The 70141-nt window shown below is 47.5% G+C and overlaps 2 protein-coding genes and 1 pseudogene across 6 annotated transcripts; 1 reads left to right on the plus strand and 2 right to left on the minus strand.

Annotated features, from left to right (window-relative positions):
- Window positions 1-4672: 4672 nt before the first annotated feature.
- On the minus strand, window positions 4673-34523 carry RBM28 (RNA binding motif protein 28). Its single transcript, XM_081244921.1, has 19 exons — window positions 34289-34523; window positions 30591-30749; window positions 30195-30289; window positions 29687-29762; window positions 29164-29256; window positions 28027-28098; window positions 27211-27397; window positions 26890-27041; window positions 22799-22865; window positions 20393-20502; window positions 17702-17775; window positions 16765-16900; window positions 15718-15782; window positions 13793-13951; window positions 11761-11910; window positions 11374-11448; window positions 8233-8492; window positions 7560-7659; window positions 4673-5109 (listed from the first exon to the last, which is right to left on the minus strand). The coding sequence occupies exons 1-19, from the start codon at window positions 34404-34406 to the stop codon at window positions 4975-4977; spliced, it is 2283 nt and encodes a 760-aa protein (XP_081101047.1). The 5' UTR covers window positions 34407-34523; the 3' UTR covers window positions 4673-4974.
- Window positions 34524-35001: 478 nt separating this feature from the next.
- On the plus strand, window positions 35002-36405 carry LOC308622652 (chromobox protein homolog 1-like; annotated as a pseudogene). Its single transcript has one exon. The product of its transcript is annotated as a chromobox protein homolog 1-like (transcript).
- A 5551-nt stretch (window positions 36406-41956) lies between these two features.
- On the minus strand, window positions 41957-52050 carry PRRT4 (proline rich transmembrane protein 4). 4 transcript variants are annotated; one of them, XM_081243620.1, is made up of 6 exons: window positions 51706-52050; window positions 50400-50479; window positions 49756-49961; window positions 49566-49670; window positions 49127-49240; window positions 41957-44318 (listed from the first exon to the last, which is right to left on the minus strand). In XM_081243620.1, the coding sequence occupies exons 2-6, from the start codon at window positions 50405-50407 to the stop codon at window positions 42493-42495; spliced, it is 2259 nt and encodes a 752-aa protein (XP_081099746.1). In that variant the 5' UTR covers window positions 50408-50479; window positions 51706-52050; the 3' UTR covers window positions 41957-42492. The 4 variants fall into 4 exon arrangements, with proteins under 4 accessions (XP_081099746.1, XP_081099747.1, XP_081099744.1 ...); XM_081243621.1 differs by having other exon boundaries at window positions 41957-43569; window positions 44092-44318; window positions 49756-50479; XM_081243618.1 differs by having other exon boundaries at window positions 49756-50479.
- Window positions 52051-70141: the final 18091 nt, after the last annotated feature.

A 70141-nucleotide genomic window follows, 5' to 3' on the forward strand; every position in this document is an offset into this window, starting at 1 on the left:
TAAGTATTGCAGGGTACATAGAAAAGTGTAAAACACAGTCCCTGCCCTCAAGGACAGAAAGGATTTTCCTTCCATCAAACGGCCAGGAAAGGAGATTCCAGGATGACTCTGCAGCAGTGAAGTATTCATCTGACAAAAGGTAGCAGGCTCTGGGCAGCATGGACGAGCCTAAGGAAAACTGGATTTGCCATCTATCAAGATGCTCCATTTGGGGGTTGTCCAAAAGGTATTCTGGTGACTCTGCAGTTTCCTTCTCAGAATTGGTTACCAGGCTCAATCAGTCTGTGTCCTCACATTCTTCCCACTGTATTACTTCATAAGCACAGAAGCCTGTCTACAGCCAAACACCAGTTCAGTATCAAAAGCTAAAGTAACTGCAGTTGTACCTATAACTCATCCATGTCTAGACCACTGAATAACACCCCAATCAATGAGCAGTCTCAGGCTCTGCAATTAATCCTGGAAAGGACGAGACATCAGGACAAGAAAGAACCAAAGTAAGACAATGCATGCATGTAACTTCTCAATCAGTCAACCTTGGGCAAAGGGAGGCCTGGAAATTTTCACTCTGAGAGAAACAAAGCAATGTTTCATCCTGGCCCTTTAAGCGCCAGTTAGGACTGAGTGAGAGAAAGCACAGTTGAGCAACATCTGAGACAAACTGAAATACAAACTTATCTTGGGCATCCTCAGTCTGATGATGTGGCTACTACCATGACGGAGCAGTCCATGGAGAAGTTTCAGGAACTTTCCAAGTTGAGTGGGCAGAGTTGCCACTTATATGACAGAATTGGCAGATGCCTATCAGTCACTTCTCAAAAAGTGAGTGGGGGGCTTCCCTGGTGGCGCAGTGGTTGAGAATATGCCTGCTAATGCGGGGGACACGGGTTCGAGCCCTGGTCTGGGAGGATCCCGCATGCCACGGAGCAACTGGGCCCATGGGCCACAACTGCTGAGCCTGCGCGTCTGGAGCCTGTGCTCCACAACAAGAGAGGTCGCGATGGTGAGAGGCCCACGCACTGCGATGAGGAGTGGCCCCCGCTTGCCACAACTAGAGAAAGCCCTTGCACAGAAACGAAGACCCAACACAGCCAAAAAATAAAATAAAAAAAAAAAAAGTGAGTGGGAGGAATATTAAGCAAAGAACTAGCTACGTGGATCAGCCAGAGGGCCTGTGACTGATGATTCTGGGTGGCCAGCACTCACAGAGGCATATTTGACCTCCTGGTTCCTCAGATGACTGAAGATTAAATACATGGTGAGAATGGGATCTCTGGAACCTTGAGGTTCTACACTCTGAATTTTTAGCTGGAAAACTTCTTTTCAAGGCAAAAACATAGCAAAGGACATTTGGAAGTATTTCGAAGAACGAATTCACATGCACTAACTTTGTAACAGAGGAAGCTGCACATCTCACTTCAAGAGCTAAAGCAGAATCCTCGCTGCAGGTGAAGTCTAGAGCAAGGGATTATACACCCTGGATCAAAGCAGAGTCTTCAAAACTACCAAGTCTCCCATCTACCCCTCTCCACACACACCCCCACCCACCAAAAAAGCAAAGAAACAGCTAGAACACAATCTTAAGGCTCTTTATTTAAAATAAGTATCTCTGAGTCAGGCTGCTGTATAACCAAGCAGAAAAATCTACTGAAACTTGACAGTTTTGATCAATGGCCTTCAGTCTTGGACGTTAATGAAATGTTTGTTATTGTTGTTGTTTTTTAACCAAGCAGTCTGTAACTCCACTTTCACGTCTAATTCAGAAAACTCCATTTCATGAAACATCAGGCTCTGAAGTGAAGAAATGAGCATGATTCTCCTTGCATTAATACTCCCGAGGCAAGTGTTAAGAAGCTGCCCAGATAACCCATGGTGAGGTGTCCCAGAGGGCACCAGACAAGCAATCTGGTTGTTGAGAAAGTGGATGATTCATCTTATTACTTTTTTAAAGAACTGTGCAGTGTGTGTACTTTTAAACTGTATTGTAAATCACACATTAATTTGTTCCACATAGGAACGCCTACACTGAGAATCATTACACTTTTTCAGGTCAACATTCTTTAAACATTATTTTAGCTTGTTTTATGTTATTAACTAGTTAATTATTATTATTGCAAATGACCTTATATTCTCTTTCTTAAAGGTATGAAGTGAGTGGATACTGGCCAAATAATTTATACACATAGGTATTTGGCTATGTTTGTATCAATTAATATAAAAACAGGGGCTTCCCTGGTGGCGCAGTGCTTGAGAGTCTGCCTGCTGATGCAGGGGACACGGGTTCGTGCCCCGGTCCGGGAAGATCCCATATGCCGCAGAGTGGCTGGGCCCGTGAGCCATGGCCGCTGAGCCTGCGCATCCAGAGCCTGTGCTCCGCAACGGGAGAGGCCACAACAGTGAGAGGCCTGCGTACAGCAAAAAAAAAAAAAATTAATATAAAACCCATAAAATATACCCATTTTAAAATCGTATCTTGTAAAACTTTAGAAATAAATGTTACATAAAAAATAATTTACTCCTGTGCCTACCTACTTTATAGGTAAGAAGACAGACCAAATTTACATTTTCTTTGTCCTTTTTCTTTGAAAGTATATATTTATTTATTACATTGCCTGCAGAATTACATTTTCTCTTGTCTCTTTTCACTGACAAACCTGATAGGGGTTCTGGTACACTATCCAGCTCAGAAATATTCTTGAGTAATAAAGTGAAGACAATATTGAATATGAATTCACCAAAACTGCCTCTGTGATTTAGTTCAATGCAAATCCTTTATGTATGCAGATAATATAATCCGATTTGCTATTTTTCTTTTGCATCTTTAAGCTTTCTAAATAGTTTCAAAAGTAAACTGTCAGACATAAGATAAAGATAATTTTTTGCAAAATTATATTCACAAATAACCATATGCTGAAAGTTATATATTAAAGAGTGACTTTTTAAATGAAAATGATACTAGTATGTGGCTTTTTAAATATGCATAAAAAACGGAGTTTTAATGGGCAAAAATTAGCAGCTTAAATAGTAATGGGATGAACAATAATTTTGAGGTTTAAGTTTTGTTTTCCTTGGGATTCTTATTATATAGTTGTATCTTAAATATAGATTTAAGAAATTTAGAAAACATATGACATCATTTTATGATAAAGTATATGGAGAAATGCAAAATTATCATTGTAAACGTTCAGCAATATATATTTTTTTAATTTAGTGATTCAAACATCATTTAATAAAATAAAATAAAGGCAAAAAGTAAAGAACTGTGCAGTAACTTTTCGAGCAGTTGAATGATGTTTTAAACATACTGGGCTGCTATACCTGTCAGAAGAAAAATCTGGATCTAAGAAAATCTGGCAAAGCTATCTGAAATGAACCCCAATTCTTACCTATCCTAAATGTTCAGATTATTATTATTTTTTTTTTTTTCAGTCACAATAAGCAAATATTTGCTGAGTGCCTCATTATACAGACATTCTACCAGGTGCTGGAGATACAGAATGAATAAGATGTAGCCCTTTTTTTTTTTTTTTTTTTTTTTTTTTTTGCGTTATGCGGGCCTCTCACTGTTGTGGCCTCTCCCCTTGCGGAGCGCAGGCTCCGGACGCACAGGCTCAGCGGCCATGGCTCACGGGCCTAGCCGCTCTGCGGCATGTGGGATCTTCCCAGACCGGGGCACGAACCCGTGTCCCCTGCATCGGCAGGCGGACTCTCAACCACTGCGCCACCAGGGAATCCCTCAGATTATTTTTAAATGTTAATTTATAGATATTTGTACACTATGGGAAAAAGTGTCCGGTGAGCAGACAGCTAGCCCAGGGAAAACAGATCAGAGGCCAGGCAGGCTGTGGATCTTCTATTTAAACCTTTAATAAAGTGTCTGACTCCCTCACAGAGTACTGGCCATCCTAGGGTTGATGGGTTGCCAAGCTGCTGCCAGAACATTTCGAACGCCCCAAGTCGCACTGTCTCAAGGTAACTCTGGAGATACAGCCTCTGTCCTTTAGTTCTCTCCAAAAGGTTTCAGTATTTTCATGGTCTCTCTTTTATCCATCTTTAAACCAATTAAGGGCATTTCTGAGCATTCATTAGTTTCCGAAGATACTGCAATGAAATAGCCATATCCCTAGGTTAGCAATGGTTCTGAAGAAAGCATCACTTATTATGTCACCAGACTGGACTGGGGAATTAAGAGCTTTGTGCTGTATTTCCAACTCTTTCTCTGGCCATGCTCACTGCTCTCTCCACCACCCACCACCTCTCTTGAGTCCTCAGGAGGAGGTGCTGGAAGAGAGGAAATGCAGGTTAGAACCACCCAGGCTAGTGTCTGTGGGCCACTGCCAACTGATTTCTAGTTAACTACCAACAATTACCCACTGATTTGGCAAACAATTATCAGGTGTTGCTCCTGGCCAGGCCCCACGACCTCAATTACTTTCCAAGTTTCTCCCACCCTCAAAGATTAGGTTGGAAATCATGTTTCTCTGCTCTTTCTTAATCGATTCCTGCAGTATGTAGGACTACATGCCTGAATTAGAGTTAGGAATATCAGAAACGTTTATAAATAATAAGGGATTCCCATATATTAGAAAGGAGAGTCTGCTATTCAAAAAGCCACAAAATATCTCATTTAGAGAAGCCACTTAACAAAATATACATCTTAAAAATTCAGCAGTCAAGAATGCTTTTTATAATTGTTTCCATTTGAGCAACAGAGAATTAAAATGGATAAGAATTATAAACACAACTTCACACAAAATACGCAAGAAGCATCACCATGTTTTTCTGAGGTTCCTCTTTGTGGTTATCTAACCACACACCAGGGAGGGACCAAAGTTCAGATGTGCCCTAGTCGCAGTGCCCCAAAGTGGCAGTGCACTCAAGGAGTTTCCTTCCCTCAGTAAATGACATGGGGGAGGCGGGGAGGCTTTACCAAGAAGCACACAATCCAGCTTCTAACCCAGTCTGCTACCATCATCAACTGTCAAACCATTTGCTCCTCTTTGCAAGAGGAACTCCTTTAGAAGGTCCCAATAACTTCTGCTTATACTGTTCGACCAGCTGGTTGAAGCGAATTTCTGTCTTGTTTCCCTTAGCTTTCTTCCTAGGTACCTACAAATGAAAGGTAGGGAAACATAAGGTAATCAGTTTCAAGCACTAAGTATTACCTTACCCTTAGGCCAGCCAAGGAAGAAAGTAGGTTCAGAGATCTTGTCCACCACAAGAGGGACTTCCAGACAGTGACCCCGCAAGAATCATCCATTGGTAAGAAATCAGACTGGGAGTGCCTAGGAGAAGGGCCCCACTAAAGTACCGAGTTTCAAAGGCCTCTCCCCCTTCAATTCCCAAATGTTCACACGGATCTCCTCCAAGATGAGTCAGCCCCAAGTCTGGATGGTCTTGCTTGTTGCCCTTTCCCTCACCAAGAATTACAGGGTTTCAAAGAGAGCTCTATAAGATAGTCTGATGGGTCAGAGGCTTCCCAGAGACACAGATTTCTTGAGTAGGATGAGAAGCTAATGCTCTTGTGCCCTTTAAAGAAAGGAACTAGGCAAGGAAAAAAAGAAAATTTGACTTCAAATGATCAAGAATGCAGGACCACCACTTTCTATTAAGAACTAGGGCCCCTTGGAAGCTAATGCCAGGGTTGACAAAGAAATAGATAAGTTGGGACATCCAGTTGTACTAGAAAGTAAGGACACTATCAAAGACAGGGTCATGTCAGAAGGACTCAGGCAGGAGTCAACCTGAGGGGGCTTCTGCTGGGCTCAGATGGGACAAGAATAATGACTGCATCTGACTGAAACACATCAAGTACATAAAAACTCAGGAATTCACAATACTAAAAAAAATCTTACTGGTCATCAGAGGAGGTTGGTAGGGCAACTCATTACTCTGGAAACTGATAAAAGGAAAAAAACAAAATCAAGCATTTACCCTGCCTTTCCTACACAAATGATATTTCATGGGAACCAAACAGTTGACGAGGGAAGATTCTCTTTTCCTAGAAATATTCTTAAAAAACACAAAAGCGGGGCTTCCCTGGTGGTGCAGTGGTTGAGAGTCTGCCTGCCAATGCAGGGGACACGGGTTTGAGCCCTGGTCCGGGAAGATCCCACATGCCGCAGAGCGGCTGGGCCCGTGAGCCATGGCCGCTGAGCCTGTGCATCTGGAGCCTGTGCTCCGCAACAAGACAGGCCGCGACAGTGAGAGGCCCGTGCACCGCGATGAAGAGTGGCCCCCGCTTGCCACAACTAGAGAAAGCCCTCGCACAGAAACGAAGACCCAACACAGCCATAAATAAATAAATAAATAAAGCAAAACTGTCAAAAAAAAAAAAAAAAGAGTAAATGCACTTCTTAAAAAAAAAAAAAAAAAAAAAAAAACACAAAAGCGTTGATAAAATTAGAAAATTACCATTCTGCAACTCGTATTGAAATACGGATCTAGATAGCAATCATCGGTGGGTGCTAAGACCCTTAGGTGGGAGGCTGATGGGGGAACTTTACAAGTGGAGGGATAAGGTAGACAATTCCTAAACTTACTGATGAATCACAGCATCACTAAAAATGGGGCAACCAGACACTACGTACCTTATGGTGCAATGCAACAGAAAGCACACAGCACCACCTATGAAATACTCTCGTCAAGAAAACTGAACTTGAATCTAATCTAGCCTCTAGATCTAACAACCAGTTTGTAGGCAACATGGGGTGTTAGAGGAACAAGTTACATGACAGCACAAGGAAGAAAGCAACTAAATTCAAAATGTAATACATTCTAAGGCTAAGGACTGGCTTATCCAACAAATTAACTGCATGGAAAAAAGTGGGGGTGGATGTAAGGAAGACTGGATATTATAGGGGAAAAAAAAAGGATTTAAGAGATTTAAAAACAAAGTATAAGGAATTCCCTGGCGGTCCAGTGGTTAGGACTCTGTGCTTTCACTGCCGTGGCCCAGGTTCAATACCTGGTCGGGGAACTAAGATCCCATAAGCTGCAGGGCATGGCCAAAAAAAAAATTCCGAGTATAACATGTGGACTTTGTTTGGAACCTGATTCATACTAACCAACTTAAAAAATGTATTTTTGAGGCAACTGGGAACGTTTTAATATGAGTTACATATTAGCTATTAAGAGCTTCTTATTAATTTCATTAGATGTGATGATGGCGTAATATGTGTTTGTGTATATGTGTGTTTAAGGCCTGATCAGCTCGAGATGAATTCTGAGATATTTTTCTGAGCAATATACCTCATTTTCACATGAGGCACATTTACAAGTGAAGTAGAATTCGCTTTAATATATTCACAAGGTGGGGTGGGGCGGGGGGTAGGTAAAACAAGATAATTGTTGAAGCAGAGTAAACAATACATGGGGTTCGTTTTATTATTCTCCCCACTTTTAGGACCGTATACCTCCACATCCTCTAAAAAGCTGCAATCCTGTACAGAAGTGCAATCCAGAAGCCCTTTCCTTTTGCACAACTAATCACGGCACAAGTGGCTGCCGACCCCGGCAGAGCTGTGCCATGCCAAAGCCTCAGGGCCTACAGAACTTACCTGCTTGGAAGATAATTTCTGCTTCTCTTGTTTCCAGTGGTTTATCTGGGGGTTTGGCTTCTTGGGAGGGAGAGGCTTCATTTTGCCTTTGTCCCGTAACCTGAAACAATATGGTCAAGTGTCACCCTGAGTTCCTCCTCTAATTGGGACCCCTGAGATTTTTCTCAGCCCAAAAGATAAAATGCCTTTTCTTACACTGGCTCTTTTGAAGCCCATGAGAAATCATGCTAAAAAGGGATACTGCAACAGAATGTCCTATGGCTCAACATCTGTATACTTGTCTTTTTGTTTTAGCTTAAAACCTCAAGGGAATCTCAAAAACCTTCATATACTTAACAAAAATTTTGTTAAGATCGACTTGACGGCACTCATCTGTTATCCCAAACAGAAACCTCACGTAGGTGGGCCTCAGCTGACAGAGGCCGCCATCAGGACAGGAGGAAGCTCTTCAGAAGAGAAAAATCGCATAAAAGCCCGCACTGGAAGGCTCCTCTGAGGCCCCCTCTGCCAGTCCTGTTCCGGCCTCCATTTGGTCCAAGAGTGACTCTGCTGGTGTAGAGATACTTCATGTGGGACTGGTGCACACTAAGCATCCCTTTCATCCAAACAAAGCCACAAAGAGGAAAAAGGGTGAAGCAAAACAAACCCTCTGAGCCGCCATCCTGCATCTCACCTAATTTTGGGGCCTCGGTGTGAGGGGAGCACCAGGACCTTTCTTCTCTTCTTCCCATCAGACAGCTCCACGTGCTCCACTTCGGCCTTGGTCTGGAACCCTGTCCACGAGACAGATCCTGTCTTCTCCTTCTGCTCCATGGGGGCCTTGCTTTGTTGATGCATGTGGTTCTGAGCTGTCTTCTGTTGCTGTTTTTTTCCAAGCTCTGGTTGTTCTTGCTGGGGCTGCTCACCAGTTGCCGACCTGGATTTCACTTTTTGCTGTATAAGACAAGAGAATGCCATTTAGTTACTGGGTGAGGTTTATTTGCTGGAAATACTCAGAAGAGGAATGAGCTGGTGAGAGAAAGGGAATTCTTCCCCCAAATAGTTAGAGACTATAGAAAAGTGAATGCAAGTAGTTCACAGGCCCTGAAATAGTAACAGATGGTTACTGGGTGGGGGACACAAAACAACCATTTCCCTTTCCACATGCAGAAATAGGGGAAAAGTACAGGTATGTCCAAAATGCAAAAGCCAGTAGAAAATAGGCCAGTAGCATGGGACAATTACCAAAGGTGTAACACATGTATAATGGGAATGAGAAGAAAGAAGAGAAATATTTGAAGTAATAAGAGCTAAGGATTTCCAAACTTAAGGACAGACACTAAACCACAGATCCAGGAAGCTCAGCCAAAAACCAAACAGGATATTAAAAAAAAAAAGAAAAAGAAAAAAGTACACCGAGGCATATCATATCAAACAGCAGAAAATCAAAGAGAAAATCTTGAAAGAAGCCAGAGGTAGGGAAAATACATTACCTACAGAGGAGCAAAGTTAAGATTACATTGGATTAAAAAAAAAAAGATTACATTGGATTTCCCTTCAGAAACCATATAAGCAAGAAGAGAATAGAAGGAAATATTTAAAGTTTGGGGGAAAAAAATCACCAACTTAGAATTCTTTACCCATGTAATTATCCTTCAAAAGTGAAGGAAAAACAAAAACTTTCTCAGACAAACAAAAATTAAAGAAATCTGGGAATTCCCTGGCAGTCCATGGTTAGGACTCAGTGCTCTCACTGCCAGGGGCCCGGGTTCGAGCCCTCATTGGGGAACTAGGATCCCACAATACACACAGTGAGGCCAAAAAAAAAAAAAACTTTAAAGAAATTTATCACTGGTAGACCTGCCTTGCAAGAAATACTAAATGAATATATTAAGGGAGGGGAAATGACAGGTCAGAAACTCGAATCCATATAGAGAAAGGAAAAACATTAGAGAAAAGATAAATGAAATGAAGATAAGGAAAAGATGACATGAGAAGGAAGACATAAAGTATGTTACAGATTTATTTTGCACTGAAGTGGGGGAAGAAAAAGAAGATTCATGTGAAATTAATGTAGTAATAATAACGTTATTTTGTCCTTTTCACCTCAGAAATCTAGATAGGCACACTGACACAACAAAGATCTATTATGTGCCTCTTATGTGCCAGTCTCTAAGTGGTAAGGGTACAGATGGACAGAATGAAGTGTCTACCTTTTAGCACTCACAGCCCAGTGGAGAAAGGAGACATCCACAAAGTAAAAAACTAAAAAAAAGTTTAAGGAACTTCATGAAGTACAAGTAATAAAGTCTTATCTCTTTTGAGAGAGGTGGGGAAATGCTACTTGTGGAATATGAGTATGGAAGCTGAGTAGAAGCAACCTTGAGTCAGGGGAGAGGAACACTTTTACACAGAAAGATCAGTATGTACATAAGTGTAGGCAACAAATAAGGCCAGCTGAATTTTTTTTTTAAGCCAGTAGCTACAGAATCACCTCTGACTTAGGCAGTAAATAATTCTATAACTACAATAATAAAGCTGCCTTGAATAATAACCAGAACTCAGGTTTTTCCAACCCAGGGCCATTGTATTAACCACTGATACTGCTCCTCTAAAAGTCATGCTCAGGGCTTCCCTGGTGGAGCAGTGGTTAAGAATCCGCCTGCCAATGCAGGGGACACGGGTTCGAGCCCTGGTCTGGGAAGATCCCACATGCCGCAGACCAACTGAGCCCGTGCGCCACAACTACTGAGCCTGCACTCTAGAGCCTGTGAGCCACAACCACTGAGACCACAACTACTGAAGCCCGTGCACCTAGAGCCTGTGCTCCGCAACATAAGAAGCCACCGCAGTGAGAAGCCCGTGCACCGTAACAAAGAGTAGCCCCTGCTCAGCGCAACTAGAGAAAGCCCGTGTGCAGCAATGAAGTCTCAACGCAGCATAAATAAATAAATAAATAAATTTATAAAAGTCATGCTCATGATATACACCATAAAGACACCAAAGCACTGCAAATGTTTGGTATATACGCAAGTTAAGGTATAATATCAATGAGATCTGTAAGAGTTATGGTGTCAAAAATAACCTGGCCTTCTATGTCCTGCGGCAAGATGGGTAAGAGAATGAGTACTGACTGTGCTGACTGTGTGGTAACCGAGACAACTTACACGCTGTTACCTCATTTAATCCTCATCAACCATGTAACACAGATGATGTTAATCCTATTTTTACAAACTAGAAACTGAAGCTGAGAGAGGTAATAACTTGCCAAGGAACTCAGAAAGGGGCAGAGCCTGAGTTTGAACACGAATATTCTTGTTCCCAAAGTCCCTGTTCTTTCCTCTATACTACACTAGATTAAAAACAGTACTAAAACCATCAGGCATCACACTTCTGGAGCCATCTAAGAAGAAAACAGAATTATGGAAGAGAGAGCTGAAATCTACAGGTAATGTAAAACTTAACCTTGGCTATTAATTTTGACACGTGCCATCACCAAACACTGCAGTACACGCACTGCTGACTGGTGATAACATCAGTCTGATTCTCCTCTCTCCTTCCTCCCCATTCTGTGCAGCTATCACAAGACAGGCCAGCAGAGGAGAGATGGCCTGCAGAGTTCTAGGGAACTAAGAGTAAAGGGTAACAAAGAACCTAACGAGGAAAAGACCTACTTTAAAGGAGCAGAACCACAACCTGAACAAAACAGGAGTTTAAATATGGCCCGAAAAAAAAAATGGTTCTAACTGAACCGTACACTTAAAAATAGTAAAGTTTATGTGTATACTACTACAATTTAAAAAACAAAGACAGAAAAAACATTTCAGTTCCGTACCAGGCTGCGCTGGATCCTCAGTTCCTTTATTTTAAGTTTCCTTCGATCTTCCAAAGAGAACTCCACTATTGGTCTCTGTGGCAGAAGGGGACAGAAAGTCATTCATTAGATTTCTTAATCTCTGTATGCAATGAGCTATCGTCCCACCACTACCCTCTTTCTTGCAAGTCAGAGGATGCTGCTCACTTCACTCTACTTAAATGCAAGGGGCCAGTTCTGCAAGCAGTCTATTCAGTTTAGTGTTCCTTCTAATCATCTTATCACCTGAATCACTGATCACTCCTCCAACGCCTTGCCACTCTTACCCACCATACAAACGTCAGAGGGTTTTCCGCAAATGGCCCTCAGAGGAACATGTTCCCCCCCCCACCCCAGGATGAGGCTCACCTTCTGAGGCCCAAAGATTTCTGGATTGTTGTTGATGTGGCGTAGGGCTGCCAGGGCATGCTCGTGCTCCTGGAACTCTGCAAAGGCATAGCCCAAGGACTGACCGTTAATTTTCCCATGAGCTCCTTTAAGGCCTCGCATTACCCGACACTACGAGTAGAACAAGAAAAAGAATCAGTAATTAGAGGCTAAAGATCCTTAACAGCTTCAACAAGAAATCAGGTTATTGGAACAGTTTTCATATATATATCACCATCACAAGAGTTTTACTGGAATAGCACTTATGAATGTCTGTTTTATTAGAATACACCTACGGAGAGTACAAAACGAGTTAAACAGATATTTTCTTGCTTTCTAAGAGCTTACAGACCTCAACACAGACCTACAAATAAGCATATAAATAAACTTTCCAAGGAAAAATTATAATAGCTAACTGTTGACACGACAATACACACAAGCTGAGAGGTACGTGGTACTTGAGGTTGTATAAGTTAGCACTGAGGCTAAAAAGCCATCTGTGGATCTCCTCACTGAAGAAACCACTCAGAAAGGAAATTACTGAAGAAGGGAAGGATAAGGGCCTGATGGCTTTACATAAGAAAGACAATTCAGGTGTGGGGAAGATCCTGCCCAACATATAGCCTCAGAAATACAGGAAGGAGCTTCAGCTGTCTTTGCTCAGAGCTCAGATCCTCTCTGGCATGATTTTTCCCTAAATCCTTAAGCTGTAATAGGCATCCTGGGGTGCCGAGGAACAGTAGGATATTTTGGGAAAACTGATTGTTTACGTGCTTCTACTCCTGGAAGCTGTAGTTGTCATTTAACAGAGAAGACTAGGTATTGGGTACACACGGATGCTGCATTTGGTGTGTGTCCGGTATCTACTCTGTGCCTAGAACTGTGCCATGTACTGTAGGATAATCAAGAAAAGCATAAAATGAGGCTCCTATCCTCAAGAGGCTTACTATCTTACTGAGACACGATATTTACACATATGAAAGAATTAAAGAGAAAATTCAATATAATGTAAATATTGTAAAACACACATACATTTCTCTAAATGATGGCAGGTGTTAAATGTGCAGACTCTTACTAAGCATTGTGGATGTTAATGAGAAATTACACAACTCACCCCTATGCCAGTAACAGTTGGACAGTTACCAAGTTTTACCAAGAGTGGTGTCGGCTACGTGCTGACATGTTCATATTCTCTCCTGGAATTCCCTGAATACCAATACCTTACATTTTGAAGAGGCTTTCCAGGAGTAGGAAAATAGTTTACGGTGATGAATCAGAGCAAAGCAGATTCATAATATTGGCTAGGTTACTTACTCAGTAAACACTAATCAAGAGATGACTATGTGCCAGGTATTATGCCAAGAACTGGGAACAATGAGGTAACGCCTGCTCTCTAAGAGCTCAGCCTGGCGGGGGAGGAATGACTGGCAGACCGTCACAAGACCTGTAGTAGTCGGTACTATGACAGAGGTATGCAGGGGTGTTGTGGTAGCAGAGGAGAGGTCTCTGTACGCACACAGAGCCTGACCAAGGCTTGGTGTGAATCCAGAGTCTGTCTAACGTAACTGCTGAAGACCCGGGTGGCTCTCTATGCTCACCACAGGGCACTGAGGACTCTTATTACAGGGTAAGAGCCTAAATGATAGTGAAATGCCCTTCTAAAGAGCAAAGCACACAGATTATTTTCTCTGCAAGAAAATTAACCTTACAGCACCTGGTATAATGCTGAGAACACAGCAGGTATTCAATAAATGCTTGCTAAATTAATTCATGAGGGCAGAGACTTCCTCACATTCTGCTGCAATTTGGTCAGATGTGAAAGGTAGTTCTTAGAAGAGGTTAAAAAAAAAATTTTCAACTCCATAAAACCACAAAAATCACCAAACTCAGCCTTGTCTGCTGACAGTGTGTCCAAAAGAAAATCTGTCAATCTGCCACACCACAGCCTGAACGAAATACTCGATCTGACCCAGGTTGAGTACCTAAGTTCTGAGTGGGCAGGGCCAACTCTCACCTCCTTGATGCGCACCCCCTTCTCCCCTCTAGTGGCATTCAGCAGCAGCTTTCTGAGCTGTTTGTCATCCACGGCCTTTGGGAGATTGTGCAGGCACAGCCTGGTCCGGGAGACAAAGATATTCTGGTCCTTGAGTTTCTGATGCTTCAGCAGCTCAAACTGAAAGAACAATAAATTGTTAACAATACAATCCACCCTTTAAAAATACAGGCTCATAATTCTCCAACAGGAAAGAATCATGAGGCCTATCCAATAACCACACATCTAGAAAAAAGGAGGGAAACCACCCACCCTGCAGCCTTATGATACTCAGCACAGGGAAAGAAAGGGTCAAGGAAGCAAGATGATGGTGGAGAGGTGATAAGATCATGGGCTCTGGAGTCAGACTGAATTAGAAATCCATCTCTAACTGGAGAAGCTACATAAAATTGTTTAAGCCTCAATAATTTCACCTACAGAGTAGAACTGTGGATCAAAATATAAGACCAATCTTTCAGTACTGATGTGAGGCTGCAATGAAGTAATACACATAAAATCCCAAGCTCAAACCCGGCCCAGAGGAAATAAAAAATAATACTGTAGTTAACATCTATGCCAAGCCCTTATCTACCCATCAACTCAAACTCATTACTTAGTCCTTCCTAAAGGAAATGGAATTTATTTAAGAATTCTTGATAGAATATTATCTCGTCTCAACTCTGCCACCTTGAGGCAAAGAAACGTCAATGGCCATAGAAACAAACCGCATCTAGACCCTCAACTATACTACACAAAGCACTGGTCCCAGGGCAACCTGTCTCTAAAGTGAAAGGATGACATTCTTCGCCTGATTTGTTTGTTAAAATTAGCTCAGTAGAAAAAAGTTTGCAATTAAATTTTTTCTTTTATCAAGTCTCATTCCTGCTGCTTCTTGTTTGGTAAAGGTACTAACAGATCACAAAATAAACAAATACCCTGGAAATGAATATTAAAAGGGCTATTTGAAGAGGTTATCATGCTTAAATTGAACAGTCTAATTTTTCTCCTAGGAAAAACTGTGCTGCTGTGAATTACAATGTGTATAACCTAGTGACATTTTTGCTAGAAAAATTCACTCTAAGAGAGAATTAAATGTGTCACTATCACATTGTGATCAGAAAAGGGCATACAATGCCCCCCAAATAACCATGATTTCCAGATGTTCACTACCAAAAAAAGTTGAGAACACTAGTCTAGAAACTGCACAGAGAAAAGACATGCTGCCTCTTGCTGTCACTATATTCTCATCTCTGTCCGTCATCTTCTGCACTTTCAGGTTCCATAGTTCATTCTGTTAATGATCATGAATCTTTACCATTCTAGGCTGGCTTAGCTTTTTGAAAGTAAGCTATATGGGCAAAAGTAAAAATTACCAGAACAAATATTGCCGAGCAGCAAAGGAACTCAATAGCATCAGTTATCAGTGGAAATCCCATAACATAGTTTTCCTACTGGAGACACCACCCTCCCCCCGTCAAAACAGACATCTTAACTCTCCCTTCCAAGACCCACATCTACAGCTCCGTCCCTACTAACTCTAGCCACCCTGACCTTCCTTTCTTATGTTATTCTGCATTTATACTGACACCTAATTATATACAGCCCGAGCCTCTAGGTATCTACTCCATGATCCAGAAACATACTATGTGGCAAACGTTTACTGCTGAGCATAAAATAAAGAATAAGACCCAGCTCTTATAATGGCATATAATGCTGACATGATATTATGTATAACGCTGGGTTAGTTGCTGTTTCACCTGTGTGCTTGTTTTCTAACAACAGTGTAAGCAGCACATGTGACCGATACTTGCTTGGCTCTTTGATGAGCATCTCTAGCATTCAATTATTATTATTTATGGATTTTATTAAGTCATGCAGAACATGAAGACTGGTGCCTATCTACTCACTCGTTCTCTTTTGGCCATATCAGCAGCACTCACACCCTCTGCAGCCTTCGTCCCAGCACGAATCACTGCAGAAAGAGGGAAAAAGGCCAAGACATCAGCAAGGGAATTTTCACTGAGCAATAAGAGGAATGTGATTTGAATGATGCAAGCTCTCTGTACAGGGCCCAGAGGACTATGCTGGCCAGGACATAGTGGCATCTGGGTAGGTCCAGAAATAGGCTACAGGGCTAAGTTCTTGTCTATGAGCTGCTCTCAAGGACTAAAACTCTGAACATTTTGTGATTTTGTTCCTCTCCTTCCTTTCTCTCAAAGAGTTTCATGTACATGCCCAAAGTCAGATGGTAAGGCCTAGAGAAAGTTCTGGAAATAAGTACATTTTAGGCATCTAGAATGCAAAAATGCTCTACCTATAACCTGTCCTTGGAATTTCAATGCACATGTATTTGGGAGCCATTACTAAGCAGTGAGATAAGCCAACCTAGAAAACAGCTACATCGTAACACAGGGCCTAGTCTCAAAGGCTAATGGTCTCCCATTTGCTAGTCCAGGCTGTGCAGCTGTGCAGCAGGTGGCAATATTGTGTGACCTACAGGAAAGGATTCTCTTTTATCTTAATTAAAGCTAATTCCTGATTATCTTTCTGACATTAAGGGAAAGGTACTCAGTGCATATTTAAAATCCATGAGTAATCCAAAAGAGTAATTTTCATCATAATTTTCAACTTCTTCAGAAAACCTATCAGGAATGATGACAAAAGGCAAAGGTAATTTGAGTTTTTCCTCCCTCTTTGCCCTGCTAATCCTCTGACAAAAAGGTCTAAAGGCAAGCAGGCAGAAAGAAGAACGGGACTCGTTAATCCATGAACTGGGTGAAGCCTTCCTAACAGAAAGCCACGTCTACTAAAGTGGATTAACAATATATCACTGTTAAAGAGGACATAGGGTTTTTAATTTGAAACATGCCCCAAACATACTATTGCCAGGTCACTGTCACAGCAAGGGGCCAGCTACTCAGAAGCCTGGTTCCCATATCCCTGCCACCACTCACAGCCTTCTCGGGCCAGATAGAGGTTCCGGGTCCCAGTCGGCTTCTTCACCTTCTTTGTCCGGAGCTTTGCAGCCTCGTCCCGGGTCACTGCCAAGTCAACCTTAAGCTGCCGGCCATCCAGTTTAAGCCCACCACTCTGTAACAGATTGCAACCTCTCTTAAAATTCATGATGAGCAGAAACTAAGCACCTGACAAGGAACACCAAGGAAAGGGAAAACAGCAAACCCCAATTATACTGTGGAACCCAACCCCCAGGATGTTTTAGCCCAGCTGGTTGCAAGTAGATCCCTGAGCCTAACAGTATTTAGCACAGCTGTGCAAAGGCCACATGTTCATTTGTTTTAAGGGAGCTGATTAGTCCCAAAGTAGGCCCAAATTGAGGAAAATGATCTGGAAACTGGCAAATTTTTAGTATTCTAAAGAAAGCTAATGAAATGGTAGTATTAACTCTACTCAGGAGAATTTAAGAGACAATGGCAATACAGAGTAACTTATCTCAAAACAATTTACACTTGGTTATAGAAATCACAGACAAATTCTCCGTCACCCACACTTTCTCTCTCAAACATTTACTCCACTTCACAGATGGCCTTAATCCCTTCTTGTCCCAGTGTTTCATGTCATCAGCCTAGGATAGAGACTGACATACAGAGAGTGAACCGTAGATTATTATACCTGTTTCCTCACCTGTAAAGTAAGAATAATGATTGTACTTACCTTATATACACCTACAGGGCTGATGTGAGGATTAAGTAAAGTAATGTATGTAAAGCTCAGTGCCTAACACACGTGCCTAACACACACTACGTGCTCAACAAGTGTTAGCTTTATTGTTGTTATATCATTGACAATAATAAGGCTTTGTGTAAACATCAGATGCTGCCCCTGGGAGCCACTACTGCCTAAGTTACAGAGTAAAGGAAATGTCTTCCTTACCTCGGTCTCTGGAGAGGCAGCTTCGAGGCATTTCTGAGCCGCTTCTTGAGTCATGAACTGGGCAAATGCACAACCTGCACAGAGAGAAAAAACTAAGTAGATCCCAAACACCCATGGCCCACCAGGAATCCAAAGACAACACTACAAATGGTGGCAGCCTGACACAAAGTGGAGGAGGAGTAGCATCCTTTGGTTTAGTACTAAGAGACTTAACTAAGAAGCACTGTGTCAGGCCCTGGAGGTTCAAAGACAGGTAAGATAGCACACTTGCTCAAAATGAAATTTTATTATTACTTCCTTCACCTTTTCTAAGGCTTCTTAGAAACTTTAGTCTCACCATCCCACTCCTTAATAAGAAACATCCACAAGAAATCTAGAGAAATTCCCGCCTAACATTTAATTCAGCATCACTCTCTGCGTGCCTATCAGAGGACTAAAAAACTGAGGCAGCAACCACTGAAGCCTGAAATTAAATTACAGATCTCACTGTCATCACAGTCACTGGGAGCCATTATATAAGGACAGATCTACCTCTTGGAGTGAAAGTCCCTGGCCTCTATCCCACGAATATAGTGGTGAACCAGAAAGCCGTGAGCTCAACCCTTTTTTGTTTTGTTTTGTTTTCATGAATTCAACTCGACTCATGCTGTAGAATTTCCACACCTTTCACTGGTTAGAAGCAGGGCCAATCAACCCATCCTAATTTTCTGCTCTTGATAAAAAGCAGCTTATGTAAGAAAAAAAAGTTCACCTTACAGTAAACTCAAAAAAAAAAGAAATTAAGCTCCATAATATTTTGTTAGTATTCCTTTAAACTTTAATTATTCCCTCATATATGAAAATAATGCCATATCTCCTGGAGCTACTGGAGCACTGATCTTTTGCCCCTCTAAGAATGAATGGCAGCAGACTAACTGAAAGGACACCTGCGGCAGGCCAACCCAAGGGTCACCATCTAGTGAGGTCTTCCCTGCTTCCTCCAGGAAGAGCCAAGTGCCCGCCCCCCAACCCCCGCCGGTCCTCCACGCTCATCTCTATTACAGCACTGGTCAGGTGGCATCTTCCCCAAAAGACTTGAATGTCTCTGGAAGAGGGGCCATGTTTCTTGGCTATTTCTACATTTGTAGCACCTACCATAATGTTCAGCATAAGTAGATACTCAATAGGAAGAAACAAGTAATATAGAAAGAAATATGGGGGAAAAAATGTTTCTAACAGGCAGACTAGCCTGTTTGTCCAATATGAAGAAAATAGGATGAGTTCTTCTCTCTGAATGGGTAAGAATTTTACCATTGGAATTTCCAGGGTAACTACTGGGTTAAATCCTACCACCTTCCTAAAAGTCTTCAGACAATACTTAGCCCTTCCAGGCAGTGAAATAGCATGCTGATGAGGTACAGGAGGAGGTTGTGTGAGGAGGCAGAAAAAGTGCCAGAAAATTTTAGTACGAGCTCAGGAAAGACAATGCATTATGAAAAAAAATAATGGAAACTATGCCTATTAAGACCATTAACTCTCAGCTAACATTAACAGACCAAGAAAGAGACTGAGCAAGTCAACTACAGACTCCATTCTGAAAATGTCAACCCAATACACTACTGCACCCAGAAAGAGACAAAGGAGATCATCAAAGTCAAGCAATATCCTACAGTACTTGTAACATTTTATGCAATCCTAGTTGCCCATTTTCAGAAAAATTTACTAGAAATGGAGACGGTCCAAGAAGCACAATTGAATATCAGAGCTGAACGCACGTTAAGTGATTCGTTGAACCCACTCGTTTTACATGTAAGAAACTGAAGCCCACAGTGGTTAAATGATTGCCAAAAATCACCCAGCCGGTCTATGGTTTAGCTGGGATTAGATCCCTAATCTCCAGGAAGCAGTTCAGTTTTCTTTCCATTATACTACCTCATTTACATCTTTCACAGCTGAGTAAAAACCAAAAATGATCAAGTTTCATCAAACTGGAAAATAAGAAGGTTCAGAATGGAGGCAATGAATCCATAGATAGGCCCCAGAGAGCCCCAAAACACTCAGAAATGGCATTTTTCTGAGGACAGGGTTCAGAATTTTTGCTAGATCTCAAAGGAATCAAGAACCAGAATGAATTAAGAATTCACTGCTCTAGTAGAACGACTGCAGTTGATAAAATCAAAGATTATGAACGGGTGGAAAAGGTGCTTACCTAACAACAGTATATTAGAATGAGGAGTGGTCAACCTTTAAGCTCAAAAGAAAATAGCTTGAGGGGGGGGAAAAAAAAAAAACTAAGCCAGCACTCCTGCTACATAGTTTTCCTTCTGACTGTTGCCACTGCAACAAAGTTTCTGTCAGCTTCCACGTCTAACAAAAGCAACTGAAAGATATCCCAGCAATTTCAAGCAATGTGGAATGAGATGCTAACACACCTGAAATCCAAAGAACAACAAATGAAATTCATTACCCTAAAGTAAGTAAGCAAGAGCTTAAAAAGCTGAGACAAGATTATGGCTGGCAGCACCATTACAGATGCTGAGTTTGACAACATGGAAGACGACCTCAGAATGTCCTTGGTGCTTCTATGGATCACAGAAACCTGGATAATGATGGACCCCTCAGAATGGCACACACTATGCTCCCATGTAACCTAGTCAGTGCCCATGGCAGTGGTCTCAACCCTTTTGGGCCTGACCAGCTGACAGCAAATACCTTTAGAATGCTCTGTGTCTGGATGCAAGACAATGCGGACATATTTAAGATCTCCAAACTGCTGGAGGAGCTCTCCAAGGTCTTCTTCCTCTGAGTCGAAGGACAGGTTTCTATGGAGGACAATCAGGTCACAAGAAAGGTCAATTACAAAAGTGAGATCCTACCTTCCAGTACAAGGTGAGTGAGTCAGACATCAACTGGAGTGGTTCCCTTGCTCATAACCACCCTTCCCAGGGACAGCACCAGGGGGTGGCTCCCACTAGCCAGGCCTCCAGTGTATGACTCTGCCTATTGGCTGTAACCGACTGACCTTCCTCTGTTAATCAAACTCTCCTTCCCAGGAATATAAAACTTGAACAGACATATACAAAGACCAGAAGTTGTAGATACAGATTCACTTCAAAACAGCAGCATCCCACTTGAGGGAAACTTACGGGGAGCTGAAAATGTTCTATATCTTGATCAGAGTGATGGTTACACGGATATACACATATCCATGTATAAAGGTATATGTATATAGATGGTTATATACATGAAAAATGTCACTGATTGTACACTTACATTAACACACTTTACAGAATGCATGTTATACCTTAACGAGGGATAGAAAAAAGGATGGGTGTCTTCAGAGAAAAGAACACACAGCCTTCTGCAGCCAGGGTCCCAGAACCACCCAGATCTTCATCCCCTTCTTGAGGTCTGCTCTTTGACAGCTTTTGTTCTGTGAGCCACCCTAATGTTCATCCAACATACCAGCCTTTTCACTTAAACTGGCCAAACTTAGTTTCCCTTACTACAACCAAAAGATTCACAGACAGCTAATGAAAAGTCAAATGTCTCCTCTGTACTCCTATGAAATCCAGGTTTCAGTTAAAATTTTACAGAAGTCAGAAAATCCTTCAAAATAATAACTCAAAACCAAACATGGTAAAGTTTACTAGCTAAGTGCAAAAACAACAAAAAACTACTATTTCTCTCGATGGGATTAAAAAATGTTGGAAGGAGATTCTGTTCTACTAAATTTCAACACAGTGTAAAGATTCCTCTTTTCCCAGCTATGCACAGCCTTCCAGGGGTAAGAAAAACAGTCCCAAATAAATATCTACAATTTTACTTCTCTTATGCTAGTTAACAACCCCATAAACAGCTCTATCTTATGGAATAACCAAGATAAAAAAGATGTTCTGGAATAAGACATATCCTAGCTACATTATTTCTTCTAATTTGCCTCATCGTGGACATAGTTTTCTCTCTTCCATCCTTTACTTCCCTAAGTTCTTTTTTAATTAAAACATGTATAAGGAATGGTATTCTTGGTATTGAGGTCACAGGCTTCTAAGTGTGACATTCCTTCTTTCCTGTTACACAGAATCCTCTACAAATAGAAAATTATATAGAAATTACAAATAACACAGTAAAAAAAACATGGAAAGACATGCTATAAAGAAAGAAAATGGGACATATATACACTAATATGTATAAAATGGATAACTAATAAGAACCTGCTGTATAAAAAATTAATTAAATTAAAAAATTAAAAAAAGAAAGAAAGAAAGAAAGAAAATGGGCTACAGCACAGCATGTATAGGCTAAAATCATCTTTGTAAATATTTATGATGTTATGAACATGTGTGTGGGTGTTCCCCAAGCAGTGATTAAGGTTAACTTTTTGCTTATTCATTTCCTATATTTCCCACAATAAACATAAATTACTTGTATAATGAAACCAATCTTAAAAGACTATACAAGAGAATAAAATAGACATCTCTAAAATAAGACCCAAATGGCCCTAGCACAATGGTACTTAAGAAAGGATGAGAAGGCATACTTGAGGTATGCCGAAGATATCCCAACCTCCTGAAAACACCAACCTACTGCAGTCAGTAGGACTAAAACAGCAATGGCAACATGATACAACACCTATCTCCCTCCCTCAGTTTTCCAGGAAACAGATGGGATGCCTCACTATACTCTGGACATGACTGTAGAAGATAAGTGAGGCATGAAGAGAGAATTCGTTTGGGATAAGTGGTATCACCCCTCCCTAGCACTCACCCTAAAACAAAGGCCAGAAGCAAGATGGTTCTAATAGTTGAAAAACTGATCTGTTCCAAATGATCCCACCCCAATTACAAAGAATGAAATCTAAATGAGGACAAGATATAAAGACCCCTGCTATTTATCTTCTGTGTATAGTTCTGATTCTCCTACACATTTCTCATTGTGTGCTATGTTCCTAGGCAGATGTGCTAATGGTCTTCGATGCATCTAACTTTTTGGCCTAGCTAACAGAATTAGTGCAAAAAGAAGACGATGAAGAAAGGAAAGAAGGGAGGGAGGAAGAATGGAAGAAAAGAAACCTATGAAGGCAACACAAACAGCAGTTCTCAAGATAGAAAGTCATACCTGATAAAGACAGTTTTCCCTTCATTCACATCAGAGGGTAATTTCCTCTTCTTCTTCTTCTTTGAGACTTGTATATCCAGAGTAAAAAGAAAAACAAAAAACTGAAAAAGACTAGTACAAGCCTTACAACAAAGGCTTTTAAATATATAAAGATCTTACACAAATTAAGAACTCCAATTAAAAATGAACAAAGGATATGCAACTAAATATACGAAGATGCTCAAACGCACTCATAATTAAAGAAAAACACAGCACAAGAAATGAGATACTATTTATCACCAACAGATTGGCAACAACAAAAAAGACAGATGAAATCCATTGTGGTAAGGGTGTGGGGAAAAAGAGAGATTCCCATATACTGTTGTGACAGTGTAAACTCTCTGGAAATATAAAATGTAAACATTTGAGGAGAAAAAATATATATCTACATTCGCATACACAAATATACATTATATTCTACATAAGTGCATATACATTCATGTTTTTGCTTATAAAAGCATTAACTATCCTTAGATACACAAGAAACACTGGTTGTCTCTGGAGAGGGGCCCTAAGTGGCTGCGGATTTGGGTTTAAGGGAGACTCATTGATTTTAAGAATAGACATAGGGGCTTCCCTGGTGGCGCAGTGGTTGAGAGTCCGCCTGCCGATGCAGGGGACACGGGTTCGTGCCCCGGTCCGGGAAGATCCCACATGCCGCGGAGCGGCTGGGCCCGTGAGCCATGGCTGCTGAGTGGAGCCTGTGCTCCGCAACGGGAGAGGCTACAACAGAGAGGCCCACGTACTGCAAAAAATAAAAAATAAAGAAAGAAAGAAAAATAGACATATATGCTTATATATACACAGAAAATTTCTGGAAGGATACAAAAGAAATAACAGAGACTACTTTGGGGGACTACTGGGAGGACTGGTGAAGAACTTTTAAAGATCTTACATAAATTAAGATCTAACATAAATTTCTATATTACACCCTTCTGCACTATGTATATTTTTTGTACTGTATTTTTAATTAATTTTCTCTCATTATTATCCATCAGTCTTATAATTTTTTCAAGTGAAAGAATGCTAAGAGACAGCTGAATCTGGTTATAGAATGCAAGGTCTCTCAGTTCCTTCAGAATAAAAGCTTCTTTGCTTCTAAGGTGTCTACTATTCTCTCCTCACAGAAAAAGCTTATTTCCTCAGATTTCTCATATGGTCAAATCAACATGCCAGACTTACAGAAAAGGGAGAAGGGAGACCTGATAAGTGAATAAAAACCTCCACCCAGACAAACTAAAGGACCACTTACTGACTGCTCCTCATTCTGTAATGACCTGCCTCCCTCAATAAACTAGTTGAGTTTAAACCCAACATTCTTGATAAAAGTAGCAATATGGTTTGGTTACAGTTTTACAAAATGCCCCAGGAGGTCCTTTATCCCCATTTCAGTTCAAAATTGTTGTTTAAACTCCACCACTGCCACAGAACAGTAACAATGATAATACTAGTAGTACAGGGCATTAGTCACACAAATAATTTAATCTTCACAACAACCCTATGTGGTTATTATCTCCATTTTATAGATGAAGAAACTGAGGTATAAAGAGGTTAAGTAACTTGCCCCAAAGTCATACCTTAAGAAAGGAGCAGAGGGCTTCCCTGGTGGCGCAGTGGTTGAGAGTCCGCCTGCAGATGCAGGGGACACGGGTTCGTGCCCCGGTCTGGGAAGATCCCACATGCCGCGGAGCGGTTGGGCCCGTGAGCCATGGCCGTTGGGCCTGCGCGTCCGGAGCCTGTGCTCCGCAACGGGAGAGGCCACAACAGTGAGAGGCCCGCATACAGCAAAAAAAAAAAAAAAAAAAAAAGAAAGGAGCAGAGATAGGATTTGAGACCCTCTGCCAAACAAGCTATTATTGTGATTTCTAGGAAATGTGGCGCTTTATTTTCTTTTAACTCCTGTTCACCCAGTGTGTAGCACTGCAGGCACTCTGAATATTTGTTGTCTGAATAAACGAAGGTGTAGTAATAGTAAAAAAAAAAAAAAAAAAAAAAAGTACATTTTTCTCTCATGACAGGTTTAAAAATCACTGTCTCATGAAGCATCTATTCCAACCTTTCCAAAGAGCAAACACATGGGCATTTACATACAACATGGGAAGGGTGTGCACAGAAGTGTTCATTCATCAGTTCCAAACTGGTTCATCTACATTTTTAAAAAACTCTGATGAAAGTGCAGAAGTGTTTTTGTTGGTCTTTGCTTGTTTTCTTGCCAATCCTTTGCGACTGAAAGTAGTGGAGCCAGATCAAAAGCTCCTAGAGGGGCTTCCCTGGTGGCGCAGTGGTTGAGAGTCCGCCTGCCGATGCAGGGGACACAGGTTTGTGCCCCGGTTTGGGAAGATCCCACATGCCGCAGAGCGGCTGGGCCCGTGAGCCATGGCCGTTGAGCCTGCGCGTCTGGAGCCTGTGCTCCGCAACGGGAGAGGCCACAGCAGTGAGAGGCCCACGTACCGAAAAAAAAAAAAAAAACAGAAAAAAAAAAAAAAAAAAAAGCTCCTAGAGACCAAGGATTTTTTTTCTGTTCAGCCCAAAGTTTAACATTAGTAGGTGTTCAATAAATGTTTCTTTTTAAGCAAATGATGAGGAAAGGAGACTTGATTTGCTCAACTGAATGGAGTAGTGGAATGCTCAGACTGCCTCCGCCTCCCTCCCAGTGACCACTAAAGGCAGAAGATTTTATCAGTGGCCATCTTACATCGAACTTAATGAGACTCACACATTTTTTAGAAGATTGTTGGTGGCGGGGGCGGGGGGAGGGAGGCGCATAAAAATAAGATTAGTAGCAACAAAGGCAACTAATACTGTTGGGAAGGTACTCTCTGCAATGTCAGGAGATGGGGACCTCTAACATCCAATCACAGATGAAGTAATATGGAAACTAGAGGCAAGGACTTGACCAGAACCAGACAACTAGAAATGGAAAAGCCAGGACTTGAACCCACATGGTTTGACTCCTAAGCCCATGATAAAGGGCAGAAAAGACTGCTTAAGAGAACTGAGCCTTTCCAGAGAAGAAATTCTGAGTTCCGTACTTTGTTCCTATCATAATGGATTATTTTATTGTTGTTGTCAGTCTTCATCCTGGAAGGTGCCAGTGATTCAAGTACCTCTGATTCTGAGTAGAATAAACGAAGCTGATGTTCTGGGGTTTGCTAACACTGCAGACACACTTAAAATAGTACCTCTAATCAATGAGGGGAAAAAACACCATCTTTGGGCTTTCAAATCTACTCTGTATTATCTGTTGTTTACAGACAACAGCATGGATGGAAAAATACAAGTGTTTCCCTTCCTGAGTTTGTTACATTTAATAAAATGTAATTTTAGTACAGAAGTAAATAAATTAAATTAAGTTAATTAAATAGAACCCATTTTGGTGGTAGGATGCAATATCCTGTTTATCCAGTTATTCATTCAATTTGGGTAACTGAGAGACAGAGGCAGTGCCTCAGCATTAAGCTAGGTTTTAAATTCCCTAAGAATCTTAATCCTCAAACACGGTTCCAAACTCGTTAAAAAAAAACAAAAAAACCTTTAAAAGAAGGGAATATAGGGGCTTCCCTGGTGGCACAGTGGTTAAGAATCCACCTGCCAATGCAGGGGACACAGGTTCGAGCCCTGACCCGGGAAGATCCCACCTGCCGCAGAGCAACTAAGCCCGTGCGCCACAACTACTGAGCCTGAGCTCTAGAGCCCGCAAGCCACAACTCCTGAGCCCACGTGCCACAACTACTGAAGCCTGTGCGCCTAGAGCCCGTGCTCCACAACAAGAGAAGCCACCACAGTGAGAAGCCTGCGCACCACAACGAAGAGTAGCCCCCGCCCACGGCAACTAGAGAAAGCCCGCCCGCAGCAACGAAGACCCAACGCAGTCAAAAATAAATAAATTAATTAATTAAATAAAAAATTAAAAAAAAAGAAAGGAATATAAAGGTTTCATTTTCAGCATTTAAACATAAATTTGACAGGACACCTTAGGGTCCTATTTAAAAAGAGGACTGAGCTGAACTGATGCACATTTCTCAGTAACTTATTTTAAATTTAAGGCAAACCTTCCTCCTCTTGCTCTTCAGTGTTGGTATCACTCTGAGTGGTGTCACTCAGGTCCTCTCCACCATCAATCCTGTCTCTTTCCTCCAGGTCGCTGTTGTCATCAGAATGCTCCTCTTCACTGCTTTCTGCAGGTGCTGCCCTCTTGACTGCTCTGCAGTGGCACAGATCAGAACTAAGGTTCTGGGATGAGAGAGAGGCCTGCCTCTCCAACTTCACCACACACGTCAATTCTGCAATGACGGGGGCAGGGAAAGGTATTTTCCTCTCAGGGACAACCCTGAATCTTCCTCTGCTGTCTCAGAACACACTGAGCCACTTACCTCTTCTCAATTTGCACAGGCTTGGTCGGCTTCGATTCTCTATTCTCCTCCTCCTCCTCCTCTTCTTCTTCATCATCTTCCTCATCATCATAACCACCATCATTCTCCTCCTCCTCCATATCCTCTTCTTCCCTGCCATTCTCTTGACCTGATTCCTGACACTTAGGTTCAGGCCTCTTCTCCTCACCTACATACATAGTTGGTAAAGAAAGTTAGGAATTCATTTAGTATCCAAAACAAGGTTATTTAAACAAGAGTAACTAATACCCCAAGTTCCCAGTTCCTTTGGTTTTACAGAAGCTCATATATTTTTCTTACTGTACATAATAGGAAAAAGTATGGGGAAAAAAAAAAAGAAAACAACAAAAACCCCTCATCACTGAGATTCCCTCGGAGGCTGTCCCATTCATCAGAAGCCTTAAGGTTAACCTGGCTCAGCAACTGAGCCTCTGCAAACAGCCTACCATTGTGCACCATGGCCAGCACAATGCATGCTCTGGAGCCCAGCCATGAAATTTAATCTCTGTGAGTTCTGTTCTCTGAGCTCCTGGTGGCTTAAAAGCCAACTGTTTTCTAAATAAAAATCAAGTTTTAAGTTTCCCTATTTTTAATGTTCCATCACTCCCTATTATGAAAGCTGGGAAAGTACAGCAAGTAGTAGGGACAATGAACTTGGGCCCCACTCTTCACATCCACATCAAGGAGTGGGCTTAGATTCAAAAGATCCTGTTTTGGGACCAGATCACCAGATGGTACAACAGACTGACAAACAGTTAGGACATAAAACCCCTCCTACCCAACACCACTGCATCTTACCTGCGACAGAGGCAGGCTGTGTATTTTTATATTTATCCTTTGCCACAGCCCAATCCACAGCCACTGTCCGCCCTGTCAGACAGAAAAGTAGCATCAGAAAGGCCTTCTCTTTAACATTTCTGTTTCCTATAAATGACTTCCTATTCGTCAAAGACAGTAATGGAACCAAAGGAGACAAAGAAACTGCGGATTCAGAGACCGTTGGTCCTAAAATAAAACTCCTGGTAGGTGTCTATTCTTTTAACCCTTAACCTTTTTATCAATGAACAGAAGTTTTGCCTTTCTACACAGCCACTACACCTGGAACAAGACAGGGTAAGAATCAGAACAGTGTTTCCAGTTAGACCAAGTTTCCACTTACACTAGCGTGAGGGAAAATAGACATTCTGGAATAACTGCACGTTACTCAGAAGTTAGGAAGTCTCCAAGCCAATCCCTCCTTTAGGCACTGTACCTGGTAAATCAATACCCAGAGTAACGTCAAGGTCAGTTTAAAAGCCCACAGGTGGACTTCCCTGGTGGCACAGTGGCTAAGAATCCACCTGCTAATGCAGGGGACACAGGTTCGATCCCTGGTCCAGGAATATCCCACATGCCACGGAGCAACTAAGCCCATGCGCCACAAGCACTGAGCCTGTGCTCTAGAGCCCATGAGCCACAACTACTGAGCCTGCGTGCCACAACTACTGAAGCTTGCACACCTAGAGCCCACGCACCACAACAAAGAGTAGCCCCCGCTTGTTGCAAGGAAGACCCAATGCAGCCAAATAAATAAATAATAAATAAATTTATAATTAAAAAAAAAAAGCCCACAGATGCTGAATAGTGATCATAACCAAGAGGGAGGAACCTGCTAATCCCACATCCTCTAGACAGCAACCCGCCTCTATCAGTCAGGGACAGTTTTTCATTAGGGATTTAAAAGGATACTCATCACCAAAAAAAGAAAAGAGAAGGACAGCATGGGTTCTTTCAAGTTTAACCCTAAGATCAAGTACTAGGAATATTTCACCTATATTAGCAATGAGACTCTCAACAAGGCAAACACCTTTTGAAAATGTAGAAAGTGGGTTACTGTGCTAATTTGCCTGAACACCAGAAATATCTGAGTCAATGGTATGGGCATAGAAAACTTACCTTTTATCTCTTTCATGTTCATGCTTTTGAGAGCCCTTCCTGCTTCTAGGAGGTTTTTGAACTGAACAAAAGCAAAACCACGCATCTTTCCATCTGTGTGCAAACACAACAAAGAAGTTAGAGGTAGCAGGTAGGGAACCAACAGACACTAAGAAGGATGTTACAGAAACCGGGATTGGCAAGAAGACCCAAATCCTATCAACCAGTCAGCCCCTGGCCCAAAGCACAAGCCTATATCCTGCTGAGGTTACCCTGACACAGGCTTGGGGAGAGCAATGCATTTTCTCAAACTGTACCTTGTCTTCTAAAAGTAGTTCTGATCTAACTAACAATACCCTAAGGGGACTAAACACTGTTATTTGTCAAGCACTGTGCCTGATACTTTACATATATCATATCATCTGGGGCTCACAGAGTATGATCCGAACCTTGTATTTCTGCTTAGTTCAAAGGTGATACAGAAAAAGACCATTATGTAAAATAACCTTAATCTAATCCACACAAAATAAAGGTTTGCCAGTACCTGGTTTCCTAGGGATGTTTACTTCCAGCACAGCTCCAAACTGAGCAAATACTGTCTTCAAGTCATCTTCTAAACACTGAAGCCAAAAGTGAAGAAAGAAAAAGAGGTATTATCACAGCAAATAAACACAAAACATCAACTATTCAATTAGTTCACTAGGAAGAGCTTGAATATTTGTACTCCTTTTTAAATTTTGAGACTAGGACACCAAACACTCAAAATAGACGACATCTTGCTTTGTTCCTATACAGGCAAAAAGGACAGATATCAGAGAGCTTTTCCTCCCCTCCCTTTCTCAGCAGTAGTTTCCCCAAGGCATCTTCACAGTCTCTGTCCTTAATAAGTTCTTGTTTATACAGGCCCATTTTCTGAATTCAACAAGGCTAAAGTTTGTTCCCAGAAGGAATTAAACCCAATTATACCATTCTGGTGAGGAGTTCGACCAATGAGCATGCCTTGGCTCCAACAGCCTTCAAAACACTCACTGTTAGTTTTCTCTGTCTCTTACCTTAAAGCTCAGGTTCCGAATAATTAATCTGGCTTTCTTATCTGCCACTCTGGCTTTTTTAGGCTGCAGCTCCTTCTTTGGGGACTTTGAATTTTCTAAAAAATAAATGGCAATGAAGTAAATCTGTGATCCCCTCGGCCCAGAACATCAGAGAAAAGAAGCTACTAGCAACAGATGGCATTTAACACAGGGTTAAGTATGGCAATGCCCAGGAACACCAGGTTTTCCAGACTCAGAAGTAAACAAAAGACTAAAACTAAGTAACAAAATACATTGGATGATTTTGGACATCAAGAGGAAATTCAGGAAGCTTTTAGGCCTAGACACTACTCCCAGAGCCAATCCACTGCCCCCTCAATCCGGGGGGAAAACTCCCTTCGGCTACTAGAAACTCACCAGTTTTCCCCTTTTCCTTGGACTTATTTCTCAGTTTTTTCTTGGCAACGGTCACGGTGATCTTGCAGCCTTCGAAGGTGGTAATCTCCTTGAGGGCCCTCTGAACATCTTCCAGCATAGAAAAAGTGACATAGCCGAAGCCTCGACATGCCTTACTCCCTGGAACAGTATGGGGATGGGAGGAGGGGGGATTAACAGTAAGCCAAGATCCCTAAACCAGTAAATTCTCACAGCCCTAAACTAGCAAATATACAGCCAGGCCAGCCAGTCTGCCAAAATTCTCAAAAGAGAAAGAGACAAGGTTAGCATGAGTGGCCCCCGTCCCCTCTTTGCTCAGAAATTGTTAGGCTTCCTCTTCTAATGTGGTGTCTTTGCTGTTAGCTCCCTTCCTTCTTTCCTGATAATTTCAAGCATATGGAGGACCCATGATATGCATTACACCCCCGAAGAAGAACTCAACGTCAAACAGAACAAAACATCACCAGAGAAGGTAGGAAAGGTAAGTATGGTAGCTTCAAAAATTACAAAGAAATAATTCAGCCACCGCTCCACAGAACAGATCGGCAATGAATGCCAGGGGTCCTGCAAAAAGAACCTCAAACAATAAACATTGCTTCAGAAGCCTGCAGACACTATTACCATTATTACCAAGCCCTAGAAATCAATATCAAATTAAACCTTTCTAAAGCAGCTGTAAACCTCTTATCTCATTTTGTCAGAACACACCAAGAAGGGATAAGCCAATATCATCATTGCTTTTTTCCAAACAAATCATTTAAGACAAACAGTTGCAATTATCAACTGTAACCCACCTTTGCCCTTTTTGGTATTTTTTTTTTCAGTTTAATATTTTGGGGTAGTAAAATTTTAAGTAATTTACTGCATCAGAAAAGAAAAGGACAGACCAAGCAGTCTGCTTACTACCCAAAGAAGAAACAGAGCTCACACGCTCTCCTTTTACAACTACACACCAGTCTGCTTCAGGGTACAAGCTCTCTAACACAGGACGCTGATCCACGTAAACTGGTTAAAGCTGACACCTGGCACCAGGAAAGCATACTGTGATCTGGTGGTCTCTTTTTCTCTTGAAACTCCTTCTCACAAAAGCCTGCCCACTCACCTTTCAGAAAACAAGAACAAGAAAAATCAGGGCCCTTCCTGATCAGTACAACCAAAAACGAAGCAGCTGAAAGGTGAAGGAGTTCAGTGGCAAAATAGAAGCATGTTGCTCACAAAAACACCGCGCATTGTTTATGTCTGCACAAAGCACTCTCACACATTTACTTGAATCTTTACGACAATCCTGTGAAATTATTCCCATCTTAAAGAGGCTAAGTGGCATGTCCAAGTCACCACTACTGGTAAGACCTCACCCCACACCCCCTGCCCTCCCATCCCACTAAGTACAGCATTCAGTACATCTGGCTGCCTGGACAGAAAAGCACGTTTTTTCTTAAAAAGGGAATAGCAGCTTCTGTTAAAGATGTAGACTACATACACAAGCTACAGGTAAGGTTACATGTAGCCTATATTCTGAGGACCCAAAAGGAGAATTCCCATTCAAAGGCCTGTTCTTCCCCGGAACACAACCAACCACTGTTGAGCAGCGTTTCTCAATTGTTTTGATAACCCACAGTAACAAATGTAACTTATAGTGGATCCAGGATGCAGTTTTTTACAAAACTGAAAAAAAACAATTTTACGAAAACTTCTCCTTTACCATGTATAGATATACTCCTATTTCATTAAAAAAAAATCTCTAATCATGACCCACTCAAGACCCACTAATGGACAATGATCTGCAGTTTAAGAAACACTGCTATACAGCACTCATTCTCATTCTCTCATTCGCCCGTATCTATACTTAAAATGACAAAGAACCAGGCAGCTGCTATGGTTTGTACAGCAATCAGAGCCATGTCGACAATCCTAATTCTAATTTCTGTTACTAACAAAATAGGAGATAAGAACAGAGTGATCCATTAGCACACTGTTAGCCTGCCTACTCATCACGTACTTGGATACCATGGGGGGAAAGAGAGGTACACAGGATGTTACTTCCCTCCAGTTGCTCTCCTGAAAGACAAGGAGGTAGCCACCTACAGAGACACACTGATGACTTGGAAGGAAGCTAAATTTATGTTCTGGGCAACATCAGGTGCCCCTTGACACAGTCTAGGCAAGAGTAAGAAATGCTTCTACAATTAAAACCCTTACAATTCTTCCTCAGTCTAATACATGCTAACCCTCCTTCATAGTGATGGAATGAGCATCAAACAGAATGCAAAGCATATAGCAGTATTCCACAAGTCAGTAAATACCTCCTGCGGCTCAAGCCAAAACCCTTGGAGTCAGACTTGACTCCTTGACACTCTTTTTTTTCTCATACCCCACATCTGATCCATCAGCAAATTCTTTCAGCTCTACTCTCAAAAATATCCATATTGCAGTCACTTTTTAACCACCTTCACTGCTACAACAGCTGGTCCAACACCATGACCTCTCTCTCACCTGGATTACCACAAGGGCCTAATAACTGGTCTCCCCGCTTCTGTTCTATTCTTAGCAGCCTATTCTCAACACGGCAGCCTGAGAGAATCTTCCAAAACGCAAGCCATATCATATCTACTGCTCCCTGCTCAAAACCAGTGGTTTCATATCTCAGAGTAAAAGCCAAAGTCCTTGCAACAGCCTATAAGGTCCTACATGATCTGGTAGCACCAGATCTCATCTGCTAATTCTCTTCCCTTCACTCACTGCATTCCAGTCACCCTGGTTTCCTCACTATTCCTCCAATATACCACACACACTCCTCTTCAGTATCCTTTAGCTTCCTCTGCCTAGGCTGCTCCTCCCACTGAGAAACACATGCTCACTCTCTCACATCAGAAAGGCTTTCCCTGGCTACTCCTCACCCCTCTACAGCTTCCCCACCACCACACACACACATCTACAGAGACCCCCTATCCTTTTTCCCTGCCTTATTTTTCTCCTCAACATTTATCACCATTATCACTACATATTTTGCTTATTTGCTTATTGGCTGTCTTCCCCATCTTGAACAGAAGAGCAAGGTTTTGGGTTTGGTTCTGTGCACTGCTGTATCCCCAGGACCTACAATAGTTGCCTGGCACAAAATACGCATTCAATTAATATTTACGGAATAAATAACTGGGTGAATGAATAACATACTGGTTAAGAGCTCCGGGTCTGGTGATCAAATTCTGAATCCACTACTTACTAGCTGTATGAACTTAAGCTGAAATTACTAAATTTCCCTAAGCCCTAGATTCCTCGTCTGTAAAATGGAGTCAACTCTCCACCCAACAAGACTAATGGGGAAATTAAATGAGATAACACATGGAACTCAAGCACCGCACATGGCAATCAGTTGATTCTCAATAAGCCTTACTGGTGTTTCATTAAAAGTTAGTTATTTACTACCAAATAAGATCTTATATGTGAGCGCGCATAATAAACGGAAAGCGCTACATAAACTTAAGGGACTGATTTGACTTTCAGAAACGGCCCGTATGGATTCATCTAAAGCAGAGTCCGTTTAGAAAAGAAATTCAACTTCCAAGTCTTTTCACTATGGGGCAGGTAAAGGATTATACGGGTCGCTTAAATTTGGGTGTCCTCGCCCCCATCCGGCTCCCAGGAACCCCAACTTTGTCCTCGACCGCCCCGCCTCCTACCTTTCTCAGTCACCACGAAGCACTGCTTCACCGGCCCCACCTGACTGAACAGCTCCTCCAGCTGCTCGCTGCGGGCCGAGGGCGGGAGGCGGCCCACAAACAGGGTCAGCCCGGCCATAAGGCCGAGAAACAGAAGCGCGCGGCTTCGCGCACGCGAGTCAAGTAACAGGCTTTAGTAAGAGGACCGCGCCAAGTTGCCGGGAGACTACGGAAGTGCTCTTCACTCAAAAGAGTCCGGAGGAAAACATGGTAGAATGGGAAAAAACATTCCGGAAGGAAAAAATCGTGACGCCGGGGCGGAGCTTCTTGAGCGGGGTTCCACCCCTAATCCAAGTACCGCCCCCGCCGCCGTAGAGAAATTTGGCTTCGCTATTTCCTACACTGCCTACAATCTAACCTCCTGGAGATGGATACCAAACTCAGCAGGGCAGGCCGGAGAAGTTGGTTTTACTCTGGCCCTAACCCAGGATCTAACATATAATGGATGTTTAATAAATATTTTCTGAAGTGCCACCACAGACTCCCAGATTACGTGATAAAACACAGCCAGAATGCACATCAACACAAGTCACATACATCATTCGGACAATTCTCATGTTCTCAGAGAATATGAGACATCTGTCACACTATAACAGATAACTACAACTGTGCCTTTAACACTTCGCAGACAAATTATAGCTACTAAAGTACAAATAGGCACAGATCATACACATTCTTTCAAAAAAATATTTACTGAGCTCCTACTATGTGCCAGGCACTAGGAATAAAATTGGTGAGCTAAAAAACGATGGGACCCCTACCCTCGTGGGGTATGCAGTCTCGTGGGGGTAGACAGACATTAATCAAAAAAAGAAAAAAAAAGAAAAAAAGGGCCTCCCTGGTGGTGCAGTGGTTGAGAGTCCGCCTGCCTTTGCAGGGGACACGGCTTCGTGCCCCGGTCCGGGAAGATCCCACATGCCGCGGAGCGGCTGGGCCCGTGAGCCATGGCCGCTGAGCCTGCGCGTCCGGAGCCTGTGCTCCGCAACGGGAGAGGCCACAGCAGTGAGAGGCCCGCGTACCGCAAAAAAAAAAAAAAAAAAGGGCCGTTGGCCGGGGCCTGCAGTACGCCGCTTCAGGGAGGGGCTCAACCGCGGTCAACAGCCTTGTTGCTTTACTGGTCGCCACTCCCACGGCCGGCCCGACAAGACGCGCCTGGAGCGCAGCACCTGATTCCTCTCGGGCTCGTGGGCGCTGCTCTGACCAGCGTCACACTTTATACCAGAAAGCTGGCGGACACTATGGGGAAAAAACAAAACAAGAAGAAAGTGGAGGAGGTGCTAGAAGAAGAGGAAGAAGAATATGTGGTGGGGAAAGTTCTCGACCGTCGAGTGGTAAAGAGCCAAGTGGAGTACTTGCTAAAGTGGAAGGGGTTCTCAGATGAGGACAACACATGGGAGCCAGAAGAAAACCTGGATCGCCCCGACCTCATTGCTGAGTTCCTGCAGTCACAGAAAACAGCACACGAGACATAAATCAGAGGGAGGCAAGCGCAAAGCTGATTCTGATTCGGAAGATAAGGGGGAGGAGAGCAAACCAAAGAAGAAAGAAGAGTCAGAAAAGCCATGAGGCTTTGCCCGGGGTTTGGAACCGCAGCGGATTATTGGCGCTACAGACTCCAGTGGAGAACTCATGTTTCTGATGAAATGGAAAAACTCTGATGAGGTTGACCTAGTCCCTGCCAAGGAAGCCAATGTCAAGTGCCCACAGGTTGTCATATCCTTTTATGAGGAAAGGCTGATGTGGCATTCCTACCCCTCGGAGGATGATGACAAAAAAGATGACAAGAATGAACTCTCTTGAGTACCAGCCCCTGTCACATCTGACTGTGGTTTTCAAGTGGGGAAAGAAGGAGTTCTACTTGTCTTGACACCATAGAGGTGGCTTGAGAAGATGTCCTTTGAAGAGCCAGTATAGTTTCCGTGCCCTACAGCAGCCCAAGTGCTCTAAAGTCACCCCATGCTGTATAGTTTGCACACCCATCCCAGTGGAGGGGAAGGAGGGTCAGTGTTTCAAGGCAACCCATTCTGAACTTTGCTGAGAAAAGCAAAGGGCCTTCTATGAAGGACAAAACTTGCAGAATGGGATGTGGGAGAGCAAAAGATACTGTAGATCTTCAAAGAGCATCTCCACAACCCACAGCCTTCTTCCCAATACCGTTAACTCTGCATTTTTACAGCATAGCATATATGTAGTTTTTGGCTATTACTGGTGTATTATTTAGAGTGGGAGGGATGGGTTGGGAAAGAAGGAAGATGGGTTAGGATTATTTTTGTTAAAATTTGGGGCCTGATGGGGGAAATGGTGAAACAAAGGCAAGAACAATTAATGATGATTTGGTTCTGTGTCCAGAACATTTCATCCTTTCAAAAAATGTCATTGGCAACCTAAATGAGGACTGCGAGAGATTGTTTAAAAGCTGTGAATGCTAATCATTAGAGAAATGCAAATCAAAACTACAATGAGGTATCACCTCACACCAGTCAGAATGGCCATCAAACAATCTACAAACAATAAATGCTGGAGAGGGTGTGGAGAAAAGGGAAGCCTCATACACTGTTGGTGGGAATGTAAATTGATACAGCCACTATGGAGAACAGTATGGAGGTTCCTTGAAAAACTAAAAATAGAACTACCATACGACCCAGCAATCCCACTACTGGGCATATACCCTGAGAAAACCATAATTCAAAAAGAGTCATGGACCACAATGTTCATTGCAGCTCTATTCACAATAGCCAGGACATGGAAGTAACCTAAGTGTCCGTCGACAGATGAATGGATAAAGAAGATGTGGCACATATATACAATGGAATATTACTCAGCCATAAAATGAAATGAAATTGAGTTATTTGTAGTGAGGTGGATGGACCTAGAGTCTGTCATAGTAAGGCTTTCAAGTAAGCCAGAAAGAGAAAAACAAATACCGTATGCTAACACATATATATGGAATCTTAAAAAAAAAAAAAAAAGATTCTGAAGAACCTAGGCAGGGGCAGGACAGGAATAAAGATGCAGACATAGAGAATGGACTTGAGGACACGGGGAAGGGGAAGTTGAGACAAAGCGAGAGAGTAGCATTGACATATGTACACTACCAAATGTAAAATAGATAGCTAGTGGGAAGCAGCCGCAAAGCACAGGGAGATCAACTCGGTGCTTTGTGACCACCTAGAGGGGTGGGATAGGGAGGGTGGGAGGGAGACGTAAGAGGGAGGAGATAGGGGGATATATGTATATGTACAGCTGATTCACTTTGTTATAAAGCAGAAACTAACACACCATTGTAAAGCAATTATACTCCAATAAAGATGTTTAAAAAAAATAGAAAGAAAAAAAAGCTGTGAATGCCTGAAACTTAGAAGCCAAGGTGTTCCCTGCCTGAGCTTAATGCTATTCCCAGCAAAGGACTAAGCCAGTTAAGAAGTTACCAAAGCTGCCATTTGAGGGATGGAAACTGGTTGAGGACGGAAAGTCTTATGGGAGTGTATACACAGGCAGATCATTCTGTCTTAGAGGTGCTAATTCTTGAAATTGACAAGAAGACCCTTTTTTCCCAATTATGAAGTTATAAATATCAGCTTCTCCATCCAAGCCACTGGCTGAAGTATTTGGGGAGGGCAGAGGGTGGTATAGGAGGTGGGAGAGTAGGCAAAGACAAGGTCTGGTGCTCTTAGGTGGAAAACTCTTGGAGCCTCTGTTTTTTGAACTTTGAAACCATTGGTGGCAGGGTTCAGTCACTGACAGCACAAGTTCACTGAATCACTTCAAGAATTGAATGATTTCAGAAGCCCTGGTCTCAGGAGAAGATTAAATTTTCATACTGGGGCAGTGGTTCACTTTAAAACAAAACAAATTTTTTTAATCCTAAGAATTAACTAAAACCCAAAATGCTGTCTTGAATCATGAGATCCATCAGTTCTTGATATCGTCTAGACCTGCACCTAGAACTCCCTTGTAAAATCTTTTTAGGCATGTGTCAGGTTTCTGTGAAAACTTTTGTTTAAATGTTAAACTTCATACCAACACTGTCAGTTTTTGTCTTAACAAAACTATAGATTTATTTTAAAAATTACAAATAAATCATAGCCTGCACCATGCAAGATCATGTGAGAACACACCCAGAACAAACATGACATCCAGCTTGCACACACAGACCTAGTACCCAGGTCCTCCCAGAGACAGGAGATCTTTCCTCAGATCAGCTTATCAGACAGAGCCAAGGCTGAGGAATCTCACTGGCCAGGAGATCTGGGTGCTCCTGGATTCTGAAACACAGTGTTTGCCATCCCACTGGGCCCAGGAACTGACCTGTGTGCAGGACTGCAGCACCCTGAAGAACATCTGTACAGAACAAAAGTACCCAATGCATTTTTTTAATAATTATTTTTAAATGGCATAACCTGAACACAGGGTAGGTAGAAAATTCAAAAAGTACAAAAGGTACAATGAAAGTGTTTCCCTTTCTCCTCAAACCCCATCTACTTTCAGCACATTTTGGTTGGATGGATGACTGGTTGATTGTGATGGGGGAAAGGGAGAACGTTTAACACCAGATTTATGAAACCCTAGCTTTTAAGCATTTATTATACGCTTAAAAGAAAATGCCACAGTTAGTTTTAAACACACAACTCAGCAGAGGAAGTATTGAAATAAAAAACAGATTTTTAAGGCCATGGGTTAATTTCATCCAGGATAAAGAGAGACAAATAGACAAAGGAAATGGGATGGATCATTTGAATACAGTTGGTATGGAATTCCACATTCCTCTCTCTTTCTTCTCCTCCTCTCTTGCCCCCTCATCACCTTAGAAACCAAAATTTCATACCCAAAGTCTAAATTGCAAGCTTCAGGGCCCTAGCTATATGGAGGCTTTCCCAGTCCTGGCTGCAGTGTGCACTGGGGAAAGAATCCTGAGAAGGCTGCTCTAACATCCCTTTGGGACACACGCTACAATGCTCAGTTGGAAATACTTTGGACCCAAACCTTCCCTAAAGAACAAAAGGTAACTGTGTCCCTGTGCCCATCAGAGGGCAGCAGCCACCCACAGTACGGAGGAGTTCTTTGCCCCTAGGCGAGTGCAACAATGCAGCTGACCCTTTGTACTCTTCCCAACTTTCAGACCTGGCTCCCCATCTCAGTCTCCCAGACTCAGCCACATCCCCTCCTGTCCATTTGTAACAGGGAAGCCATGTGGTTCTTCAATCAGGAATATTTGCTCATCCATCTAACCAGGACACATGCAGGGTTCTTTATTAAATAGCAGGAGTCGTGGTACCCTGCACCACATCAGCAACGTGGCTTCCAGGGGAAATAAACTGCTGGCCTCTTCTCATCCATCACTTGCAGGAGCCTGGAAAGGAAGGAAGAGAGGCGTGGGCTGTGCTCAGCCAGCCTCTCCCAAGCCCCATCCCTCTGGCTCCATTCCCGCTTGCAAACCAAACCTTCTTATAATACCGCATACTTCTTGTTCTTAGCACTTCTCGCAAATGTAATTAATTACTTGTGTAATTGTAATTATTTATCTGATTAGCTCTTTAATGTCTGCCTTCCCCAAAAGACCTTCAACTTCATAAGTTCAGGGCTGTTGTCCACCTAGTTCGTCTGTCTACCCCCATCACCTAGCACATTGTAAGCATCCAATAAACTGTTTTAAAGAGATTGAATGAATGAAGGTGAGTTTGTTTCTCAGTCTCCTACAGTACTAAGAATTGGAACTGAGGGCGTATATATTACACCCTGGTCTACCCGGGCTCTTCTGGGAAACTGCTTTGGGTAAGGAAGGGCTGAGGCATGAGACAAAAGGGAAGGGTTGTCTCACCAAAGTCTCAGCCTCTTGATCAAGTCAAAGGGCTTAGGCGATTCTTGCTGAGGAAAATCAAAGAAGTGCTGGAGCTGGTGAGTAACAAGCTGTATTCCCCTGCCCCTTCCCCATCTCACCAGCCCCGTTCAGAGCTTCCAAAGAGAAAAGGAGTGTGTGTGTGTGTGTGTGTGTGTGTGTATGCGCACGAGCAAGTGCCCGCTTCTGTGAAAGAGAGAGAGGCGGACAGACAAACATACAGAGAGACTGACTGTGGGTATGTGGGGCTTGGACTGCTTTGCTGAGAGCTGTGTGCCTGAACCCAAGGACCCGTGATGGGGAGAGTGAGTGAGTGAGAGGAGCTGGCAAGGATTAGGATGAGGAAGAGATGGCAGAGAGGACTTGAGTGTGAGCAGAGGCAGATGGAAGGGTAAGTGGGCAAGAAAGGAAACAATTTCTCGGAGCAGCTCTGGTGCTGGGGCCGCTACAGCCACTAGGACACCAGTGAGAAATGCCTGTAATTAGGAGAATGGCAGTTCTCTGGGCCTCAGCCCAGAGTGACGATGCAGCAAGCATTTCTGAGCCAAGCTGAGCCAGGTGATGGAGGAGACACAGTCAGAACCACTCCAGTCCCACTCCTCAGCTGTGCCTGCCCCACCCTCCTCTCATTTTCTTCCCTACGATGACCCTCACTTGCCCCAAGCATCATTGGCTTCCCTCCTCCTTCTGAGATTCCAGGCTCTGGATGCTCCTTTCATCCAAGACAGAGCTTCATGGGTGAGGAGAGCAGTGCTTTAATTCTTCCACTAGTGCATTGGACCTGGTCTGGTGAGGGCCCCCTCCCCTCCCGGCCTCCCTGCTTCCTTCTTGTCTCCCTTGCTCCCCTTCTCCAATCCGCACACACTGATGGGCAGAGTTGGAAGAAAAACCATTCCTATTCCCGTTTCTCCACTTCAAGCCTAGTATGTGTGCCCCTCTAGGCTTCCCTGTGATGTGCAGGACATCTGCCAAAACACTGCCAGAATTTAGTTTTCAAATCTATGACTCTGTTTTAGTGCCACTCTGAACTTACCGCATTTTAGCCAAATGACAAATGCACACTACAGAGCTCAGAGCCAAATGCTCTGGACAAGGGAGGGATTACAGAGTGCCTGGTGGCCGGATATATTCATGGGTCTCTGCACTGTGAGTTCTGCTTTGGTGGGTAGGATGGGGCTGGGGTTTGGGGAAGACAGGCTTTCTCCAGGGAGGATCTGCACCTGTGGGAGATGAACGTTCTCCAGGGGAAGGGGGTTGTTAGTCCAAACTTGAAGAGGTCCTGCTGGTAGGTGGAGCAAGTAGTTTCCTCTGTGAATTCCTCTGGGTACGTGGCAGAGAGATTGCTGCGAAACCCAGCTCAAAGTGATCAAGCCCTTGAGATGTGTATCAACATTTCCATGAAGGACTTTGACACTAACTAGTCCCTAACCACTTGTCCATCAGGACCTGAAGCCAGTTTCCTAGGAATGCAGACATTTCCACCAACGATTGTAGAGTTTCCGCCTCACTTCTCAGGGCAGTGATCCAACTCTGAAAAGCCACTTCCTAGGGAGTCAGAAGGGTCTTCAAGGGGCCACTCCCAGGACCCTCACTCAGCCCAGATGGGCCATGGACCCATCTATGGGGAAAGGTCATGCAGAGGACAAGACCCCTTGCAGTCAGGAGTGAAGGTCACTGGGGTCTGAGATGGACCCACCCCACCCAAACACTGCTTCTCTTCCAGTTCTGGCAGAACCACTGCTGCTATTGCCTCATCTAAGCTTTTCCAAGAAGGTGAGACCTTTCTCCTCTGAAAATATTTTATTGATAAATTAACTCTGAAAGCGCTCACCTCCCACCCATCTGCTGTAGAGTCTCCTAGATGGGCCATGGACCCTTCTATGGGGAAGGATCATGTGGAGCACGGGGAGTCTCACTCACGCAGGGGTGGGATTCCTGGGCATGGCAGAGGTGGGTATGGGGACTGAGGCCAGTCCTGAGGTCGGCTGAGGACAGCCCCTCTCACTCAGCACCAGAGTGGGAAGTGGTGGTCTGGAGTGGAGCACCTTGGAGCTTTATTGCTGGTGAATGCCAAGGGAAGCGGGACCCCTGCCAGCCTAGAATTGCAGCTGAGGGCATCAGTGCCCAGGGCTCCAGAGAAGGTGGCACTAGTTCCCAATCAACAGAACCTGGCTGCTGACTCACCCATCCAGGAGTCCCTGGATGGGAAAGGAAGCGGGGAGAGGTATCTGAGCCAGGCGGGATTGGGTAAGGGTTACAGTGTGCAGGTCTCGGGCAGAACAGGCGCCAGAAGGGGGCGTATCGTCGGGGCGGCGAGGGGCCCACATCTTCACAGGTCTATGGTGTCGCTGCCCACGCTCAGCTCGTCAATCTGCCGGCAGGCGTCCAGGAATTGCTCCTGCAGCAAGGCCTCTTCGGCCTGCAGTTCAGGAGGAGGCTCTGGGGAGTCGCGGGAGGGTGGGGACAAGGCCTGGTAGGATCCTGAGGCCGGGAGGTTAGGACTGCTTCCTGAGGGCCGCGGGGGACTGAGGACGCAGACCAGCGGACAGCGAGGGGGCCTGTCCGGGCTGGAGCACAGCAGCATGGACGAGCTGTCCCTCGACAGTCCGCACAGCGAGCCGGATGAGGCGCTGCTGCCCGCGGGCCAGGCCCCGGAAGAGGGGAGCTCGGGGGGCGCGAGGGAACCAGGGGCCTCCCCAGACCTCCCAGTGGGCCCGGCCCCGGTCTGCGCCCCCAGCGAGGCGGTGCGGTAGAGGCCGAGCCCCGGCAGGGTTTCCCCGAAGGCCGGGCCCTGGAAGAGGCCGGGCTTCAGCAGGGCTTCGTTGCAGAGGGCCTCCTCGATGCTGCGCCGCAGGTTGATGGGGGAGGGCGGGCGGAAGTCCACGGTGTAATCGCTGCAGGGGGAGGAGGCCGGGGAAGGGGCCGGGTTGGCGGCCGCGCCGTCGAAGCCACGGCAGCCTCCTCCCTGGAGAAGGAGGTCGGGACCCGGCCCTGCCAGGGCGCACAGCTGCAGCAGCTCCGCGTCGCCACGCGCGATGGCGCTCCCCAGGGGCTTCTTGTCCGGGGGCCCGGCGGCCCAGCCTCCAGGCAGCAGAGGGGCGGCGTGGCCGGGGGACAAGCGGAAGAGCTTGGCCCAGCAGCGCGGCGGCACGCGGGGGCTGCAGAGCGCCGGGTAGAGGCCCAGCAGCGCCAACGGGAGCGCGACGCCCACCTCGCCCAGGCGCAGGCCAAGCTGGAAGGCCCACCAGGGCCAGGGCCCTTCCAGGCCAGGTTGGCCGCCGTAGCCCAGCGCGTGCAGCACCTCGTAGCCCTGAAGGGCTCCGCTCAGCAGCCCGAAGGTGCCCGCCACTGGGGCCGTGCGCGCTGCGCGCCGCCAGGACTCGAGCGGGCCGAAGGGGCTGCGCGCCTGCGGGAAAGGAGTGGCGCCCTTGAAGCCGGACGCTCCCAGGGGCGCTCCGGCCCGCCGCCGCCGACCCCCCAAGCAGGACAGCGCCAGCAGGAGCCCGGAAAGGAGGGCGGCGAGGAAGGCGTGCAGCCCGCGGGAGGCGAGCCGCAGGGCCCGCAGCGGGCGATGGGCGGCGCTCCCGAGGGCGGCGGCGGCAGCCAGCCCCAGCCCCAGGAGCAGCAGCGCGGCCAGGGCGGCTGGACAGCGCGGCGGGCGCGGCCGGGCCAGAAGCAGGCAGGCCAGGCCCAGGCCGGCGGCCAGGCAGGGCAGCGGGAGGTCCTGCAGCAGCAGCCAGGCCAGCGCCGGCAACCGGTCGCGGTGCCCGTAGGCGTCGTAGAAGAGCGGGAAGGCCCGGGTGGTCCCGGCGGAGAGCAGGAGCAGGTCCAGCAGCGCCAGGCAGGGGGCGCCGGGCGGGCAGCGCCAGGGCAAGAGGGCCAGAGCCAGCAGCGCCAGCAGGGCCACGAGGCCGAAGAGCGCGCCTACCCCGTACACATGGGCCTCCCAGGCCAAACCCCAGCGAGCCTTGGCCTCTGTCCAGTCGGCCTCCAGGGTCAGGAAGAAGAGGGGCAGTGGGGCCGCAGGAGGCTGCGCTTCGCGTTCAGGCAGTTCTCGGATACTGCAGGACCCTGGCCCACATTCTGGCTGCACCGAAAGGTTCCCAAGGCTGGCGGGAGAGGGGTCATCCAGGCCAGAGGTGGAGGTGGTGGAGTCTGTGGGCAAAGAACGTTTGTCTGAGGCATTCCGTGCAGCCCTCCCCTTGCCCACCCTACAGCCAGTAGCCTGTATGCCAATCGGAGAGTCCTCATAGCTTCCAGGAAGGACTTGTCTTAAATGTGAGACTCACTGACCTCGCAGCCCCTCACCTTCCCCTCCCACATCAAACTCCTCCGGTTGCAGTTTCAGCCCTCATGCCCTCCCCCCACCCCATCCACCCCCAGCTCCCTGCTTTGTTCATTACCCTGTGATTCCACTGAAAAGGGTTTTTCTTAAGAAGTCACAGAATTTTACAAGTGGAAGGAGCTGTAGAAGCCCCCTCTAGTTCAATCCTCCCGCCAGGAAGGAGACTGCATGAGAACAAGGATCGCTTTGCTCACATCTGAATACCCATGCCTAAAACAGTGCCTGGCACAGAGTGGGCACTGAGCAGATATTCGTTGAAGAAATGAATCCTCTTATTTGCCAGATGAAGATATTGAGGCTCTGCCGAGAGGCCAAGTAACTTATCCAAGGTTACAAATTGGCAGAGCTGCAACTAGAATCCAGATCTGAGCACCAGTTTAGCCCCTCTCCTTGATTTGAGGCGCTTCATAATACTAGTTTGCTTATCTCTTGTTCTGCACCCCTGACTCCCAACTCCCACCTTGGTGCTAGAAGAAGCTTGCCCTGCCTTTTTTCAGCTGCTCCCCACTTCTCCCTGTCTCGTCAGGAAAAGCCACCCCGCACTGCCCCCCCCACCACACACACACACAGCAGGGGGAGTGATATGACCCTCCCATCCCCAGCACCCTGAGAAAACACAACCTTCCCTATTCACTGGCCTTCCTGCCTGCTACACCTCCAACCTCGGCCTACCCATGGCTATGGTCCCCATCCTAACTCAACTATAAAGCCATTGGTCTGAGGCTCTTAATACAATGCCCCTTTGGTTCTCACCCCTTTTTATGGAAGGTGACATTGAGATGGACTCCCCTGGGTCTCAAGACTACCCTTGAACTCTGAGGAAGGAACATTAGCGAGTGAGCCCCTCAGGTGCTCTGGGGTTTGCTAACTTAGGCTCCCAGCCCCATCCCGTGCTCTAACATCTTCCCCACATTCCTTGAGGAAAGGGAAGTCAAGTAAGAGAGTGTGAGGACTAAGATCCCTAATTCAACTCTCCTGGAGCTAGCGAGGGGTGAAAAAGAGTTAGACCCAAGGATTTTCCATGGCCAGGCAGCAAGGGAAGATGCTTCACGCCGAACCTCCCTCCCCCATCTAGCAGGCTTAGCAGAACCGCAGCTGCGGGCAAGGATGGAGGGAGAAAGATGGTGGAGAAGGATGGGAGGAGCCATCTGGCGATGGGGAAATGCACGGGAGACAGATGTAGAATGAGGCGGGGAGGATCTCCTGACAAGCAGACTCCTGCCCCAACTGCCTGGCCCTACCCAGCCATGCCTCAGCAGGACAAAACAGGAAGACTCCAGGCACACCCTCATCCCTACCCAGGCAGTGCCAGCTTGTGCTGGGGACATGGAAAACAGAGCAATCCTAAGAACAAGGAAAAGGAGTGAGCGGGCCAGAAAGCAGCCCTGGAGAGAGGGGAGGGGAAGGTAGAATTGCGCAACTGGGAGGGCAGAGAGGGAGCTGCCAAAAAAATTACATATATACAGCTGGCTGCCTACTGCAAGTGGCAGCATGTTCCCTGGTTCCTGTCCCATCATATGCCTCAAGTCTAAAATGGGGAAGCGCACCTACTGCACAGGGCTGTTATGAGGATACATGGCCAGTGTGTGCAAAGCTCTTTGGAGAGACTGGTGCATCATAAGCATTTTACATACAACTGTTGTTGGTCTGATCATTAGGGGCTAATGTTTATCACCCGTCAGTCATCGGTGTGTGTCTGTGTGAGTGTGACCATTTCTGGCCTCAAACTAATTCTCGATTTAACTAACAAAAGGCTGTTTTCCCTTAGAAAGTCAACAATTAGTCAAATGGTTATAAAGCAGAAACTAATAAAAAAAATTAGTCAAACGAGTGAACATCAACGCATTGTCTCACTCTGTGAATGCTGTTTAAAGAACACCGTTTGGATGGACTGACCATCCCCAAACACCTACTGAAGACGCAGCCCTGAGTTAAATGAGGAATCATTCAGCTGGGAACTGACGGCTTGCTGATTCGGTGGCGGGGCAGGGTCAGTCTAACACCAGTGGGATCAAATACACAAACATCCTCCCTCACCCCTCATTTATTGGTCCCCTCAGATACCCTTGCCCAAACCACTTCTGCAAAGTGGACGAGTCTCCTTGGTCTTTCCGGTCTTGGTGGGCTCTGCAGAGAGGCAGGGAGACCCCAGCCAGGAGCCCACAGCCTGCGCCCACCTGTCGCCCCTCATGCCTCCTCCTCGCTCACTGTACAGACAAGTGCAGCTCTCAGTGAGCCGCCCCACCTCACCCTCTTCCAGCTCCACTTCTCACTCGAGGGCCACAGAAGACCCCATCTTTCACCTCTGGCACAAAGCATTATGGCAACTAGAGCAACTTGCAACATTCCTAAGAAGCCAGAAAAAGAAGGAAAACCAGGAAATAGAGTACAGGCCCAGCTCAAGTGTCAGAGGAGAGAGCTCTGACCTAGGAGCACTGCTCCCAGGGGGCAGGGCAGGCCGGGTATGGGTGGGGACAGGTGAAGAAGGCCCAGCCTCTACCTTTGACGGGTCTGCTTGACCTCATCCTCTGTCTCCCCATTTGAGGCTCCCACAGAAGGGGCCCTCGGTTTCCCCCAGAAGGTAGTGACTTCCTAGGGTCCCTCTCCTGTGCAGGCCTCCCTTACAAGGTGGTCCCACTCTGGCCCTGTGGCTCCTCTTGACCTCAGGGGCAAGAGAGGAGATGGGATGTCAATGTGAGTAACTGGTGAAGCCAGAGCTGACTGGGGAGGAGTTGGGAAGAGGGCCCGGCTCAATTTATGGAAAAGTCCACTAGCTGCCCAGATCAAAGGGCTGGGGAATCACTCTCTACTCTGGATGCCTGAAGCTGCAGCCCGATCAGTGGCCTGGCCCCATCCCTCCCCACAACCCCACCTCCAGGATCACAGAGGATTGGTACTCCTTGTAAGGGTGACATTCGAAATATTTAACCACTGTTTCAGGTGAATCAGAACAGCTGCCAGCCAGGGGGTCAGGGAGGGGAGTGGTGCTCAGGAGGCTAAGGAGGGTGGGTAGTTATCCACTGGTATGGAAGTCTTTTACTAAGTTAACAACCTGCACAACTGTTCAGCGCTTACTGGCTGAATGCAAGCTCTGTCCGAGGTGAAGCAGACCTAATGCAAGAGAAGAGAAGCCCTAGGCCCAAAGGTTAACTGTACCGAGGTTAGAAAGTTCCTAGAGAAGACACAGAGAGACTCCCTTTATCCCCTTGCCACTACTCCCCGCAGAAGGTGCTGGCAGGAACAAGGCTCTTTGGCCTTCTCTCCAGGAGGCCTGCAGCCCTCCGGGGTTTATCCAAGACGAAGAGCCAGGAAGAGGCTGGGTTCCTGCAGCCGTAGAGAGGAGGGGGAAGGAGGGCGGGGCCACCAGCCGGCTGGGCTGCCTCTGATATTGTCCAGACTCATTAAACCTGCCTGGCCAGCGCTGTCACCAAGGCTGGCAGACCGCCACCCAGCATCCTTCCCCTGAGGCCACAGAGCCTGCCCCCAACTCCACAGCAGATCCTGCTGCTGCTGCACACTGGGCTCGATGGGGAGGAGACGGCAGGCTTGCCACCCACACGCCCAGGAGTGCCGAGTCCGCTCCGGAGGAAGCGACAGGCAGGTGCTGCGTTAAGTCTGGAGCTGGAAGAAGCTCGGGCGGGGACCAGCGGTTTCCACTGCTGCACCAGTTCCTAGCGTGGAGTGGCTGAGAGGATTCCTAGCCACAGTTAACCCTTTGCGTGTCCCCCTTGGCCTCACCTACCAGAACCTCTCCCCAAGCAACGTGCCCTCTGCCTTTTGTGGTATGTGTTGTCCCATCACATTTAGGGGCCACGGTTACCGTGTCTGAGAGGTAGATCTGGAATGTACTTGGGACACACCGGGGAAAGAAGCAAGGTTAACAGACACTATTTAATGAGCTAATACTTTGTGCCCATTACATTATGTGGAAGCTTTACAATAACAAAATAGGCACTATTATTAAACCCCAGATATAGGAAAAAATTTAGGCTCAGAGAAGTTAAATATCCTGTCCAAGGTCACCAGCCAGTTAGGAAGGGGATTGGGATTCAAGTCTCAAAGCCAAGTCTCAGGATTCCAGAGCCCCCCGTCTTTCCTCTGCACCACCAGCTTGTCTATGTGCGTGTTCTGAAAGGCTCCCTTGAACAAGGATGGCATCTGTCTGCACAAGGTCTTCTCTTTAACGTCTTCCCAATGAGGGGCCCAACTCTGCCTATGTCTGACAGCATGTCATGTCAGATCAGACGGCAAAGGAGAGAGCCCCAAGGTCGCAGTGGGAGGGTGGGGAGGCAGGCCAGGCAGACTGGAGTGGAGGGTGGGGTTAGTGCTGAGGCTGTGGAAATCATGAAGGAGTTCCTGTGTCCGTTTGCCCCTGATACATTTGTCTACATCCTGCTCTGCCTATGACTGCAAAACTCCCAGAGGACCATTACTTAACTCTGTGTGGGACCATCCTCAGCAACACTTGTTCTCAGACCATTAATATATGTCTCCGTAGTGGTGATGAAGAGAATGGTGATGACAGTGAAATAAAAGGATCCCAGAATGCCGATGTGTGGCTAGCATGTAGTAAGTGCTCAATAAATAATTGTCAAGTTTAAATGAATTGGATACTTACCTAGTGATGCTGTTGTAATCAAGGCAGAGCTTAGGGAAGCAGCTGGGTCCAGTGGCCTTGGACTTGGGAGCTTTTTCTCCTGGGGGGATGGGGGCGGGGTGGTGCCAAAGAACCCTGCAAAGGGAGCATATAGGGCTAGACTGCCATCCTACCAGTCGGCGTTGGCCTCTGGAGCTTTGGAGAAAATCCTGTCCTTTCTCAGAGCTTGACCTATGGGAGCCACTGTCCCAGGAATTGTAGCCACATGTATACCAGAAGCTAAGCCACAGGGACCAAACCAGACTTAGTATGGCCAAGAGGGCATTTCCCCATAGAACAGTGGCTGGTATCCCAGGTCCTGGGAGAAGGAATGCGAGCTGCCCTTGAGTGAAGGGAAAAGGGAGGTGCTGGCATTTAGAGGTGTTCCACAAACGCTTGTTGCGGTGAAATAAACACTCACCTGGAGAATCCGACATTCTAGAGGCAGAGCTTGGGGATGTAACTGGGCCCGGGGGGCTCGGGCCTGATAAGTTCCGGAGTGGGGACACAGTAGTGCCAAAGAACCCTGCAAAAGGAGCCCAGGCTGAAGCTTCCTCCTACCTGCCAGACTGCCCAGCAGGGGCTCTCCTTGGGTTGGGGTGGGTACTCACCAAAGGGTCCCAGGCGCCCAGCAATCTCTGCCAGGCTGGCCCGCAGGCTGGGCAGCAGGGGCAGCGTTCGATGTCCAAGCGTTGGGGCTACGCCTGCTCTCAGCGCCATGTCAAACTTCAGCTCCAGCTCGCTCTGGTGGAGCCTGGGAGCACTGGATGGAGGTGCTGTAGCCACCAGAGCAGTATCCCAGGTCATGGTGCCCATCCTGGGCTGGTAGGGAGCAGTGGGCCGGTCAGTGAGCCCAGCGAGGAGGGATGTGGACTCCAGAGGCCAGGAGGAGGCCCAGCGAGTAGAGCTGCCTTCAGCAGAGCCCCGCTCTGGGGGGGAGTTCCCGAGAGAGCCCACCAGCAGTTCCCAAAGGGGGTCAGTCCTCAGCCCACCCGCCACCTCTTCCTCCGGCTCCCGGCTCTGCCCAGGGGAAAGTGCCTGGGTCTCCGTGACAGAGCTCCCCCAAGCAGCAGCAGGTCCCCGAAGGTGGAATTTGAAGTTAAGCCCCAGGTTGAGAGACAGCATAGAGGCCTCACTCTGAGGTGGCGGGGCCAAAGTGGTGACATGAGCACCTGGGACAGAGGAGGCAGGCTGGGAGCCCAAAGGGACAGCAAGCAGGACCCAGCAGAACAGCCCCAGCCCCAGCCAGCCATACCCTGCCATGGCCCCTCCTGGCCTCAGGCGGCCTGGGTAGGCAGGGGACTCAGGTCTTCAGCACCTTTGAGCACGAAGGTCCTGGAGAGAGGAGAGGTGCTATGAGCTCTGGCTGCCTGGGATCTGATGCCCCAGAGAGGCTTCTGATCCCAGAGAAGCAGGTGGTGGGGATAGGACACAAAGGCTTCCGCCCAAGGAGAGTTGCCAGCTTCCTCCTGAACATTCAGGCCCCAGCACAAATCTCTTCCCTGCAGTTTCCCTTCTCTCCCAGCCAAGGTTCCCTCTCCCTAAGCCCCTGCCTCCCCCACCTGCTCAGTCTGGGGACGGGTCTGACTGCATCCAGCTGCCCTCATCCTTGACTGACAGCAGAGCGAGTGAGTGGACGTGGCTCCCAGACTCAGATCCCTTCCCTCCCTCTCTTCTCTCTTTCCTCCCTCAAATATCTGTTGAGGCCTACTATGTGCTGAGCACCCTTCTGGTAATACAACTGTGAACAAGCTAGCCCTCACAGATGAGCCTCAACACATTCCCACCCCAGCTCCGGCCCCCTCTAAGATGTTTGACCTCTCACTCAGACCCTGGGAGCACTGGTCCCTGGAGGGATGAAGCACAGGGTGAGTGATCTGGCAGAGATGGAGAAGGCAGCTCTGGCCAGGGAAGCAGGGTGCCCTGGTCTGGCAGAAGCTCTGCCCTTCAGCCTTTTCCCTCTTTCCGGCGGCTTGGCCGGCTCCCCATCCCTTAACCCTAGAAGTATTGGGGGGAGGGTCAGCTTGGCCATCTCTGGCTTCCGGGGGGAAGATGGCCAGGCAGGCAAACTGGACAAGGGGCTGCTGCAGTAGACTCCTAACTCCCCGGCCCCCACCCCAGGCGCCTACATCTGGTAGGGGAAGGGGAGGGTGAGCCAGGGACAGCGGTGCACCCAGCACCCTTACATCACACACACGGCCACACCTAGCACCCATGACACACTCACCTTCTCACCCTTCACACACCCCTGCACGTAAGTGCGCACACTCACACACACTCACACACACACACACTTGGTCCTGCCGAGCCCCCTCCCTCCTACATGGGTTCAGACCCAAGCTCTGTGAGCTCGCAGCCTGCTCTGTGTCACAGGCACACACACACACCCCTACCTCACAAACACACACAGTATATACCAACACAGAGGCATACACACCCCTACACACACGTTCGTACGCTCCTTACAGACACAGCACACACCGTCATCCCCCGACATGCACATTCCTACACACCCACCCACCCGCCCCTACAGGCAGGCGCGCGCGCGCACGCGCACACACCTCCCTCTCCCGCTGCCCTGACGGCAGACGTGCTCCTCTTGCTCCCTCCCGCAGGCGGGTCTCCTCCGACAAGTCCCCAGAGAAGGGGCGGTCGCGGCGGCCCAGGCACCCCGCTGGGCGATGCTCCGCCGACTCTGATCGGTCCTCTCTGCGCCCGACGCCCCCTTGGCTCGTCCCGGCCACCGCGGCTTCGCCGACGCGCTGCCCCGGGTCTGGCGCGGCCCGTCCCCGGCCCGCAGCGCTGTCCCCAGGCAGGCGGCCCGGCCCGGCTTCGGCTCCGCGCTCCCTCCCACTGCGCCGCCTCCTGGCTGCGAGCCTCGCTCCCCGGCAGAACCGCGCGCCGGGCTCCGCGGCAGCCGCGCTCTGACCGCCCGCCTTCCCCGCCTCCTGCGCTCCCGCCCCTCGCGCCCGCCCTCTCCCCTCCTCCTCCCCCGGCCCGCGGCCCGCGGTCCGCCCCCAACCTGGCCGGCAGGCAGGCGGGCGCGCACCGCAGCGCTGAGCCGCCGCCGCCTCTGTGCCCGCGTCCCCACGCGCGCTCATTCACCCGGCGCTGCCGCCCAGCCGCGGCGGGCGCGGGCACCGCGTTCTCAGCCTGGCGCCGCAGCTGCACGCTCCCAGGGCGGCCCATCACACACGTCCACTCGTACGCCCTCCCCAGGAAACACCGCGGGCCAGAGCACCTCGCGCACGCTCGTGTGCACACACACGCGCGCGCGCGCACACACGGCAGCCTGCCCAGGATGGCACCCCCGGCAAGAAGAACCACTATGTTTATTAAGCCGTGAGTGGAAAGTGTAATGAGCACGTCTGCACCCCTTATTTCATTAGTCCTCAGCACAACCCTGTGGGTGTCCCCATTTCACAGATAGGTAAATTAAGGCTCGGGGTGGGTGGGGAAACTCACGAACTTGCCCAAGATTACAAAGCTGGGCAACCTGAACCCAGTCCCTCTGCTGTTTTCTCCATCACCTGGTGGCTTTCAACAGTTGGAAGTGCCTCCAACACTTCATAGGTGAACCACCAAGTGTCAATCCGTGTGTAACATTTCTTTTTTCTAAAACTGATCTCTCAAAAATACTGTAGAGTTTCAGAAATGTCTCTCACCTTGTGAGAGGTGGCTTACAACTTGTTTCCAATAAGGGGCAAGAGGAGAACAGTGAAGTCAAAGAGTATGCAGTCCAGGAATATAAGAGCGTGCAGGCCAGTGTTGAAGATAACTAAAGAGCAGGGCTGTCACTGTGGATATTTCATGGACCCTACCATGCTGTCACAGTGACTGATTTAAGTAGTACTGGCTCGTTTATGCTGACTTGAATCTCTAAATCCCTCCCAAGGGCTTCCCTGGTGGCACAGTGGTTAAGAATCCGCCTGCCAATGCAGGGGACACGGGTTCGAGCCCGGGAAGATCTCACATGCTGCGGAGCAACTAAGCCCGTGCGCCACAACTACTGAGCCTGCGCTCTGGAGCCTGCGAGCCACAACTACTGAGCCCACGTGCCACAACTACTGAAGCCCACGCGCCTAGAGCCCGTGCTCCGCAACAAGGGAAACCACCACAATGAAAAGCCTGCGCACCGCAAGGAAGAGTAGTCCCTGCTCATGGCAACTAGAGAAAGCCCGTGCACAGCAACAAAGACCCAATGCAGCCAAAAATAAATAACTAAATTTCTAATAAAGAAATAAATAAATCCCTCCCAAAATGTTAGTATTTGAAAGTATCAGGCAAACATAAAACACGGGAGGTTCCTTGCACCATACAAAGCTGTCCCAAAAAATCCAGACATCCTACTGTGTGCCGAGCACCATGCTGGATGCTTAGGTGTCTCCTCACTTAGTCCTCATCATAGGCCACACAGAGAGAAAAATGAGTGTTACCAGGTAACAGCCTTGGATGTTACCCTGATCCCCCTACCTTGCTGTTCTGCAAGGTTGGGGAGAGGGTGCTTAAAGAGCTACCCAGGGGCTTCCCTGGTGGCGCAGTGGTTAAGAATCCGCCTGCCAGTGCAGGGGACACGAGTTCCAGCCCTGGTCGGGGAAGATCCCACATGCCGCGAAGCAACTGAGCCCGAGCGCCACAACTACTGAGCCTACGCTCTAGAGCCCGCATTTAAAAAAAAAAAAAGAGTTACCTGGGGCAGATCTGTCTCAAGAATCGCTAGCATAGCACTTGGCCCAGGCACACGCTCAATGAATATTAGCAAAGTGAAGAACGAATGAATGAATGATTCTAGGGCCCAAATGGGCAATGGGTTGCATTTCAGAAAGGCATCCAGAACTCACTTTCTTATCACAGGATTCCCCCAACTGATGTAAGATAAACTCAGGCCACTAACTGAGCCCCTCTCCAGGGAACATCAACGATGAAGTCTGGGATTTATTCTGGGTCTCTAAACAAAATATTGCCAAGGACATTCCCCGGATGCACCCTCGGGGATCACTATAGGGTCCCTCCTCTAGTAGGAAACCGCCCTAGTCATTTAGGGGCTGCCTGGAGGCTGCATACTGGGATCCAGCCTCTGAGTTTCTCTCATATACTTAATAAAAGTTATCCCACTAAATAAAAGTTATCCCACTAGAGACATTTTCCTTGAATCCTCCTCATAGAAAGGCTCATTTCCTGCTAATCATGTTCAGTTAAAGACTGAGACATTTTCCTTGAATCCTCCTCATAGAAAGGCTCATTTCCTGCTAATCATGTTCAGTTAAAGACTTCTAGATGAAAAGACAGAGAAATAAACATGCCCCAGTACGTTAAAGTAACAATCCTCCATGACCAATAACAATCCTCCCAGTAATTATATTTTTTAAAAAGGAAGTTAGGGTTCTGGGTTAAGATGGTAATTGAATGTGTACATCTAATTTCACTCCCTCCTAAAACCCCACTAAAACTTCCATAAAGAGATTTTTAAATCAAGAGATAAACCTACAAGGATAGACAGAACAGGGAAAAAGACAACAGTCACAAAATTTTTGAAGCAGTATGGCAGACCAGCCATCTGGTTATTTACTGACTTACCAGCCCCAAGGAAAAAGGCATCTCAGCTGGCAATGGCGAAAATTGAGAGCCAACTTGATCTATATGGCAAGGTTCTCAGAGGCACAGAAATTGGGAGTCCAAGGTACCTCTGGATTCCCAGAGGTGAAAGGTGGAAGAGGTTGCTAAGATAAGGACCAGGATGGGAAGTTAGATCCCTCCATCTCTCCCCCAGTTCCAAGCCCCTGGGCAACAGTCCCTCCCGTATGCCAGCCAGAGTCTGGGGGATTTTCCTCTGAAGAATGTAAGATAGAAGGTGTCTGGGTTGGAGCACAGTTGTGAATGGAGATACCATACTGAAAAATACTGAAAACAAAGGGATTAAGTGACTGGGCCATATGGAATGAGGAATGCTGAATGCTGAGCTTCCTTCCACCATCAGGGTCCCCAAGTGCTGGGAGCAGGACCTAGGCAGGAAACTGGAAGACACTACTCTGGGGTATTTCACCAGTCCACGAGGAAAGACCTAAAGATACTGACATAAGAAACAGCCCAGCCAGCCCACCCTATGGTGGCAAACCCAACCTCTGAGCTCAGAGTTTCTGACTAGCCTCCCTCCCACCTACACAACCTTAATCACGGCCAAGTGTTACCAGACATCCAGGAAATTTCCTAATGCAGAAGAGAGCCACAAAACAATCAGAAAAAAAGTAACTTGGAGGAAACAGGTTACACAGGGAGAAGAAAGTGTCAAAAAGACCACAGTTAATATCCTTAGAGAGATAAAAGATACTGCATCCATGAAACAGGAACAAGATGCTATACAAAGGAACATCCAAAGATGTTTGTAGCAAAAGCAACAATTATGTCTAAAATCACGACAGCAGAAACAAAAACATCAACACAGAGATAGGCAGATAAAGTTGATTCAGTCTCCCTGGAAAGTAAAGCAAATATACAAAGAGATAGAAAATATAGGAGGGGAGGGGCTTCCCTGGTGGCGCAGTGGTTAAGAATCCGCCTGCCAATGCAGGCCACACCAAGCCCTGGTCCACGAAGATCCCACATGCCGTGGAGCAACTAAGCCCGAGCGCCACAGCTACTGAGCCTGGGCTCTAGAGCCCGCGAGCCACAACTACTGAGCCTGTGTGCTGCAACTACTGAAGCCCGCGAGCCCGTGCTCCACGACAAGAGAAGTCACCGCAGTGAGAAGCCCGTGCATTGCAACGAAGAGTAGCCCCTGCTCACCGCAACCAGAGAAAGCCCATGCGCAGCAACGAAGATCCAATGCAGCCAAAAATAAATAAATAAATAAATAAATAAATAAATGTATTTAAAAAAAGAGTAAAGGAGAAGCCAAAATATCATTATATTGTGAAACATTTGGAAAGCCATTAGAAAAAAAATGTGATTAGGTTAAAGCTAAATATCCCCATCAATAGTTTTTCTATACAAGAATGGGGAGAAATATCCCATTCGATATAGGCAAAATGCATTAAAGAAAGAAATAAACATATTAAGAAATGAAAGGAACTTATGTGAAGCAAACTACAGAACTTTACTGAGAGATATAAGAGACTTTGATAAATCCTTCCACAATGTATACATGTGTCAAATCATCACATTGCACACATTACATATCTTACAGTTTTGTCAATTTGTACCTTAATAAAGCTGAGAAAATAAAAGAGGCCTTGATCAATGGAGAAATCAACCTTGTTTCTGAATAGAACCTCTCAATATTTTATAAGATCATTAATTCTTTCCAACTTGATTCGTATGTTGAGCACTATTGCAATTAAAACATCAATGAGATTTTTTAAAATTTGAAATAATTATTCCATAGCTCATCTGTAAGAATAACAGGCACAAGAAGAGAAAGAGTGGCAAACGGGATGTATGGCAAAAGTTTGCTCCTTGGGTAGTGTGAATTGATTTACATAAATATTAAAATATAGTACAAAGCTACAATGATTTCTTTTTTATTTTTATAAATTTATTTATTTATATTTGGCTGCGTTGGGTCCTCGTCGCTGCACGTGGGCTTTCTCTAGTTGTGGCGAGCGGGGGCTACTCTTTGTTGCAGTGCACGGACTCTAGGCGCACGGGCTTCAGTAGTTGTGGCCCACAGGCTTAGTTGCTCCACGGCATGTGAGATCTTCCTGGACCAGGGATCGAACCCTGTGCCCCCTGTATTGGCAGGCAGATTCCTAACCACTGTGCCACAAGGGAGGTCCCTATTGTTATGCAATTTTTAAAGGTTGCTTTCCATTTACAGTTACTACAAAACATTGGCTGTATTCCCAGTGTTGTACAATACATCCTTGAGCCTATTTTACACCCAACAGTTTGTACCTCCCACTTCCCGCCACTGGTAACCACTATTTTGTTCTCTATATCCGAGAGTCTGCTTCTTTTATGTTATATTCCCTAGTTTGTTGTACTTTTTAGATTCCACATATAAGTGACGCACAATGATTTTTTTAAACTGTGATTCTGGCACAAGAATCAATGGGGAGGGGAAAGCAGTGGGAAGAAGCACTAGCCAAGCAACTGGCCCATTTCTTTACTCCTCACGGCAGAACTCCAGTTGTCTGCACCATCGTCTCCACTTCTTTACCTCCTACTCCAGCCCGGCTTTCCATCCCCTTGCTCTACTGAAACAGCTCCTGTCAAGCCATGTGTCAAGTCACGATGACTTTAGGTTGCCAACTGCAGTAGACCTGAATCTTCTTCCTTGACTTTCCTGAAGCAGTAGATACCGTCCATCACTTACGCCTCCTCTATCACTCACTCCTCTTGGCTCTGGAGGCACTGCACCTGCCTTGTTCCCCTCCTTTGCCACTTGGCCTTCTCCACTTATAGTCTTGCCTAGGCAATTTCACCTGGTAATACGGTTTTAAATACCAACTCTGACCTCTAAGCTTCAGTCTCATATTATCTAACCACCTACCTGACTTCTCTGCTTAGCTAAGAGATGCTTCAAGCTTGTCATGTCCAAAAAAGAACCCTTTCCCCCAATCATTTCCCATGAAAAACCAGTCAACCTCTCCACCAAAAGAACTTTTCCTCCAGTCTCCCTCATTCTTTCCTATATTATGTAATACTACTACTTTTCCCTACTCAGTTGACTAACCAAATATCTAGCTGTTGTTTCTGATTCCTCTCTTGCTCTCACCCTTACATCTAATTCATCAGCAAATCTAGGCAGCTTTATCTCCAAAAGACTTCTCACATCCATGCCCTTCACTGCTCTCTGTCGCCATCACTGTCTCACCTAGATTACTGCTTTCTGTTCCCAACCCCTGGCAGCAACTGATCCTTTCACTGTCTCCACAGTTTTGCCTTTTCAAGAGTGTCAATTGGTTGACAGCGTATAGTTTGTAGCCTTTTCAGATTGGCTTCTTTCATTTAGTAGGATGTGTCTAAGCTCCTTCCATGTCTTTTCACAGCTTGATAGCTCATTTCTTTTTAGTGCTGAATAATATTCCATTGTCTGGATGAACCACAGTTTATTTATCCATTCACCTACTAAAGAACATCTTGGTTGCTTCCCAAGTTTTAGCAAGTATGATAGAGCTGCTATAAACATTCACATGCAGGGACTTCCCCGGCAGTCCAGTGGTTAGGACTCTGCACTTTTGATGCAGAAGGTGCGGGTCCCATCCCTGGTCGGGGAACTAGGATCCTGCATGTTGCCTGGCGTGGCCACAACAAACCAACCAACCAATGGACAAAAAAAAAAAAATTCATGTGCAGGTTATTGTATGGACATACGTTTTCAACTCTTTTGGGTAAAAACCAAGGAACACAATTGCTAGGTCATATGGTAAGAGTATGTTTAGTTTTATAAGAAGCCACCAAACTGTCTTCCCGTTTTGCATTCCCACCAGCAATGAATGAAAGTTCCTATTGCTCCACATCCTCACCAGCATTTGGTGGTATCAGTGTTTCAGATTTTAGCCATTCTAATAAATGCATAATAGTATCTCATTGTTGTTTTAATTTGTAACTCCCTGATAACATATGATGTTGAGCATCTTTTCCTATGCTTATTTACCATCTTCTTTGGTGAGATGTCTTTCAGATCTTTTGCCCATTTTAAAATTTAGTTGTTCACTTTCTTCTTGTTGAGTTTTAAAGGTTCTTTGTATATTTTGGATTACAGTCCTTTATCAGATATGTCTTTTGCAAATATTTTCTCTCTGTCTGTGGTTTGTCCAAATACTACTGTTTAATCAGAAAAAAAGAGCTCTTCAGATTCAGCACAACACACATCACCCAGGCGAGTGCCTCAACACCTTAAACACCTCCATCACCCAAGAATCCTATGATCTCCCTGAGTCCCACACTAGGATCCCCCTCACCTGTTCCCAGTGGCCTGGCTAGCATCTTCCCTCAGCCACTGCCCTCTCTAGCCTTCCTGAGCTCAGCTGTTCTCTCTCACTTCCTCTCAACCATGCTCTGGGGCTTCTTGCCCCTTCTCCCAGGTCTGAGAATGAGGCCACATTCCAGTGATACTCCTAGCAGCCAAGAACCAGCCACCTGAGAGTGGAGTTTGGTTTGGTCCTGAGAGGCAGGCAGAGGGAGGGGAATGGCAGTGTGGAAGGGCCACGGCAAGAATCAGTGAGAAGAGTCAGGCGTCAGGTCCGGGATGAGGGCTCCTCAGTCCAGCTGTGTGGGGTTGCCCTCTCCCAGGAGGTCAGAACACCTCCCCAGCACCCAGAAGGCCAGTGCCTACCAGTGACTGCCTGCTCTCTCCAAGAGAGATGAAGAAAAATGGGGGTGAATGAGAAGCAGAGTGGTGAGAGGAAGGAGTCTCGAGGAACGGAGATGGGGACCCTCCTGTTGATGGCTCCTGGGGTGGGGGAACTGGGGCAGGCTGGCAGAGGGTCCCTCCAAGGAGTCCCTGTGTTTCATCTCTTTGTGTCTTTAGCTCAAAGACACAAAGCTTTAGCTCAAAGATTAGGAGTGAATAGGGCAAGGGTCAGGGAGGTCTGCTGCACACACTGCTGTGTAATTTTTTTAAAAAAGAAGAACGGTGCTTTAATCTTTTGACAAGGGCAGCTGTTCCCAAATGTCTGCTTTGTGGGCCTCTATCTCCTTGTTTTCTGCAGTCCTTAGACTTAACTCTACCTTACTGTTTTCCAGTGTATCTGATTCCTCATTTGCAAAATGGGATAATAACAATCCTTCCTCGAAAGAGTTACTGGGACCACTAGATGAGCCCATGTATACAAAATGCTTTGAATATGTAGAAATGGCACATTGAAATACTTATGGAAGTGTTTGCTACCGTATTACTATGGTATTATGGTTCCAGGAGTGACAAATAAAGCCTCTGGGGTGAGTGGAGGAGGTGAAGTTTGGGGGCAGTGTACAGAAGAGGCTGGTAGGGGATGCGGTACCAGGAGCAGGTGGGGATAAGTAAGAGACGGAAGTGGCTAGGAGAGGAGGATTCCTACCCGGGCATGGGCTACGAGGCGCACTCTAGCCAGCAGGTAGAGAGAGGTAAAGAGCTTGCGGCTGGTAGGAGCTGTGATACCATCTGCAAGGCTGATCTGTTTAAGTTTTATAGGACAGAGTCGGCCCCAGGGAAAAGTGTCCTGGTTCTCACATCCCGGTGAAAAACCACATGCCCTGCTTAGAGCAGAGGTCCCTGCCCTGCCCCTCCCATCCTGCCCAGACCCTTGGACCACCCAGGCTCAGGATAAGAGGGGAATGGGGCAAAAGGTTGAGGGCTGCACTGGGGGCCCTGCCCCTCCTCCCACACAAAGCTCGGCTGGGCTTTGGCTTTTGACAACCTGACGTCTTCCCACAAGTGCCCAGAGAACCCAGCTGTTGCCCGCAGCAGCCAAGCGGAGACCCGCAGCCCCGAGTGCTTCTGCCCACGACCCTCCCCCTCCTGGTGATGCCCCCAGCCCTCAGGTGCTGGGAGGACAGATCGGAGCAGCTGAGGGACCTGCGGGAGGATGACAAGAGCCACGGCAGCAGCACCCATGTGTGGCCTGGTCAGGGTGTAGGTAGGGGTAGGCACCCCCCTCTCCGTCTATCGCCAGAGGAGAAGCCAGCAGCCTGAACGAGGGGCCGGCTCCCCCAGCTACCCGTGCAGGCCTCCCTCCTCCTGTGGCTGGGGAGGAACCTCACAGCAATCTCGGGTCCTCATCTCAGCCCTCTTCCCAGTTTCCTGAGACCTGATGCCTTCGTTATGTAAATGGCAAAGTTGATGCTGGGGACACGCTTCTACCTCACCTACCACAGCACCTGGGCTGGGCGGGGCATGAGGGAGGGGACGGGCTCCGTTGCCTGGGCTGCCCTTCTGGATGCCCTCAGGTCCTTTCCCTCGCCCTCACATCCCCTCCCCCTGGAGCGCAGGCCGTGGGTACCAGTGGCTTGTGTTCTACCCGTTTCTGCGCTCTGGGCCCTACTCCCACCTGATCTGGTTGCCTGTAGGAGGGGGGTTGGCGGAGCCCCTCGTAAAACTTTTCTAGGAATAAGGGCACGGGTGAGGGAGCGAACCAGGGACACTATTGCCTCAGGCGGTTGGAGCAGATTGCTTCTAACACGCTTCTTGTTTTACTACGTGAAATAAGCCATTCATCAAACTCTACCAATAACAGTAATAGTAATAATAATAATGTGTCTGAAGCAGCCTCACTTGGGAACCGGGAGACCTGCCTTCCAGTCCTGTCTGGCAGAGCTGAGAAGAAAGTTCACCCTTCTTCTTTCAGGGCCTGACCGCTGCCGATAGGAGGGTGAAGTCACGTCTGCAGGGCAAGAACAGGAAAAGCTTGGAGGGCGGAGACCCCCGGGAGATTCAGGGCAGGCAGGCGCTTGGGAGGCGATAAGGGAAGGCAGAGGTGGGCAGTGAGTTGCTGAGGTGAGGAGAGCCCACTTCATCCCGGCCCCCAGGCAAGGCCATGCTCTGCCCTGAGGGGAGGGCTGCACCCGCTCAGACCCTCACAGCCAGTGGGAGGGAGGGGCAGGGGGTGACATGGGAGGAGGGCAGAGAGTGACCTACTGTGAGAGCTGAAAAAATACTGAATCACTGACTGAATGCAGGGGAGAAGGGACCGCAGGTGGATCCTCTAAACCCGTGCCGTTCACAGTGTGCACCGTGGACCAGCCCCTCGTCCCAGCGACACCTCACAGCCTTCTTGGCCTTGGCCACTGGTGCCGGGTGCGCCAGCAACAGGCTGGTTCAGAGAAGGGAGCCCCGAAAAGGGGGGGTGAGGGCTAGCCCCAGAGTAGGGTTTCTTGATCCTTGGAGGTCAAACTGCTTCTGAGAATCTGGTGGAAATTCTGCTCCTGCTGCCCAGAAAAATAGACACACAACCGGACACGCATGGCAGGGGGTCCGCCAGAGCCCATCCATGAACACCAGCCCACAAAATCCTCTCTCTTCTTCCCAGCCCAATATTGCCCACTTACCTACTCCTCCATGCCCCATGCCAGGGCCCCAGGAGCTAAGACACAAGCCCTGCCTCTGGGAGCTTGCAGGCCAGACCAAGATGCACACCCAAGGGACTCAAAGCAAAAGCAGAGGGGCCCATGTGGGAGTTCCCAGGAGGGAGGGGCTCATTTCCAATCTGAGGAGGCAGCCTTGGGATCACAGCAAGCCCACAGGCTCTGGAGTTGGCCAGTCTCTTCATTTATACAGTGGAGATCAATGACCGCCTCACAGGGATGGCGTGGGATAGTGTCAACGGTTATTTAGTGCGGAGCGAGGCTCAGGTAAACGTGCCATAAACACTCCCTCTAGCATTGGCCCAGCTGGGCATGGTAAGTTGAATAATGGCCCTCCAAAACTGCCCGTATCCTAAGCACTGGAACCTGTGACTCTCTTACCTTAGATGGCAAAAGGGACTTTGCTGATGAGACCACATTAAGGGTTTCGAGGTGGGGCCGTTATTATGGATTATCCAGGTGGACTCAATGATTACAAGAGTCTTTACTAGACAGAGGCAGGAGTGTCAGAGTCAGAGCAGATGTGACAATGGAAGCAGAGGTCAGAAAGGCAGGGAGATTTGAAGATGATGCACTGCTGGATTTGAAGATGCAGGAAGCGGTCCAGAGCCAAAGAATTCAGGTGGTCTCTAGAAGCTGGAAAAAGCAAGAGAAAAGATTCTCCTCTAGGGCCTCCAGAAGGAACACAGCCTGGAGGATCCATTTTCATCTTTTTTTTGTTTTGGTTTTTTGTTTGTTTGGTTTTTTTTTTTTTTTTTTTTTTTTGGCCACACTGCGTGGCATGCGGGATCTTAGTTCCCCAACCAGGGATCTAACCCGCCCCCCACCCCCAGTGGAAGCACCGATTCTTAACCACCAGACCACCAGGGAAGTCCCCATTTTCATCTTCTGACTTCCAGACTATAAGATAATAAATTCGTGTTGTTTTAAGAGGCTAAATTTGTGGTAATTTGTTACAGCATCCACAGTAAACTAATACACCAGGCCTTGCCAGGGGAGGTCAGAGCCTGCTGGGGCGAGGCTGTGGTGCAGAAGGGAGGCCGGAGGGGGAGTTTTGCAGCTGGCAGGGCAAGGAGTGAGGCTGCACTGGGAGGGAGGAGGGGCTAGGCATGGAGTGCTCAGCCCGTGACCTCACCCTTGGCCAGCCAGGCTGCCCTGGCATCCGGACGCCTGTCAACCCGAGGTTATATGCCTCACTGGGCCAGAAAGGGATCCCCGTGTAGCCAGGCCCCAGGCAAGGGTGGGGTTGTGGCAAAGAAGGCTGGTGCCAGGGGAGGGAGCCCAGTCAGCCCCTGGGGCTGCAGAGGCCACATCAGTGGAGGGGGAGGCCAGCAGGGGTTGGCAAGGTGCCCTGTCACCCAGGGCCCCCTGCCAGCTCATCCTGGTCTACCTCTCTCCTGTGGGGCACGAAACACTCCCTTCCTCTCTTCTTTTTCCCTCTCCACCCCTGGGCTTCCCTAGGAAAGTGGGAGGAGGAGGGACTTGGGGGTAGAGAGCAAGTGATGGGGTCAAAATCTCAGCTCAGTGGCTGAGTAGCTGGGTGACCTCGGGCAAATCTCGTTGTCTCTCTGAGCCTGTTATCTCCTCTGGAATTGAGGAAAGAGTTTCCACTTCACGGGGCTATATTAAATGACACAGTACAGTGCCCAGCATACAGTAAACCCTCCAAGTGCAGCTGGTCTTTGTGTTATCACATGTATACACGCCACTGCCCACAGACAGAACATCAAGTTTATCTGCCCTGCTAGGTGCCCAGTTCCTCCAGGGAACATGGTATCCTGCTTATCTTTGCATCTCAGCATTGCTACAATTACTGGTGTGTATTAGATGATGAATATGTGTTTTACCTATTCATTCACTCATTCAACAAGTACTTATGTGTTAACACTGCTTTCGATGATGAAGACATATGAGGGAAAACAGACCATATGCATTTAAACAGAGAGTATGTTTGTGATGTGTCATGAAAAACAACAAAGCAGGGAGAGGGAGTGCCAGAGGAGGGGGGAGGGGAGCGGTTTGCTGTTTTGTACAGGGTGTCAGGGAAGGTCTGTCTCACAAGATGCTGCTGGAGCAGAGACCCAAGGGAAGTGAAGGAGTGAGCCCTGTGGATTTCTGGGGAAGTGGAGGGTTCAGGCCTGGTGGAAGCATTCGAGGACAGCAAGGCTAGTGTGGTGGGATCAGAATGGGTGAGGGGAGAGGGACAGAAAACAAGGTCTGACATAGTTGGGGCCAGATCGCACATGGTCTTGCAGCCCATAGGAAAGCCTGGATTTTACCAGGCTTTACTATGGAAATTTACTATAGAATGGATTTGCTATTCTCCAGACAGGGTAGATTTAAGGAGGAAAGGTCTGGGAGGATAGTGAGGGAGTGTGATGGTTAATTTTATGTGTCAACCTGACTGGGCCATGGGGTGCCCAGATATTTGGTCAAACATTCTGGGTATTCGTGCTGGTGTTTTTGGGTGAGATTAACATCTGAATCTGTAAGACTGGGTAAAGTGGATTACCCTCCCGAATGTGGGCAATCTGCTGAAGGCCTGAATAGAACAAAAAAAAGGCTAAGAGAGGGGCTTCCCGGGTGGTGCAGTGGTTGAGAGTCTGCCTGCCGATGCAGGGGACACGGGTTCGTGCCCTGGTCCGGGAAGGTCCCACATGCCGCGGAGCGGCTGGGCCCGTGAGCCATGGCCGCTGAGCCTGCGCGTCCGGAGCCTGTGCTCTGCAACCGGAGAGGCCACAACAGTAAGAGGCCCGCGTACCGCAAAAAAAAAAAAAAAAAAAAAAGGCTAAGAGAGAATTTGCTCTCTTTGCCTAAGTCTTTGATCCGGGACATGAATCTTCTGCTTTCAGACTTGGACTCAGACTGGATGACTCTCCTGTTCTCAGGCATAAATAAATCTTGTGTGTCTACCTCCTGCTGGTTCTGTTTCTCTGGAGGCCTAACACAGGGAGTCAGAAGTCGGGTGTTGGTTATGTTCAGGACGAGATCCTGGTCAGTGTCCTGGTGGAGACGTGGAATAGGCAGAGATATGAGATCTCACGGACTGAGAGCAGATCCGATCATTGAACTGAATCTGAATCCTCCCCATCTCTGTCCCTTGACCCAGCTGAGGCCGGTTTTCTCCTCTGCACAACTGCTGAAGTGGAAGCCTTTCCTGCTTCTTCTCCCCAGGATAGCCCTGGGCTCCAGCTTTGTGTCCTGCTTGGAGAGCTCTCCTGTCCTTGGCTTCTCCAGAGGGTTCACATAACCTCCAGAAGCCCTAAATCCCTTCCCCTCCCCAACTCTGTGGTCTTCTGACAGAGGGGAGCCCCCGCAAGGTGAGGGGAGCCCTGAGCAGAGGGGTTCCCCACCCAGGCCAGGAAAGGACAGCCAGGCTAGCAGGGGTGGATCTGTCTTCACTGCTGCTCTCCTGGTCTCCCAACAAGTTCTGGCCCCCAGCACCCCCCATGCCAGCTTCCCTTGGGGGCTTGGACACTTCACACCCGCCAGGAGGTGCAGTGGAATGGAGGGGGACATCCAGGCAGGCCCAGCTTCCTAACTGGGTGTACCTCTTATCAGCTGGTGACCTGGGCAGGACACTTTGTCTCTCTGAGCCTCATTTTCCCCATCCATAACAAAGGGATATGTGTGACTGCCTTATAGGGTTGCTGAGGGTAAGATGCACCTACCACAGTGGCTGTTGCTTAGTAATAAATGACAGCAGATGGCGGGTCTTTCAGACTCCTTTCCCCACCCCCAGCCAGCCTCTCTCCTTTCTGAGAGATTAGATTATTTTACCCCCATCCTGTCCTTCAGAAGCCACATTTTACTATGGACGTGGGCAGCCAGGGAATGGTTGCCAAGGGCAGGGCTTTCAGAAAGGCTGCCGGTCGCCCAGGAAACTACCCCACTCGGGGTTCCCTGGGGTCCCACAGGTCGTTGGGTTCTTGCGCCACCTGCTGGATGCAGTGCCACACTGCTCCTAAAGCACCCAGACCCGGGAGTCCTGCATCCCCCAGCAGAGAACACTCTCTGCCCCGCCCCTCTTCTCCTCACAGCATCTCCACCATAAAAGGTCCTTCTTACTGTTTGTCCCTACATTTTCCCAGAGGCCAGGGGCATGGAAAGGAGTTGGAAGCACCGTGAACCACAGGGAGGAGTGGGAGCCACGTCCTTCCCGGAGAACGACGAGGACGGCAGAGGGCTCTGGTAGTGTGGGGTCCGAAGGAAGTCCCTCCCCTTAATTGATTTCCTGAAGCTCGGACTCCGCAGTGCAGACACACGTTTTGTTTCTCATTAGTCCACTTTCCACCAAGAGGGAACAGTGGGGAGGAAGAGGTTAAAATTGGGGGTGGGAGAGTGACGTGCAGGGTCACAGCCAGGTCCTTACGCAACATCCCCTCCTGGCTCCCTCCTCCTTTCCAGCGGCTCAGCCCCTGATGCCCCAGTCCTGACTTCTCTCTTCTTCTCTGGGGAGAACCTCCCTACCTACCTTGACAGCATGACAGACAAACCCCTTGGAGCCTGAGATCATCCTGCCTCAGAGGGAACTCCCGGGGGCGAGGGGCAGAAGAGGGAGATGCAAAAAGCCCTCTGCTATGAGGGACAAGGTCTCCTGGGTTGGATTCCTGCCTGAGGCAGCCCCTGTGCTTGGCCATCCTGAGGTCATCCTGCCCTGAGAGGTGAAGGGTGAGGTGGAGCAGCTGACATGTGCGGTCAAAAGACAGGAAGCTGTTGGGGTGCCTGGGGGGGCGGGTGCTCCTCTCTCCCCGGTTAGGATCACAAGTAGAGAAACCGAGGCAGAGGCACACAGAGAGGGAAAGGCTGGTGTCTACCCGTCCCAAGGTAATACTGCACCTTGCAACCCACATGCCTCCTCCCTGACTTCAACTGAGCTGGGGATGTGGATGCCTTGGGAGCCAGACACCCTGGCTCCCAGCCCAAAAGCTGAGGTCACTAAGAGGGCATGGAGCAACAGGCTGGGAACCAAGGTCTCCCTGACCCCGCCCATCTTCCCTCCTGAGCTGAGCTGCCAGGAAGGTAAAGGAGGAGGCTGATGGAGGTGAGTCCGAACCCTGCAGGTGAGGGGCACTGCCCTGAGGACAACAGGTATGGCGGGCCCGGGAGAAGTTGCATCCTTTGACCCTGGCACTACCCTCTGACCAGATGCCCTGACTCCAAACTCCCCTCAGCTGCAGGCAGAAGGGCTGCTGGGGGTGCACTGGGGTGGATAGAACCGGCCCCTCAACCTCCAGATGGGGGCAGCCTGTGGGTAAAGCAGAGGGGGGACCAGAGATGCTGGAGTTGGGGCGTGTGTGGCCCTACAAACCTGGAGGGATCCTGAAGGAGCAAAAAGCTCTTCATAAGAGTGGAGGGGGGCGCTGCCTCCCCACCAGCCCCCCGGGGCTGGTCCCGCCTCCTCTCCAGACTGCACTTCCGGGTGTGAGGAGAGCGGGTGGAGGGAAAGGTTGAGGGCAGCTGAGTTGCACGCAGCTGGGGTGCTGACCCCTCCTCTCTGGGCTGGCTGCCCAGTTCCTGATTGGCATTAGAACCACAGAAGGCTAATCCGACCTCTCCTGAGCTACCCAGTCGTGCCATCTGAGAGCGATATGTGGGGAAAGGTGGCGCCAGAGTTGAGGGCCACCCACCACTCTTCATCTGTCCTCCAGGGTGCACCAGCCACGGCCCCGCTGCTACCCACCGATGTGACGGCGACCCAACTCCCCCGCTCCATCCACCTGTACTGCAAGCCAGGCCCCCTAGGGTCCCCGGAGCCCTGCCCGATGCTTCTGCTCCTGCTATGGCTGGGGGCACAGCCAGCTGCCCAGGCCAAGTACCTGCAGCTCTACCTGGCCTGCAGCTTCGACATGCTGGCCGTGGAGAGCATGCTGAGCCGCTTCCTGTGCCTGCGCCTGCGCCGGGGCCTGGGGCAAGCTGCCCGAGTGCTGGCGCTGCTGTGAGGGCCTGGGGCACCGGCCAGCTGCCCACTGGTGATGCACGAGCTCTCCCTGGGTGGCTACACCTTTGCACAGATGCTCCTGCTCATGGGCCAGGGCCTGGGGCGCCACAGCAGCATGGCCCAGTGCCTGAGGTGCCGTATTTTCGACAGCCTGGTGGTGGGCAGCCTGGACCGCATGGCGCTGGGTGAGTGTGCGGGGCAAGGGTGAGGGGGCACCTGGGCCACACAAACCAGGCTGGACTCCAGGCAGACAGGCAGTTCTGCCGACCAAGGGGTCTGTGATCTGCATCTGTCCCAAATGCGGCTCTGGGTTTTCTCTGACCGTCCACCTGATGTGGCCTTCCTACCCGGAGCATCTGTTGTTTTGTCCCATCTGGGCCTCCCCCACTGTGGCTGAATTTACAACCCAGAGTGATCATGTTGTCTGGGTCCAGCCTGGCATGGCTTTATCTGCAGCCTCTATTAAGGCTAATTTACTAAGCGCCTATAACTTTCCATACTCACTCACATAATCCCCACAGTGAGGCCATGAAGTAGGTGCTGTGCCTTCTGAAATTTTCTGAGGACACATGCTTTGCAGAGTCTCAGAAATCAGGTACAGTTGACTCTTGAACAACACGGGTTTGAACTGTTGCACGGGTCCATTTATATGGGGATGTTTTCAGTAAATATGTACTATAGCACTACAGGATCTGAGGCTGGTTGAATCTGCAGATGTGGAACTGATATGCAGATATGGAGAGCCAACTATAAAGTTATATGCGATTTTCGACTGCGTGGAAGGTCAACACTCCTAACCCCTGCGTTGTTCAAGGGCCAACTGTAATTGGATGCACAGGTTTCCTCTAAAACAGTGATTTTCGAACTTTGGTAAATATCAGAATCACCTGGTGCTGAGTGATGATTCAGAGGCCCAGACCCTATCCTATTTCAGTGATCCTGGGCCTCTGGGTTTTTAAGCTCTCTAGGTGATTCTGATACCCACCACAATTTGAGGACCACTGTGCTCTAACTTCCTCTAGAAGGACCAAACTAATGCTAACATATCAAGTAACAGGAAGGTCATTGTTACAAAGTAACCCATTCTATTCCTCAGCTCTAATTGACCAACTACGTCTAGTTCAAAAGGAAAACTCTGGCTTCCCCGGTGGCGCAGTGGTTGAGAGTCCGCCTGCCGATGCAGGGGACATGGGTTTGTGCCCCGGTCCGGGAAGATCCCACATGCCGCAGAGCGGCTAGGCCCGTGAGCCATGGCTGCTGGGCCTGCGCATCCGTGAGAGGCCTGCATCACACACTCACACACACACACACACACACACACACACACACACGCAGAGTGACTGGGAATTTCTCTAAAAATCCTTAGATCTTTTCCATCTCAATTGCTGGCCAAATTGCTTCCTGTATGGTTTTTGTAAAGCAGTGTGCAAGACAAACCATGAAACATGGCCTCGTTCTGGTCCATCCCCTCTCATCTTTTACAATCCCCTGGTATCCAGACATCCTTCTCCCACCCAGCTGGGTCACCTCAGACTCCTAGGTGCTCACCAAGGCCACAGATTCCAGGGCACAAGGCCTCTGGGGACTCTCGATGATCCAGTCACTTTGCAACAACTCCTGGAGCACTGACACATGGGCTGCTGAGTATCCCTAGAGTTGGGGGTCCTGGGATGTTCACATTGCCTTCTCTGCCTCTGTTGTAGTTGGGCAGCAGGCACCCAGCTGTCCCACCAGGTACAGACACCATTCGGGGCAGAAGCAAGGAAGATGGCCTGGGAATGCTCTGCTGGCAGGAAGCAGAGGGGCCTAGTTCTGAACCCACCCAACAGTCCAGCACTTTCCTTCTTGTCCCTGAAGATGCCACAAAGCTGGAAAATGCCACAGAGAGAGGCTGACTCCAGACCACGTGGCTCTTTTAGGAAGGGCCTGGGAGAGGGCAGTTACTGGCCCAGGATGCCAAGAGTGGGCTGAGGGAGCCCCTCCCTGGCAGTCACGGGGATGTTTCCAGCTCTTCACTACCCACAACTAGGCCCCTCTGCTTCCTGCCAGCAGAG

Source organism: Mesoplodon bidens, assembly GCF_964165515.1.
Source record: "Mesoplodon bidens genome assembly, chromosome: 9".
In the NCBI taxonomy this organism is placed as follows: Eukaryota; Metazoa; Chordata; class Mammalia; order Artiodactyla; family Ziphiidae; genus Mesoplodon; species Mesoplodon bidens.

What these genes read in the sequence shown, in the direction of transcription:
- RBM28 (XM_081244921.1), bottom strand. Translation starts at nt 34,406, where the DNA reads ATGGCCGGGCTGACCCTGTTTGTGGGCCGCCTCCCGCCCTCGGCCCGC. An exon ending in CAAGGAAAAGGGGAAAACTG is followed by an intron (nt 30,290 to 30,590) that starts GTGAGTTTCTAG and finishes TTTATTTTTTAG; the next exon opens with AAAATTCAAAGTCCCCAAAG. An exon ending in AAATCTTTGGGCCTCAGAAG is followed by an intron (nt 11,449 to 11,760) that starts GTGAGCCTCATC and finishes CTTCTGCCACAG; the next exon opens with AGACCAATAGTGGAGTTCTC.
- PRRT4 (XM_081243618.1), bottom strand. Translation starts at nt 50,407, where the DNA reads ATGGCAGGGTATGGCTGGCTGGGGCTGGGGCTGTTCTGCTGGGTCCTG. An exon ending in TAGAATGTCGGATTCTCCAG is followed by an intron (nt 49,241 to 49,565) that starts GTGAGTGTTTAT and finishes CTCCCTTTGCAG; the next exon opens with GGTTCTTTGGCACCACCCCG. An exon ending in GATTACAACAGCATCACTAG is followed by an intron (nt 44,319 to 49,126) that starts GTAAGTATCCAA and finishes CTTTGCCCACAG; the next exon opens with ACTCCACCACCTCCACCTCT.